General features: G+C 35.8%; 3 protein-coding genes across 6 annotated transcripts; all 3 read left to right on the forward strand.

Annotated features, from left to right (window-relative positions):
* The first annotated feature begins 16,428 nt into the window (after positions 1-16,428).
* LOC108993581 (hepatocyte growth factor-regulated tyrosine kinase substrate) lies at positions 16,429-39,513 on the forward strand. 4 transcript variants are annotated; one of them, XM_018968561.2, is made up of 13 exons: positions 16,430-16,638; positions 17,841-17,897; positions 17,987-18,054; positions 23,001-23,211; positions 23,290-23,390; positions 23,987-24,062; positions 24,154-24,213; positions 24,278-24,328; positions 24,509-24,587; positions 26,143-26,208; positions 28,769-28,832; positions 30,002-30,082; positions 39,379-39,513. In XM_018968561.2, exons 1-13 carry the CDS (start codon positions 16,558-16,560, stop codon positions 39,401-39,403), a joined length of 1,020 nt encoding a protein of 339 aa, XP_018824106.2. In that variant the 5' UTR covers positions 16,430-16,557; the 3' UTR covers positions 39,404-39,513. The 4 variants fall into 4 exon arrangements, with proteins under 4 accessions (XP_018824109.2, XP_018824110.2, XP_018824106.2 ...); XM_018968562.2 differs by having other exon boundaries at positions 28,769-28,824; positions 30,000-30,082; positions 39,379-39,474; XM_018968564.2 differs by lacking the exons at positions 24,509-24,587; positions 39,379-39,513 and having other exon boundaries at positions 16,429-16,638; positions 30,002-30,072.
* On the forward strand, positions 27,287-28,300 carry LOC108993583 (E3 ubiquitin-protein ligase ATL4-like). The gene has a single exon (XM_018968566.2). It carries the CDS (start codon positions 27,456-27,458, stop codon positions 28,008-28,010), a length of 555 nt encoding a protein of 184 aa, XP_018824111.1. The 5' UTR covers positions 27,287-27,455; the 3' UTR covers positions 28,011-28,300.
* Positions 39,514-61,361: 21,848 nt separating the features above from the next.
* Positions 61,362-63,973, forward strand: LOC108993562 (glucan endo-1,3-beta-glucosidase 5-like). Its single transcript, XM_018968529.2, has 2 exons — positions 61,362-61,821; positions 62,734-63,973. Exons 1-2 carry the CDS (start codon positions 61,466-61,468, stop codon positions 63,860-63,862), a joined length of 1,485 nt encoding a protein of 494 aa, XP_018824074.1. The 5' UTR covers positions 61,362-61,465; the 3' UTR covers positions 63,863-63,973.
* Positions 63,974-72,089: the final 8,116 nt, after the last annotated feature.

Consider the following 72,089-nt stretch of genomic DNA (forward strand, 5'->3'; position numbering starts at 1 on the left):
ATAATTTCACCAATTACTCTTGCTTGGACCCGTGACTCAAATTTCTCATAACCACATAGTGTTCATTACAACTAACCATGAGTTTTGAGGTGCCTAGCATTTTATGCTTGACTTAAACTAATACACAAAATATCAAACCCCGTAGCAGGTTAATCTGTCAACACCAACTTTCTAGCCAGAGTTGCACTAATCATAAGACATGAACACCCACACACATTCATACACCTTCATCTGAAACTTGCTTGCACTAATTATGGACATGACCATATGTTGCTGCTGAACCACCTAAAACACACAGACGATAAGAAACAACCCCAATATAATGCCTATACACACATATGGTTTCACTTGTTGCACTTTTAACTCACATACATGAACACCCAACCTACCACCTTCCAAGCCTAGGTCAATTTTTCTACTTTCCCTCTTACTTCCAACTCTCTAATCAAGAGCCTTAGGGTCTATTCATCTCTATGGGCTTGTGATACAAGAGGAACAAAAGTTACACCAAGATGGATATAATGTAGTCGTTCACAAATGTGAATATATAGCACTTTCGCTATGGTGTTGCCATTCCTGGTGGAATACATGGGAACTATGGATGCACAATATGGCATATGTGGTAGCCACACAAGTGAGGCTAACGCCATGAGGAGGTGTAGTCATGGAGTTATACAGTTGTGATTAGAAGATAGAGCAACAAAGGCTTACCTTGTGTTCGTACGTGACCATTGTGCTGATAAAAATGGGTGGCTGGATTCGACAACAAAGAAGTACAACCTTGTCTGGATGTGGAGGAGGAGTGGCTCAGCCATGTGTGGCAGGAAGGAGAACACACCAAGAAGGAGGTTGGCTCACGGAAAATTTTCCTAAATTTAGACCTGCACACATATCCTAGTGGCACAACAGGCCTTAAGTGGATGGCTTCCTCCCTTAAGCTGACTAGGTGGTTGTTGGCCCAAGGTGGTGCTGTGGAAGAGGAGGATGGTGTGTGATGTTTTGTGATTGTGGTGAACGAAAATAAATGTGCAACTAGGGTTGGTATTTTGCTTATATGTGTACGGGAGGATGGAGTAAATGACTTACCTATTCGATGGCTACACAGGGATGAGCAAGGTGGCTGGGTGGCTTAGTCTGGGAATAGGTCACTTGTAACAACCATATTTAATATTATTAAGGATGGACCATTTTGGAATGCCCATGAGCTATCAAATTACTAAGCTTGGTTAGGGATTTTAATTAACCTCATAGGCTCAAATGTTTACTTTAAGACCTGTTAAGGTTTGGTGGTGTTAATAGGCTAATAATTTTGGGATTCCTAATTGAGATTTATTGGATAATTTTGAATAGGTCATAAGCCTAGAAGTTAATTAAATGGATTATGAAATTTTTATTGGGATCAATAATTAAATGAAAAGATAGTTTAATATTAATGGACCAAGTGGGCCCTATTTAATTAGTATTAAGTCCAAGATATTATTTAAATAATCTAAATGGCCCAACTCATTTGTTGAGCCCATACCATGCCCAAGAAAAACCTAGAACCCATAGATATTATTCAACCCGTGTGTGTGTGTGTGTATAAATATATATATATAGACGCAGGTGTTATGCATTCATCCCCTTCATCACAAAAATTAGGGTTGCCACACCATAGCATCAACCCATGACCCAAGCTTCTCTAAGTACAATAGACCCTTAGCCTCCGTTATACACTTCCCCATGCAAGCTGATGTCCAAACCAATGATGGAGGCCAACCCAAACCACCGCAAACAATAGGAAACGAGTGCAACAACCCATGTAAATGGCACCTCCCATAGCCCCAGACAAGAGTCACAACCATGGGAAAGCAGCTACTGCACATCCCTCCACGTCTAGCAATGTGAGCTCTTCAGGGTTTTTCTTTGCACCCCCCCTACGTACGTTTCCACCCAACATTGCCTTGCACCAACCACCGTTGAATCGAATCGAGAAGAAGAGCCCCAACCCTTCCCAACACACAGATTGTGTGCACTCAAGCCAAGAGCCAATACGTTGGTACTGCACCATCACAAACCATTGTAGTGCAACGCCCTGCTCAAGCTTTGGACACTACCACACCCTTAGCCAGATCGACTTCGTCGTGATGCCCCACATCCAACAAAGAAACCTATCATGCCAAGAACCACTGAAAGAGAGACCATATGTGTGAACTTGAGGTAGCCACCCCCATCTTGCATGAAACCACCCAAACAGCCACAGAAACTGCCGCTGAGCGCCTGTTGTCACCTCGCACGGCTTCGGTAAGCCAAATCTATCCATGTCTTTCTCTTTTACGTCACTTTCTTGATCTAAATGCACCAAATATTTTCTGTCTCAAAGCTCATTCGTAGTGCCACAGGAGAAGCTGATTAGCCGCCCAACCGTAAGTGTGGTGCCTCGTCCCTCGGTTAAAAACATGGTGAGAATCCTTGGTGCCAAGGGTGCCAACCAATTGATAAAATCCAAGATTCGAATCGGGTTAGGCGTGCATTATTCATTAGGAAATACACATGTAAGAAAGTAGATATTTGACTTGCAAAGAAATAGTAAAGGTTTAGTCGGAAGACTAAAAATGATAAGTACATTTTCACAATTTTCACAAGTCACTTCATTCCTTAGCTAATTGTGCACACGTCCAGCTAATTGATTCGTATTCCCAAAATGAGACCAACTTAACACATATAGTCGTCTTCCTAATAATTACAAGTACAACTCTATAAAATGGACAAGTTCTACAATAGGAAATAGGCCTACGCACCTATTGCCTGGGGTGGATTGGCTCTTCCTCCTCAAATATCACTCCTGGTTCTATTTTTACATCAAAATCTATGGTATCGAAACTATAGACAGGTTTCGAAGTTATGACAAAATTGCTAATGAGAAATAATGCTCGTTATAATGCAACGAACATTTTCATGTATAAAAATGAGAGAATGCATGTATTAGTGCATGACGAGGAATCACTCTCTCAAGCAAAAACACATGTATTTCTAAGACAAATGATCAAATGTTCAAGTTTAAGATTAACATTTTTAATGATAATGTTATATTAATTTTATATTATTAGATTATTATTATACGTGATTAATAGGATTTTAAAATTTAATTTTATATTAATTAGCAATTTAAGCACATAATATAAAAAATCATATAAACAATATTTTATATTTTCTTTAACATAAAAAATAATATATATATATATATATATGAACCGGTCTGGTGCTGGAAAAAAGAAAATTTGAACTAGACCGGTTTCGACTGGTTTTGAGAAAAATAGAATCAGTACCGAATCGAACCCACTGGTTCGGTACAGTTCATTGATTCACCAATTTTGTTTTTCACCCCTAATTGTGAACAATATGGGATGTGTGTGGAATGGGTTTAGGTAAAACAATTTAGGTGATATGAACAAATCCTTTTATCTTGACTTAAGTGGGAACAATAGTGCTACAGACAGACACAAATCTATGCCTCCCCGCGAACCCCAAAATGCCACGTAAGCAATTATATTAAAAAGAAAAAAGAAGAAAATGAAGAAAAGATATGAAAAAGCGGGAGAAGAAGCTTTTTCATTCAAGTGGAATAAGCTTTTTCATCAAAGCGGAAGAAATAAATAAGCTTTTGAGCCAGAAAACGAAATGCAATGCAAATTCCTACAAATTTCGTTCTCTCCCTCAACGTCAGATCTCTCACCATTTCGTTCTCTTCCTTGGCTTCAGATCTCTTCCTCTCTCTCAGATCTCAGTTATCAGTTCTCTTCCTCGGCATCGTAGTTGCAGCAACCCACCTACCTACATTTCAGCATCGAACCTGGTAAGATTCTTAGAAGTTTTTTCTTCTATTTATCCTTTCTATGACTTTGAGACTGGTAAGGCTTAGAGGCTTAGAATCTAGGATGTGCTCTCATGATGTTTGTGAAATTTCGTGGAAGTCAAAACGAAATCTTGGTTCCATTTGTTCTTGGCATTTGTATGGTTATATATGCGTAATTTGTCAATTTTTGTGAAATGAAAGGAGAATATAGCTTTTCAAGTATCTTGTTTTGGTTGTAAATCTTAAGCTAAGCCAAATATCTGTTAATAGACTAATTAAAGGATCACTTGTCCCTTCGGTAGTGTGCATATTGACTTCTGGTATAGAATAAATTTTTAATTTCAAAAGAATAAATTATGTTGCTAAGTCTTAAAGGGATATATTGACTTCTGGTTGCCATATATTTGCTATAGAAAAAAAATATTAATTGCAACATTAATTACATTAAACACATGAAAAATAACATATATATATATATATCAATGCTGGATGACCTATCTCATGCAAATAGATAACGAAAATCTATTTATATTTTGATGACAACTTGTAATAACATCTCTAGTAATATATACCAATACCTGAATCTCTTGTAAGAAATTAACTATCTACAAAATAATGTAATTTTCCTCAAAGAAATCTACACCTCTTACAATATTCAAACCTCAATTTACTGCAAGCATGAGAACTATTAAAAATCATTTTAATATAATATTGTAGATGCGTGCATCTTGTTTTCATTCTTGACAACCACCCACTTGATTTCATTGTTGAGGTAGATGAAGAAAGAGAAAGAAGACGCATCTCGCATAACAGCTCTTAACACCAATCCATCAATCCAGGTATTGTACACGTCTTTCAACAGTTGTTTATTTTATGTGTAATCATTGCCCACTTGGATTGATTAATATTATGTTGTTATAAGTTAGGACATATCAATACTACTTTATCCAAAGTTTTCAAACTACATGCCAAGTTAATACGGTCTAATGCCTCATGCATGGTTACCACCTTTTGTGCCTCCTCCAAGTGCCAACTCATATCCTTAGAGCGATCAGGTGATCGTTGGATGGTAAAATATTTCATGTGTTTTATTTTATGAATTTGAATATTTGGTCTAATTATTTATTTTTAATTTTTTTTTTGAAAAATTGGAAACTGTAGCAACACCCATGGAGCTCTACTTCCGCTGCCACGTCAAGTATCTGAGTAGTTCCACTACCTTGTGTAGTTCTGCCATACCAATGATGGGATCTCCTCTAACTACCTACTTATATCCATGGAGCAACTAAGTGATGATTTATTGGAGTATTTATTGTAGTTAGTGTGCTTTAATTTTCTGAACTTAGATTTTTGGTCTAATTAGTTATGTTTAAATATTTTATGGAAAACTGAAACAACACCTATAAAACTCTACTTTCACTGCCGCGTCAAGTACTGCTGCCTTGAGTAGTTCCGCTGCTTTGTATAGTTCCATCATACCAATGATGGGACCTCCTCCAACTGCCTACACATCATATCCATGGAGCAATTAGGAGATGATTTCTTGGAGTATTTATTGTAGTTGATGTCGAATTTCAATATTTGATCCAATTATTTATGTTTACATTTTTTTCTTTTTGGAAAACTACAGCAAGACCCATGAAACTCTATTTTTGCTGCAATGGATACTTCCTCTACCATGTCTAGTTCCGCAACCAATGTCAGCTCTAGTGTAGCTGACAGTTCTAGTGTACAAATCAGCGCTAGTGTCGCTACTAGCTCTTGCTTGGCTTTACCAGCATTTTTTTCTCCCACTTCTGCCAATCCATGTCCATTTGGCAGCGAGGTGATGTGCTTAATTTTTCACATGCTGTGTATTTTACATTATCCAGAACATATATTGTCATATAATAATTTTTTTCTCCTAATTTGCAGGAAAATAAAGTGCAGCAAATTAAGTAACTCTATTGAAGAAATTAGTGAGGCCACTTTAGACTCAATAGAAGTTGAAGCGAAGTCTACTGCCTCTTTGGGTAATACGGTTGATACCAAAGAGGCTGGCAGTTCCAAGTCACTTCATATGGAGCCTACTAATGGAGTGATATTACTGAGGAGCCAAAGTTAGGGATGCGCTTTGAGACAAAGAATGAGTTGATGACTTACTAAATCAATGTCAAGTCTTGACATATATGATTGCAAAGCTGCAAAATGCCTCTTAAAATACTATTCCTCTATGTGACTTAGCCTCTCTTGAATTTCTTGATGAAGCATAGGACCTACCTTCCATATCAAACTTATTATAATTTCTGCTTTGTTGTACTTGCATGGTTATAAAACCATAACTTTGACAACTAGTGAAGATATAAACCTTTAAAAAATCATGTAGCTGCTGGTAATATACTCAACAAACATGGCAAGCAAGAAATATTACACATATGCCACTAAACCTATTCGAACTAAAGAAAGGTGGTGGATGAGTGCTCCATAATGTTCTGAATTTCTAGTTGTTTGGACTTCCAGTCCTTATGAGCCATGTGAGTCATCCAAAACCAAATTGATGCTATTTACCATTACATATGAAAATAGATAATAGATGTAAATAGTCAGTTGATGAAAGAGATTCCCAAAAATAAATTCGAACTTAATCAATAACCAGAATTTCAAAATACCAATTTTTTTAATATAAAAAAACTATAATTGTTAATTTCTGTTAACTTGATAAAAAACATTTTTTAGGATATAACACAATTAAGAAAAGGCCAGAGACAATGTATTGAAGATTCAAAAATAGTCACCCCTACCTCAAGGAAAAAAGGCACAACAATTCAAAATTATCTCTTGGTTATAACTAGCGTTTCTAGAAAAGTGATAGTATCAACCACATGATGTTTTGTTACATGTCATTATGAGAAATACATCATTGAAATGGAAAAAGAATGCCAATAATGGATAGAAAGTCCCTTTAAATGGAGCCCCAACAAGTTCTTGTCATGTTAAAGACCATATAAAATCAACAACTCTAGTAAGAGTGTACAGAACAATGACTAGAACCGAAAAGAGAGTCCTTTTATCATCCAAGTTTTCGGACTAGTCTTGGTGTAATGGACATATCATACAAGTACCAAAGTCTACTTATATATAAAAAAAAAAAAGTACCAAAGTCGAAAATTGGTGAAATTATCCTTGAAAACTGAAAAGTTGTTTAAAGTTGGTCGAGTTCTGATTTGAACACAAGCCAACAATATTCAACAAAATTTCTAATGGAAGCTTTGTGGCCCTCTCCTCACGTAAAATGTAGTCGGAAAAGGAAAAAAAAAAACTCTAACACTTTGCATACTTTTGATGTTTCTAGACAAATCTTTCTAAGTTTTTGGTAAACATATTTACCAACAAACTACAATGTAAAGCTACAGCACTGTGTGAACTAGGCTAGCAACATTATCACCCCGATTTTTCACCTTTCCTTTCAAATTATACTTTTTTTGCACAGTTGTCCACCAGAAAAAAGGTAGAGAATGAGTTATGACCCTGATTACGAATCAACACCTAGGATGGTACTACACAGCTCTGTCACGTTAGGGTTAGGGTTGGGAACCAATGATGGAGTCGCACAGAGAGAGTGCCTTGGAGGAGAGAAACCAAACAGCTCTGTTGTCGCGTTAGGGTTAGGGTTGGGATGTAAGAGCTTAGAAGTCGCAGTTAGCGTTGGGATGTTATGGATGAAGTCAAGCTTAGAGAGTGCTTGGGAGAGACGTCGAGCAAGGGGAGAGAAACGTTAGGGTTGGGATGCGATGGATGAAGTCGCATAGAGGAGAGTGCCTGGGAGAGACGTCGAGTAGTGGGAGAGAAACAAAATCATAATCTGTAAAACACACCATTTGAAGAAGTCGAACACCACATTTCACAAGTTTCTAAACACACCATTTTATTTACTTCAAAAATGTGTGTTTCTCTCCACGTCGGATATCGTCTGTGGACAAGTCCAAGTTTGTGCTTGGGTTTAGACTTTTTCAAGTGGGAATATGTTTTCATGAAATAACACATCTTTGGATATAATAAAGAAGGCATGAGACTCAAGATAAAACAATTTATTTCCTTTTGTGCCAAAAGGATAACCAACAAATATGCATTTTCTGGCATGAGAAAATAATTTTGATTGAGAGTTGAAGTATAACATAGATAACCAAACACCTTTAACTGGTTATAAGATGAAGTAGTTCCATAAAGTAATTCACGAGGAGATTATTTTGGAGGATATGAGAAGGAATATGGCTGATAATATATGTAGCAGTAAGTATACTCACCCTAAAAATTTATAGGAATAATGGACTGAAACTTCAAGGCTCCAACCACATTAGAAGGTGTTTGTGTTTACACTCCACTACTGAATTCTGTTGAGGTCTTTCAACACAGGAAGTTTGATGAATAATCCCTTTGGATAAGAAAAAACTTATCATTTTGAACTTAATACCATTATCAATACTTACATATTGTACTTTTGAATGAAATTGTGTATGAACCAAATTATAGAATGAGATGAAGATAGACCTTACATCAGATTTGGATTTCATCAAATATACCCAAGTTGATCAGGAATGATCATCAACTATTGTTATAAAAAATATCTAAAATCATCATGAGTAGGAACTGAAAGGGGCCCTATAGATCACAATGAACCAAATGAAATGGAAAAGTAGCATTATAGGAGATGACAACCGTTTTTGCTTTGCCAATGGGCATATAGTGCAATATCCATATATACATGTTTATTAGGAAAAAATAATGTCTAAAGCTGATTGAGAAAGAACAAGTAATATGGACAAAGAATGATGACCTAAACGTCTATGCCAAATATTAAGTTTGAGATCTGATACATAATTGATGTTAGAAAAATCAAGAACCTTCTCAATAGCACTAATTGATGGCTATTGTAGAATATATAATTCAACAAGTCTTCTACCCCTCCCAATCATCCTCCATGGGGGTAAAGTCCTAGATATAACAGTCGTCAGGCATAAAAATGAAACATGATTTTTTACAAGAGGTTAATTTGCTAAATTGAAGAAGATTATATGAAAATGATAGCACACATAAGATATCCTATAAGTCAAATGGTCAGATATTTGCACAGTTCAAATATATGTGACTGAAACATTGTCACCATTTGGGAGTTTAACTGATGTATGAATTGCTCGTGTAACAGTAGTGAAAAATTTTATATAATGAATAATATTGTTTGTAGTACGTGTATCAATGATCTAGGTGTTATGGGAGGAATTAGGTATTGCAATATGGAAAGAAGAATCGCAGTGACACCCAATGGAGACATTAGGACGATTACATGAGGAAGAAGATAAATAATTCAAGGTGGAGGAAACATTTGTTGCTTGATGAGTACTGCCATTTATATTGGATGGTTGTGTGTGGATTAAAGCTAGTAATTTATAACAGTTGTATTGAGAGAAAGGCAAATAATTATATGATTCAAAAGGATTGCTTTCAGGTCAAGCCATGACTTGATTGGCCAAAGCAAACTTTCCCTTTTGCCTAAAACTCAAGGGATATCCATGAATCTTATAGCACTTATCCACTTTATGATTAGTCATGCCACAATATGCATGAGAACTTATCCCTTCTACCTTGTTGTCTGCTAGGATTTGATCTTGAAGGTTCCACTTTTTTGCTCATAAAAGTTGTAGTGTTAGTATTAGGAACACTTGCAAACTTCTCTTTATTTCTTCTTGAATCACTGAAGAATACACCTTAGTGACAAGTGGCAGAGGATCCACCAAGTAAATTTGTCCTCTAATGTGAGAAAAAATTTCATTCAAATCCATGAGAAACTATATAATATGTAATAAGCCAACTTGTAAAATAAATACTTTTGAGCTTTTAAATAAACTCCTAGGTCTATTATCCAATAAATTTGGGCACACTTGCTCCATAATATTAAATGAGTTTTAACTAACTTATTGGGCCCAATAAAATCCCTAATCATCATGAATAATATATGTGCGGTAACTTATTCAATAGTGTCCAATGACCCCATTTGGGCTTCAAATATAATTTATGAGCCCTAGCCCAATTCTTGCCTAAAATGTAAATCTCAAATAATAGGTTTGGATTAAAAGTCTAATAATAATATCACCCAAAGTATTACATTGAAACGCAATATAAAATGATAGAAATAAATAAAACTTCTCACATAAATAATAATCTTAAATAAATAATAAAATAGAACTTTTCAAAGTTAAGGATGTTACTAGTTACAACAAGCTACTCTGAAACTAAACATAGATGAGGCTATATTCAATGATCTACACAAGGCAGCAATAGAGGTTATAATCAAAGTTTTGAATTCTATTTCGGTGATCATTCCGATCTAGGTACTGAAATGAAATATTTTGGTATCAGTGTGTTTCGGTGTGTTTTGGTGTACTGTTTTGAAATATATATATTTCATCATTTATAAAATATATTTTTATATATGTAATTCATACTTAATATGATAAAATCAATAATTAATCATCTTTCAACGAATCATCAAATAAATATCAATATAAATCCTTTCTTTTTGCTGCCTTTAATTTCAATGCTTGCCCACAATGTATTACACCATAGTGTTTTCAATTAAAGCCACACAAAGATATTAAAGGCAGCATATAAAAGCAATAGGAAAATGATATAAGAACAATTATACTACAATTTATTTACAACTAAATATAAAAAAATTATTATTTTATCTACTTTGAACTGTTGCAAGTACAGAATTTTAAATTAAAGTAGAAAATATTAATATTTTACTATATAATAATAGTTAAATTATAATATAATTAGTGGTGTATCATTATCCAAAATAATATAAATTAAAAGGGCAACTATGAGAAAATAAAGTAAATATAATATAAAGATCAAAATGCCTAGAGAATGAAATGAGAGAGAGAGAGATGGGGAATCTGGGTGATTAGATGGGTGAGTTGACAAATAGAAGCGAAAAAAAAAAAAAAAAAACAACTCTTTCCCTCAATTATTTTTTACTACTTCATATTTTATAGAAAATACTCTACATTTTATGGCAAAAATATTATTAATTGTGAAGTATGAAGATGAATAATAGTTTATGTATAGTAAAATCTTAAAAAGAAACAAAATGTCTCAAGATTAGAAAAAATAAGTGGCAAAATGACCAAATTGTCTAAATTAATGAGATAAAATTCAAAACTACCGTTCTGCTGAATTTCAGACTGAAATTTTGAAATCCATTCGAAATAATCTAAAACATTTTGAAATAGTCAGAATTTTAGCCGAAACTAGGGTTGTAATTGAGCCGAGTCGAGCCGATTTTTGAATTGTCCAACTCGACTCGACTAAAAAAACTCGAGCTCGAGACTTTTACTTTTTTCCTACTCAAGCTTGGCTCGATAAGTCAAGATTTCAGATCGAGTAGCTCGAGCTCAATCTTCAACATAAAAACGAGCTCAAACCGAGTCGGCTTGACTCGAATTGTGCTTTTTTTTAAATTTATATAAATTAATAAAATAAAATATTAGAGAAATAAAAATGCATGTAAGATAACTTAATGAATCAATGAATCAATTGTATCCATTTATAATTTAAAGAATCAATGAATTAGCTAATACTAGTAATTTAGAAATATACACAAGGGTCTTCAAATAAAACCACAAAAGAAAAACAGTTATTTACATTTAGAAAAATGAAAAAAGAAGAGAAAATATTGACATATAAAATCCAATTAAGATAAGAGTGCACGTGGAGTATAATATTTGGAATTATTGTTCTATAGTATCTCTATCAGCATCAATGGTTAAAAAAATTATTTCAAATAAACAAAATACATGTAAAGAGACTTCAAAGTCTAAACTACATCAAACTTTGAAATCTCACAGAATTCTAAATATATAAACTAATAGAACTTGCCATATATTTCTACTTTCTTGCATTTTTTTTATCAAAATTATTTAACCATAGCAAATATGTCTAATGAGATTTGACAAATAACACATTTTAATAGAAATCAATTTTGATAAACTCTAGTCCATACTATCATTTTTCAATCATGTTCATAACTTTGATAAAAGTCAGTTCTTAATATCATGTTTCAAAATATTAACTATAATATGAAAGGACCCTGCATATATGCTCAAAAAATATTTATAAAGTATTTTTACTCCCCTACATACACAAGCTTAAATTATGCATAATTCTATAAAAGTATTGCATTGCATAACATCCATCCATAAGCTTCAATTATGGCAATACAATTTTTGCCAATTCCAACTCCTCCTACAAAATAAAAAATAAAAATAATCACATACCATTCTATTTTAGAAAATAATTAAAGTGTTCATGAAAGTGATAGTTTTTTTTTTAATGAAAGTGATACTTACTTTTAGTTCTTTCTTAACTCCATGGCGTGCTCTAACCCAATATGTTCTACATAGCAGTATTTGAACCGTTTCAGTTGATAAAGATGCTCTATATGGATCGATAACTCTACCACCAGTACTAAATGTGGACTCTGAAGCAACTGTACTTATAGGAATTGTAGAACTAATTATATACGTGTGTCATGAATTATATTAGCATTGCAAAAGGGCCAAAGGCAAACAAATCATCAAACCAACTCCTCAACAAATATATGTATTAAAGTTGCTTTGAAAATTCATAAAATTATAAACAATAACACAAATTCATAAAATATATAAATACGTATCTATGGTGGTGAGATAAAAGGGAGTCTTTGTCTTGTGGTCCAAACTCTCTGGAGCCAAGAGAATGAGACTCAAAAGCTGAAATGGCACCTAAGAAGTAAATTAAAAATTGAAAAAATTATTATTATTTTTATATGTAGAATAAGGAAAAAGATTACTTTTACCGAAAGCAAGAAGATCTGAGTCTTTGCACTCCAAAATGGAAAACTTGCATTGAAACCCTTGTTAGTGACTATCAGTGGTGCGCAAAGGAAAGATGGGAAAGAGATAACTTTACCAATTACTATCGTTTGAAGGGTCTCTAATTTGTTAAAGTAAATTCAATAAAAAAAAAAAGGATTAAAAGAGAGTTGAGAAGTTTAAAAGATAATTTAAAAGTTATACTCGATTCTCGTAAAAGCAATCAGTATACATAATCTTAACATAAAAAAATAAAAATAAAAATTGAATTTAACTCTTTATCAGCGCGACTTGAAAACTGCATATACCAAAAAGCACTACAAAAAAAAAAAATTAGATTTATAAAAGACAAAATATTATACAATGTCAGAATGACACAACTTCTAAGGCAACATTTCAATTGCCTTTTATAACAATTAAGCATAAAGAAAAGTATATATAATAAATAATATAATTTTTAAATATATTATGTGTTAATAATTTAAGAAAAATACTATATTAACTAAACTTATTAAATATATCCTGGATAGAATTAATAATATTTAACTATAAGCTATAGACTATGTCATAAACATTTTATACAAGATACAATTATAACATATAACTAATTTTAAATTTATATAAACATATAATTTATAGTTATTATAAATAAATGTTAAGTAGTTACATATATATATATATATATATATATGTATATGTTAGCATCATGGTATGTGTCTCATATTACATAATAATATATAGTAACATATCCTATATGAAATTATTAAGTCATACCAATTAACTATTGTACAAATTATAATTTAATGACCTAAGAAGTCTGAAGTGCTAAACTAAATAATATATATATATAGTATATTCAATATATATGCATAGGTGAATAGGTATAAGTAATTATGTTACATATTATATATTTAAGAATAAAAGTTGATATATATATATATATATATATACACACACATAAATATATGTATGAACGAGCTTTAATCGAGTCAGGCATAAACGAGCAAGCCTTAACGAGCTTTAGTCGAGTCAAGTCAAGTTTTGTCAGGTATGTGTCACTTACTAATCGAGCGGGTGTCTACTTTCATGAGCGAGCTTTTTTTTTTACAAGTGGAGTGGAGTTTGATTCGAGTTTAATCGAGCGAGTACCAAGCAGGCTATCGAACATATTGGTTCATTTACAGCCCTAGCCGAAACGAAACACGCCATACTTATATACCAGTTTTGACTAATTCAACTGGAATGTAATGAAATCAAAAACATTGATTATGGTAAGGAATGAGAAAGACAAAGTTATTATGGCAGGGTTAATTACACTTTATTTCTTTCACTCAATTCATAATGTGCTTTCGAAACTAGCAATTACATCAAAGTAGACTCTCGAACTTTCAAAACTTCTTAATCCCTCATTCCGTCTACCAGCAGCATCAAATCTAACAGAAATTTATTGCAAAGATTTAATTTTCATTTAATTTATTATCATTGACCATATAAAATAGAAAATAATATTTGCTATCAATTAATAATAAATCATTAATCATTAATTATATATAAAATTATTTTATATCTAAGTTGCAAGCAAGTATGAATAATTTATGTATACAATGAAATTATTTGATATTCATTAACTATATATAAATCAACAAAATAATAATTTAATAATTTATTATTAATTGATAGCATATATTATTTCATTGTATACATAAATTATTCATATTTACTTGCAACTTAGATATAAAATAATTTTATATATGGTTAATGATTAATGATTTATTATTAATTGATAGTAAATATTATTTTATATTTTATATAGTCAACGATAATAAATTATATAGAAATTATATCTTTACAGTGAATGTTATGTACATAAGCAGCACGTGAAATAAATTTCCATTAGAATTGACGCTGCTGGTAGACGGAATGGGAGGATTGAAAAATTTTAAAAGTTCAAAGATCCACTTTAATGTAATTATTAGTTTCGAATATATATTATGAATTGAGTGAAAATTCGAAAGGATAAAATATAATTAACCTTTAAGGCAGCATGCAAGAAAAAGTTAATATGCCACGTGGGCATAACAAATATAGTCCAGGAAAGTGGAAGGCGATGCATTGATGCATTAACTATGATTATGAAGATACACCCGAACCTTCTCCCCCATTAGTAACATGGTGATGGGTGCTACTTGTAAGTCAATACTCAAGAGATTCAGTGCTTACATGGTAACACATAAGGGCAGACTTTGGAAATGAAATAGCACACAAGTTTGCTTAGACATGTTTGGAATTTTTTTTAAGAGAATTTGTTGATGATATTGCCTTGTTTGTTTTTACAGATGAGATGAGATGAGATGAGATTAAAGTTAAAAGTTAAATAAAATATTATTAAAATATATTTGTTTAATATTATTTTTATTTTAAAATTTGAAAGGATTGAATTATTTATTTTATTTTGTGTGAAACTTTGAGAAATGTATAATGATTAGATAAGATAAAATAAGATAAGTTGAAATGAATTATACAAAAATAAACTACAAATTGATGTGGATTGATATGATACGCCATATTGTAAAATTATTTTTATTGTAAAATAGATTAAACGAATTTCATAAAATCATATCAGTTTGTAGGTTTATTTTGTATAATTTCTTTATGTCTATAACAATTCTTATTGTAAAAATAAACGAGGCTACATTTGGTGGGATTCCTTCTCAGATTTCATCGCTTACAATATTGGGATTTTTTTTTTTTTTTGAATGGAGCATACTCATCTCATTAAGAAATCGAAGTTACAAATGTGACTTATCGATACAAGAAATTCCAATACACAGAAAATCCAGTAATAAGCCAACTAACTCAACAGATCTGTAGCTTCCCCACACAAAAATACATTTGCGGTAGACTTTGTCTTAACTTCTAATCAAACTTTCTCGAACCCGAGAAAGCACTATGTAAAAACAGAACTTAACGGTCCTCTCTATCCTCCCAGGGAAGAAGAGTACGAGACACTGCTATGGACATCAAATCCAAAGCCTATTCCAATTTTATTATAACTAAAACTAACAAACTACTATAAAGAACTACAATAACAACTACAAGACCACAAGCTCTGATGAGATCTCAGACGACACGCCCACCGCAAGCATCGTCATTTCGAGCTCTGGTGGAGCGAGCACCCAGCGTACATACAGACCACAACAGCCCGGCCATATAACCATCGGCCGTAGCATCGCCCAACACTCTCGAAAGCCTTGCCCCGGATTACGTCCGATCTAAAGGTCCAAACCTCACTCGGGTCAACAAAAGCAACACCAACATAAGAAAACAAGACAAGCTACAAAAAATTAAAACGGACAACAACATAGAAACGAAACAAAAGACAGTACAAAAAAACAAAACGGATGAACAGTACACATTTGGTCGGCAATATTTCGTGCAGGATTGTTCACGCTGGGAGGAAAGTCGACGGTCAGACTTAGAAGACCTGGAGCCAGCGGTTCCAGCAACCGAGCGTGGTGTCGGTAGAGGGTTCCACAGCAACGGAGGAAAGCTTACAATATTGGGATTGTTTCGCGATTGTAACTAGGTTTATGGGTTATAAATAAAATATCTTTATATATATCTTTATTTTATTACATAGTTGCATACATGGAGCGGTTCGCCCCGAAAGCGGCGGGTATGACTTTGGGATATATTCTTTTGTCGGGTTTTTATTGTCAAGCAGGATATGAGTTCAGATCAAGAGATTAACGAGGACATCCAAATGGAGGGAGGATCGAAAACTCGAAAATAATAAAGATCAGGTTGGAGAGTTTGGAAGAGTCAGAGATTATGTCATCGGAGCCTCCCCCTTTCCAGGAAGCAGCGCGCTGTGACGTCTGCAAATGTAGCTTCAATACCTTCAGGCGACGGGTAGCCCCTTCGTTCCTTTATATATGGATGGATAGATGTATGTTTGTGTATATATGCATGCTATATATATATATATATATATATATATATTTGCGTGTGTGTGTGGTGTGCGTGTATCTGTAAGAAGATGTATACAAATGGTAATAACAAACTGTATCTATGATCTGAGTTTTAAGCGACCAGGCATGTAATTCCGGAATCCCTTTTTAATTTTAATTCACTTAACGTATGACGATCGTTAGGTGAAGTGCGATTATTCTTTGCAAGTTTATTCTTTGTGGGCTTTTGATGTCCACTATGTAATTCTGTATGATACTTGGTGAATTTTGTTTTCTAAAGCTTGTAAATCTTACGATATTTTTTCATTTTTCTTTATTACCATTCAAGATTCAGAGAATAGTTTCTAATTGGAATAAGCTAGTTTCAAATTGTGTTGTTAAAATTCCCATAAAAGCTTGTCAAATTGTTTGTAGAAAATGTCTGTTACGAGTGGTACCGAAGTCACAAGCAGAAAAATCCAAGTCCAAACGGCAACAACACATTATAATGAATACGAGTATAGTACATGTACTGGCATGCGAGATGCAGACGTTTACCCCATCATTTCTATTGGTTTGTTCTAGCTTTGATCACGTAGAAGTCTAGCTAGGAGTTTTGATCAAGTAGTCTTAAATTTGGAGTCATTAATTGGCATCTTTCAGTGAGTCTTTGTGTTCATATTAAATTAATTTTTATTTGACGGCAGCTTGTTTCCTATTAGGATGGTTTGTAATTTTAAATTTGCTTTGGAGTCATGCTTCTATTTGGATAGATTGTTTTGTCTATTAAAGTGACCTTTGGGCATTAATAAAATTGATGAGAAGAAATATTTTTGAAACTATTGTTTGAAGGAGTTTCTAGGTTTCTCTAATAACCTAGTTTATCATTAAATCCCCATTACAAGATCCGTTATCCGGGCTCATAATATTTTCAAATTGTGTTCTATTCACATGTTTGTAATTATACTTTAAAGTTCATAGAATACATCCAAGTGACGATAAATGCACCTCATCTCATGCTGATTTTTGTTTAACCATGATTTTTTTTTTGGTAAATGTAACATGTTGATATTGTTGGTTCTTTTTCAATCAAAAAAGATATTGTTGGTTCTGTTGATTTTAGAATTTGGCCTAACTTCATCTCTTTTCTCTCTCGTGTGGCAGCATCACTGCCGAAGTTGTGGGAGGACTTTGTGCAGTGAACATTCATCAAATCAAATGGTAGGATTTTTCCCCTTTGTCCTGGCTAGTTTTATTGTTTTACATCGAAATTTACCAATAGCTGATGACCTCTCTCTGCACAAATTCAGGCCTTACCACAATTTGGCATTCACTCATTTGTTAGAGTTTGCGCCGACTGCTTTAACCATTCCTCTAGGTAAATCACGCTACTGAATATAAAGTGGGTTTTTTGTTTGTTATTAATGGAAGTAATTGGAAACTGAATACCATCAGCAAGATGAAAACTTATGTACAAGTACATTGTGATATCTTAGTAGATTCATTGCAATGTGACTCCTTCAAGTTTTTGTTCCATTCTTTATTTCTTTGCTGTAGGTGCTTTCTAGTAATTGTACTTATTTGGGTTAGGAAATAGCTTAGGAATGCATAATGAAGAATGTTGAGATTTCTAGAATTCTAATATGAATGAGCTTGTACTTAAGGTTGACTCCAATCAAGAATATCTATGATACTTAAGGTTGACTTCAAGAATATTTATGGATTTGTTAATGAGAATTTTCTTGTTTTGATAAATAAGGTAGATTATATTAATACTCAAAAAGGGAGCTACCCACATATACGTGTATACAAGAGATACAACTAACCATAAAAAGTAGAGATCAAGAAGATCCTGGAAGCTAGAACTTGAAGAAAAAAATTATGAGCAATCATCCAATGGTAAAAGGTTTTAGAAGGGCCTTGAGATTTGCCATCATCTTCTCATAGTCTTCACAACTCCGATCATTTTCCATAAAGCTTCACTTTGATGACAACCAAACTATCCTTTCCAACACAAATAGATTCACTCCTTGTCAAGGCATGGCCCAATGTAGCCCAAAAAAGATCAAAAAGAAAGTTCCATAAGGCATGCTACCTCGCAATGAAGCGAAACATGATGGATTGTTTCCCCACTCCTCTGACACATGCAATACCAATCAATCACTATAACATGCTACTTTCAACCCCAAGGGATTGGCCCAAGTGGTGAAGGCCTTGGTCTTGGGATATCACTCCCTTCAAGGTCCAAGGTTCAACACCTCATGGGTGCAAACAATCATTTAGGGCCACACCTCCTGGTGAAAAGCCAGCGGTTTAACCAGTTCCGTGTAGGGAAATTTCCGAGGGTGCAGTGCATGGGACCGGAGTTTATTCTACAGGGGTGGGTCTGAAGGGCCCTGCCTTGGAGAGGTTTCCCGCATTTAAAAAAAAAAAAATGCTACTTTCTTAAATTATTCAAGGTGAGGATCTTCCTTAAAGCTTTTGTCGAAACAAGAAAAGCCACTCTTATGGGAGCCTTGTTCTCCCATATATTGCTCATAAAAAAGTAATACTATTGTTGGGAGATAAAGCTTGTCTTCACCATCTTCTATCAATTGAATGAAATACAACTGATCAAAAAAATTATTACAAAGATCCACTTCCCAACCATATGGCAGTTTCGTAAAATCAACATTCCATGGATGAGAGTTATTAGAGAATTGTAAATGGTCCGCCACGGATGCATCCTAAAAATAAGCAATATCGAACCATCTCCCACCATGAATTGCCCTAAATGTTTGATCTCTCCGCCACACATGATAAAACCTTATTTTTGAACCATCTCCCACCTCATATCTTGTATATTGGGGAAAGCTCCCCGGCCCCACTGAAATATGGGTGCATGAAATATGGGCTACCATAGAATAAGCCATACATCATATAGTCATAGATCAAAATATGTACATATCATATAGCTTAGAAAAAGATGATCACTTTGTTCTAAAAGAGTGTGATCATAATAAAAAGGATGTAATCATGATTTCTTACATAAAATAGTTCAAAGGGTGGGGTCATGGTTACTTACCTCTTAGCTTATGCAATAATCGAGTGCGTCAAAATCACCTATTCAAACACACAATCAACATCTTGTCAACTTCTAAGAAATCACATGCTTGTATGGTGTTTCGTGGATGAGAACATGTTGCTTTCAGAATCATAACAGTGGCTGTTTGACATGTTTTAGGGCTTCAAAAGAGTAATTTCGACCCTTTGGTCAGTTTTGGGGTTGCTGTCCACTCTATGGCAGCACGCTAGCTGTGTAAAAGTCTGGGTTTTAATCATGAATTTTGTCATGAAGCTCTCTCACTAGTGCTTAGTGGTAATTAGGCATATTTGATGTATACTCCTTGTGTACTTGGGCTATGCCTTTTCCTATCAATAAAATTTTACTTATCAAAAAAGAATTTTGTCATGAAGCTATACTACATGAAGCTATACTTTTTTTTTGATCCTGTATGTATGCATGTCCTTGCATCTTGGCATTTCTAGTGCAAGAAATCCAACTTTGGTGGCTGTTTGGGGCATTTTGGAGTTGTTACAGCAACCCCTTTCAAAATTTGATGAGATTTAACAAAAATTTAAAGAGTCACGCAACTCATGGTTCTCAGTATGCAGTTTGCTAGCAAAAACGAGTCTTTTTTCTGGTTTTCTTTGTGCTGTAAACATGGACAACATCATGGTTTAGGGTGTTAATGTTCTACTCTATATTTAATGGCTAAAGGTATGCAAAGTTAGAGGGATAATCATACCTAGGTTGTCGGCACAGTAGAAGAATCTAGTGGCAGCAGTTGGACTTCTTCTTTAACCTTGGATGGCAACAGCTTCTCCTAGGGGTTCAGTGGAAAGATTGGCAAGAGATCTTAAAGAAAGAGGTGACGTAGCAGGCGTCATAAAGCAGAGGGTGTGAGGGTGTTTTCTAGCTGGTTTTTGATTGTGAGAATCAATGAAAAAGGCAGGGTACAGGGTAGCATGGCAGGGTTTTGATGATTTTAATGCCTATGAGGTTGAGTTGAAAGAGAATAAGTGTTGCAGGGTTTCTCTTGTATTGGAGGCTTGCGGCAGAAGGCAGGTCCTTAGGGCTGATGTTGAAAATTTCTTAGAGTTTGATGAGGAGAGAGGCGTGGCAGTCTATGTTTTCATGGAGTATGGGACTTGGTTATTGACAAGGTTTAAGAATCTTAGGCCAATGAGGACTTGCTGCAGCTGCTAGGTTTTATCCTCAGTTGTCCTAATTTTATTGTACTCTTGGCAGATCTGGTGGCAGCTGGAGTAGAAATCCAAGGCTGCCGCCCCTCAAACTTCAAGAACATATCAAAAAAAGTTCTTGAAGTTTGCGGGGTGGCAGCCTTGGAGTTCTAGGGCTTTAGGGGCCGTTTCTTGATTTCCTAGTTGGAGTTGTATTCCTATAGTTGTTAGGAGATTCTGGTGGCTGCCACAGTAGGGTCTCTTAGGGTTTTCTTGATTTCCTGCCAGCTGTTCCAGCTTTTTCTTGTCTTTAACAAATTTGTCTTGGCAGTTTCCTATCATGCCTTGGTTTCTGTCAAGATTAGGACTCCTAATAATCCTCCAAGTCAGCAGCAGCAAGTTCTAGAAATTTCTCAGAATTTTGATTTTGTGAAGTTGTGACCACTCTAAATCAGATTTGTAATCATGATAGGACCACCCTAAGTGTTGGTAGAGTTAACATCTAGGTTTCTTGGTTGCTTCCTATTGTGACTAGGTTTCCTAGCAAGGTTAGGATTCCTAGTATCAGTAGGCTTTCTTGGCAAGTCAAGAAATTCAACTCTTTTAGGGTCTTCTGAAAGTGTTGGATGCGGCAGCCTCCTATCAAGTGAGAATTTTCCCTGTGGTGATTCTAGGGCTTGGGTGTTACAAATTGCTAGACTAGTTTATTTTATAGGGGCATGCTTTTTCATTCAGCATGATCTGTTCTATAGGCTCATGCCTCTGTCGTGTGTATATGGTTTCTTTTGATTTGGGCATGCCAAACAATTGATCCTGGCTTTCTGTTGGGGTCGAGGTTCATTATATAGTTCTTACTGCCGACTGATTTGTTGGTCTTTATTGGTGGAGAATGTAATGTCAACCTAAGAAGAAGAAATGTGTCCCACCTTTATTGATGGAATTTATGTCTCATTCGAGATTAAGACTCATTTGGGAACAGTTTTATAGGCATCTTTATGGATTATATTATATGCTTCCATCATTTGATGCCTTTTCACATATTTTAGTGATCTATAAAGGTACCCATTCTCTATGCATTTCCACTCATGCTTGTTGACAAGGCCACTTTGAATCTCGCATCCTAGAATTGAAATTGGATGCTGTTTTGTGGCAGCATGGTTCCCTCCAAATCTATCCTTGAAAAGCAATACAACATTCCCACCTGCTACTGGTTTAAAGTTTCCAAATTCTTTTCATGATAGTCAACAGAGTAGATATATGCTCTCTTTGCTTCATTAAGGTAACCTAGTGTGCGGTTGTGGTTTTCAACAAATACAATAGCATAGACTATTCACATGGTAGTGCATATTATCTCTTATGTATACATTTATTTGTTTTGCTTAGCTTTGGACGTTAAGAAGCTTAATTAAACTTTGGCGTGGTTGGATATTTGCTAGACTTTGGATCTTAAGAAGTGTACCATAATTCAGGTGCATGGATAATAATGTACTGAGAGAGGTAGTTACTGGAGGACTTCCTCTGCTCGAAAACAATAGCCCAGGTTACTGATTGACATTATATCTTTCATGTCTGCGGTGGCACTGCCAGACAAGTATAAAATTTGTTACTGGTTAATGGAAGCCATCTGAGGATAATAGCATACATTCGAAGTGGGAAAACTTCTCAGGTTTCCGGCGCCTTTCTTGGTCCTGTCTGATTATTATTGCAGTCTGGCTGATCAAAAACAATTATTGCAGTCGGGCCCTGCAACTTAATTCAGAAGAATTTTAATAAAGTTTTCATGTTGAACTTTGATTATCCCATCCATGATTGACCCAATTAATTAGATTTTTTGGAACTCATCTACGCCCACAAATGCTCTTTGATTATTAAATTTCCATCTCATCACAAACTCTAAGTTTTGACCCTGGTAGTTTGAATTCTTAGCTTTGTAAAGTTTTTGGGCTAGTTTATTAATATATTTTATTCTGTCAAATCTTTGAAAGTTAAAGCATGCTTTTGGGCTTTAATACTCTGAAAATGTCTGAGCATTAAAGAAGCTTCTATGTTTCTTTACAGATTCAGTGTATGTCCTTAATTTTGGAATTTTTTTTAGCACAGATCTGGAAACGATAATCCACAAGCTTCTTTAGATGGAGTTGATCGTGTAACAGATACAGTTTCTAAATTAGACATAAGTGCTGATGTAGATTCTAAAGCTCGACCAACTGACGAGCATCGATCTGTGTCAGTCATTTCAGAATGTAAGTGTGGAATGCCTTTATGCATTTGTGAAGCTCCAGGCCCCCCGGCTGATGCACTCCCTCTGCAGGTATGATTACCTTTGATCTTTAGATGAATCTCATATGTTGTCCATGCACCTAACAGATTTGATTCTCTTTTGTGGCAGAGGAAAATTGCGTCAAACATTACTCCTCAAACTAATCCAAAACCAAAGAAGGTGGACACCATTCCAAGGAATAGAGGTGCCACTTCTAGCAACAAGTTGAGGTATGCTGCCTTCAGGGTTTAAATATAAAATCTCTTTTCTTCCCAATCCACTACACTTTTAAATCTTGGTTTTGTGCATGAATCTCTGTTAGTTGTGTGAAATATATAGTGTCAGTTTTTTCTCTGTAATCTAGGGGACTTGAAACCATTCTAGCTGCTATTATTTTATTCTGTCTGACCTGATTAAAACCTAATTTCAATTCAGAAAAATTTGGATTTATCATCGGACAATGAAGATCAATCTGATGTTAATTGTTCTCTCAGCTGGATGGTGCTTCATGTACTCAGGATATTTTTGTTTCTGATTTCTGAAAGATTCAATTTTTCCTGTTACATTTCTGTTCAGCATGGGTGGAAGTCTGTTATATTCAATTCAATTTTTTGTACATGTAAAGATCATAATATAGCTTATGCCTTTCAAGTTCCATCAAGCATTTATTCTATGCTCTTATTTACGAAGTATATAACTCCATATGCTGTAAGTTTGACAATGCAATTATGTATTTGATCATGCTGGATAGTAATTATTGACTTTCAAAACTGTCATTTTGCTCTCTTGAACTGTACATCTTTATTAATTGATAGTTCTTTTGCAGTTCTGTTTTCAATCTGGGTCAAGTGACCAATGGTACTCTGAATGAACCTCAGATGGATTATGAACCCAATGGGGAGGTATTTATTCTGGATTATCTATTAACCCAAATGTGGAGAAGCATTTTAGTTGCTGTGGATTATTTACTTATTAGCACAATGTTATTCTTAGGGTTTAAGAGAAGCTATAAAGAATGGTGACACTGCTGCAGTTAAGAAACTTCTGAGCGAGGTATTCCACATCTTAATGCAACAGTAAACTTTGAAAATCGGTTTATGCTTTGCCACATTTGCAGGGTGTGGATGCAAATTACCGCGACAAGCAAGGATTGTCTTTGCTACATTTGGTACTCATCTCTCTCTCTCACCCACACCCACACCCACACCCACTCACAGGGATATGTAATTTTTTTTTGTCACAGGGATTTGTAATCAATTGTGAGTGAATAATAGTTGATGCCTTTTTTTTTTTTTTATGTGCTCCCTTGCTCAAAATGTTTGATACTGATATCAGTAATTGGGTGTAGGCGGCACTCTTTAATCAAACCGACATAGTTTTCATCCTAATGGAGTGTGGAGCAAGCATGGATTACAAGAATGCACAGGGTAATTAATCCTTGGTCCACTTAGAATGGAACTTTGATTGACTTGTTAGAGCATTGGCAATGGTCTAGCCAAAGCCAAAGCCAAAATTTGCCCAAACTCACATGATTTTCCTTTTGCCTTTTTCATTCAAGATATAACTCCACATTGGATTATTCATCTATTAGTCAAAATAATAAAAAAATATTATTTTTTAATAATAATATTTTCAAATTTTGTAATTATACTAACCACATGTTAATTAATAATTAAATTATTGTTTGACAACTATTTTTTTTTCCAACCTAATTATCCAACAAACACATTTTGCCAAATGATAAAATTGAATATTAATTTAATCGATTTTGTGGTCAAATTAAAAAATATATATGTATATATCAAATAACAAACATAGGAAAACTTAAAATCTGACCTCAAGTAATCAAAAAGTAAAAAGTTGCTTACAGATTAAATGTAAAACAATGGAGAATATCAAACTCCTGGGTTTGCATTGAAAATTGGACCACTTTCCTAGATTATTTTTCAATAGAATATGCTTTTGGTTGGTGAACAGTGACTAACCAAATATGACTTTTGCAATAGATTTATCATTTATTGTAGCTCATAGTCTTACTCGAAACATTTGGCTAGTCCAATGCAGCTGATTTAATAAAAAACGAGCCATATTTTTTGCTTCATTGGCATTTGGCTAGTCTAATGCGAGTACTCTTAGCTAGTAGAGTAGGATATGCTTGGTTACCAAAAATGTTTTTAAATATTTGAGAATTTTGGGAATTTGTTTGAGATTAGTTTTTGAAAAGGAGAGGGAAAATTTGGAAAAAAAAATCTTTTTTAAAATAAGTATTGTATTGGAATTTGTGAAAGTGGATAGATAAAGTTGAAAAGTTGTTTAAATATAATTTTTTAAGATTACTTTTTGTTTTGGAGTTTGTAAAAGTTGTATTGATTTTTGTATTTGAGTAATGATTAGGTAATGATTAGATAAAAAGTTGAAAATTAAAGTATAAAGGTTTTTGTGTTTGAGTAATGTTTGAGAATGAAGTTATGAGAAATGTTGAGAATTTTTGAAAATACTTGGTTGCCATACAAGGCTGAATGAATATCACAGGCTTGACCGGGATGTTCAGGTGAAACAATTTCTGCCCATCCCAGATTTTGCAATAAAGCATTGAAGAATTAGGCTGTCTAGTCAAAACAATCTGAGAAGGAAGTGGTATTTAATTTGTTTGATATGTCTTGAGAAAGTCTCCCAATATTTACAAAATATGAAAGAAGAGAGGCGGAAAAAAAGGTGGGGGCCTCGTCCCAATTTGCAAATGGTGTTGCTCCCTTGGGCACCACACCCCCATATGAGAAGGTTGTGCCTATCTGGTGGGCGTATGAAAAACAACAATGCTTTTCTCCTTTGCTTATTCATTGTTCTTTTAATTCATGTGTATGAAGGTGGCTACAATTATTATTACTATATTCAGCCATTATTACTATTATTATGTAGCCAAGAATACTTGTAGTTGCCAACCGATCTAATGGACAGTTCTACTACTGCTTGCTTCTTCAGGAGAAACACCATTGGATTGTGCTCCTGCCACTTTGCAATACAAGATGCGAAAGAAGATGGAAGAAGGTGAGGCTCCGCATAAGCATATTTGAGAGTTTTATTCAGCTTTTCTTTTGAGGTATCTGTTTCAAATTCAAGAAAATATTAGATGAACTACTAAATAGTTCTTGTATTAAATATTTACACTATTGTTTGCATGGCGGTAAACAAGGCTCTAATATGGAGTGTGTATCTGTACTGAAAGGTTTTCCTCTCAAACTATAAATTCGTCTTCTGTTTCCGAAGTCCCTTTTTGTATTGCACGGAATAAGGTTCAACGCCGGTATAGTTGCCAATTTATGCGATTATGCATTGCTCTCTCTTTCCAAGTCTCGCTTTGCGGTTCTCATTTCTCTATCTTAAGGAAAAAAAAATGAATTGGACGTTCGGAAACGAGGAATATTATGCATCAGTCATTATAATTATTTTTTTTATAGGGTGTGAGAGTGTTTTTCATAGGGTGTGAGATAGTGAATAGTATCTGATGAGAATAATTTTTCTTTAGAAATATCTAAAAGATGCTTTAATCCAATTTTGGGGATGGAAGATCGAAGTTACAACGTTTTTGACACTGTTTTGTTTGTGGTTTGCTAAACATGTCTTGTAAATTCTTTCAAATTTTTATCCTTACTTCTTTTTTAAAGAAAATATCTTTTGATTGAAAATAATTGATTCTTTTCATAATGGGAATTGTAGTGCATTAGTGGGATCTGACTAAGAGGGTAGGAATGAGAACACATGGAAATGGACCAATGATGATGTATCATGAAAAGTATTGACTAATCCGAGGGATTGCAGGTGGGATGACTGCTTTTCCGTTCCACCTAACAATCCTGCTTTGCTTTGCTTTGCTTTGCAATGTAAAAGAGGTGGTGACTAATGATATATAAGCACATTTCCAAGCAAAAGCCTGCTTTAGCTGTAACTTATCTGAATGTTTACAATTTTATCTTAAAAGAGTGCAAGAAAGCAGCAATCACAGACCTACGTATGTGATTTACACGTATGCACACACGCGGAACTGACCCAATGACTAGTCGGTGATGCTTTATTCCTACGTACAGGTAATAATAATAATAATTAAAAAACAAAAACAAACCAGATAAAGAAAGAAAAAGGCAAATGACGATACCAAGTAATTTGCCTTTATAAAGAAGCTCAAGGACTCCTTTGAACTTCCCCCTCTCTTTTCTCTCTTCTTCCCCTTCCTTCCCTTTGAATCTCCTGGTTTCTTGCTCCTTCGGCTTCTTCTATCTCTTTGCATTTTTCTTCAAATGGGTTCCTTTGTGGAGGAGTCCTCGGGTCTGATTGTTACGCATCTGCTATACAAGGTAGCTCTTATAATTGCAGTGGCGAGATGGGTGTTGTGTTGGGCTCTCAGACTCAGAGACTGGTGGAGTCTCTCCTCTTCAGCCCCAGATCATGACACAGAGTTTCCTCTTCCTCCTACTTCTACTTCTACTTCTACAAGCACAGCAGTGGCTTCTTCCCAGATGATAAGAGACAACCTCGTACTTACAACGTTGCGAGATCTCACAGAAAGACTGCCGGAGAATGGGAATTGGGACACGTGTGCTGTATGCTTGAATGGGTTAAGCAAGGAGGATGAGATTAGGGAGCTCAGGAACTGTTGTCATGTATTCCATAGGGAATGCATTGACAGATGGGTGGATGGTGCTCATGACGATAATCACACCACCTGCCCTCTCTGTAGGGCTCCTTTATTGACTTCTTCCCAGTTCCATAGCTTGAGCTTCGTGTCCAGGGCTCAGCCCAGCTGGGCCGTCGAGAGACTTCTCTACCTTTTTGGGGATGATCTGTTATTTTGATTTGAGAAATGTAATATCGACTAGAGAGCCTCATATCGATGATAAAATCATTGATTATTTCCTAAGGGGTTTGATGTATCATTGTATATAGGAAGAAAGGAAGGAAGGTGTCGTTGGCATGTAGTTGTGAGGGTGAGTGGATTCTTTTGTCATTTGAGAGGACAAGAAAGGAAAAACAAGATAGGAAACGAAAAATAATGAAAAGCAAAAGTGGGAAAATGCATGATGCTACTGTAGTCCCAATTTGCTAGTGCTTGGGGATTTGTATATACATGTTTTTTTGCAGTCTATACCCATTTTCATTTTTTTATTTTTCTCTCTCACATTCACATTGATGTTTGATCTGAACGTAATGGAAGTGGTTTTTAATTTTTATTATTTGAAAATTAAATAGTCTATATTCAATATAAATAAAGGTATGTTCTTGGATTTGGATAGTTTCAAAATGAGAGCATATTTGGATTTTGCGTGTGTTTAGATGTTGAGATGAGCTAAGATAAGTTGAGTTCTTTATGAATAGTAGTGAGTTGAAATGGTGGAGTGAGTTTTGTGAATTCCACATAAGATGGGTTTAGATGTATTTAGATGTTAATATAAGTTTAGATATATTTATGAGAAATTAAAAAAGATATAGGTCCTATCAATGATTGGAAAGTTATTGTAGTGATTGAATAATTAATTTATTTAAATCTTTTATAAATAAATAACATAAATCAAACATAAATCCCCTTGTGTTTGTTGCTTTTGGCCTATCGCAGGAAACTTTGGGGAAGAAGACGAGGTTTTTGACGAGAGAGAGAGAGAGAGAGAGAGAGAGAGAAGGTAATGCAGAACTACCATCCATTTTATCAACTTTTGTCAGTTGTGGGTCCCTCGTGCAACAGTGGTAAGACTAAGCTGAGTTATGTTCAATGGTTGAAAGTTGTGTGCCCAATTAGGTTAAACTTAAGAGTAGTGATACACCTACAACACATTTTACAACACATTGTACAACAATGTGTTAAATGAGGGGCATTATTGTAAAATCATCTTATAAAATAAGATGATTTTACAATAATGCCCCTCATTTAACACATTGTTGTACAATGTGTTGTAAAATGTGTTGTAGATAAATCATTTTCCTAAACTTAAATTCAAACGCAACTGAGATGAGCCAAGTGTCTTCCAGATTCGAAACATAGCTTAAAGTCCCGTTTGGATTCCAAGATGATCTCATCTTACCTCATCCTATTTGATCTCAACATCCAAATACCACAAATAAAAACATTTTTTAATTTCAAATTTTCAACATTTTCATCTAATTATTATTTAATCATTACAACTTTTTTTCCAAACTTACAAGCAAAATATAAAAACAATTCAATCTTTTCAAATCTCAAAATAAAAATAATGCTAAAAAAATATATTCTAATAATATTTTTACTTTATAATATTTTTATTCAAATTTTTTTCTCTCATTTTTCACAACTCCATAAAATATTTTAACTCCAATCATTTTATCACTATTCACAAACTAATTCACTATTATTTATAAATTTTTCATCTCATCTCATCTCAACATTCCAATGAAGTCTAAGTCTGGAGGTGTCGGTTGCTTCTCAAAAAACAAAAGATGCACGGGATTAGTAATCCCATATTTAAAAGAATCAAGAACATAATACCACGTCATTCTTAATAAAATGGTTTATGAAGTTGTAGTCGCCATATTCATTCTGCCACGCATATAAATCCACTCTGGACTTATGACATGAGCTGTGTGATAGTTGAAGCACGACGACCTATCCAATTTCTTATAATATATTTTGAGCTTGCTGAAAATCTTCCAGTTCATTCTTTTCTTCAATAATTACTAATTTCGGACTCTCAAACTTCTTTTCAAAAATGAATTTATTCCTTCTATTCCATATTCTTCATGTAACTTTAAAAACTGTTCATCAGATCCTCCCAAATTCTGAAAAAATCATCCTCTTTGTTGTGCCATTTCTTAACAGGACTTTGAGCTTCTGCCCAAACATCAGTAGAGGCAACAAGTCCACAAAGCATGGCAATTGGCTTCCTCCACTTGCTCACAGGTAGCATTATCAATTATCTCTCTCATAAACAGCTTCTTTTCAGTAGGAAGAGCATCACTGACTGTCGTTCAAATAAAAACTTTAACTCCATTTGGCACATTTATATTCCAGATTTTCTTCCATCTAATAGAATTCTCTTTTCTACATGATGCTTTTCTCCTTTCTCTCTTCTTCTTTTGTTAGCTTCTAAGTGATATGCACTCTTGACTGAAAAAAGATCATTCTTAGTAGGACCCCATATCAGTTTATCTTCCAATCCCAATCTACTAAAATGCATGCTACAGATAACACCTATCTATTTTTCATCAAATATTTAACTAATTAGAGCCTTTTTCCAACAACCTTTTCACTGTCTATGAGCTCCTTAACTTTAGCTTCCTTGTTAAGAATTTTCACTGGAGACTGTACGCTAAATGTACTTAGTATTGACAACCACTTATGTCCATAATAAATATTACTACCATTTCCTAGCCTCCATCTTAGTCCTTCTCTGAGTAGATTTCTGGAATCCATATACTCCTCCAAATTTGTGATGGACATGTGCCTAGCTTTGCCTCCATGATGATTCATCTTTTGTAATATTTTTCCTTCATAATTCTAGTTGCCAGCATTGCTTAACCAACATAGCTTGGTTAAAGTAATCAATATCCTTGAAACCAAATCTTCCTTTAGCTTTAGATATACCCATTTGATCCCACTTTTTCCATTGAATCTTTCTATCCTTTTTCATATAGCCCCACCATAATCTAGCCATAATGTCAAGTATTTCCTCTACACAACTGCTTTAGGAATTTAAACACACTCATAGCATCGGTAGAGGCTGCTTGTATCATAGCTTTGATGAGGATCTCATTGCCTGCTTGAAAAGTTATTCTTCCAATTATGAACTTTATTCAATACTCTCTCTTTAATCCCTTTGAAGGTTTTATATTTTGACTTTCCAATCATTGAGCGCAACCCTAGATATTTCTCAGAATCTCCACTCAGCCTTGCTCCTGATTCTCTCTCTGTTTGTGCCTTAATATTCATACTGGTATTTTACTGAAGAAGATGTTGGTCTTCAGCATGCTTAGACATTGGCTTGAAGCTTGTTTATATATTGTTCCAGCAGTTGTGCTACATTCCTCCATTCTCTTAGATTGGCTCTACAAAATAGTATACAGTCATTTGCAAAAAAAAAAAGATGATTGATCCTTGTTCCTCCTTTTGTCATTGATATGCCTTGGGTATCACCTATGTTTTATGAGAAAATAATTAATGAACTAAGCCCTTCTATGCATAAGAGAAAAAGGTGAGGAGATAATGAATCTCCTTGCCTTAATCCCCCCTTGTAGGAACTATTCTTTCACCTGGTAGTCCATTCACTAACACTGAGTAATTTACTATAGTTACACACTGCATAACTAACTCCACCCACTTCTGACCAAATCCTATTTTCTTAATAATTCCCTCCAAATACACCCATTCTACCCTACCATAAGCTTTATAGATGTCTAGTTTAAGATCCATACTTCCTTTTTAACTTTTTGCTGGATTTCATTGAGTGTAAAGCTTCATATGCCACAATGATATTATCAATAATAAGCCTTCCAGGAGTGAAGGCACTTTGATTTGAGGAAATAACTATTGGCAACACCTTTTTCAGTCCATTTGCAATAGTTTTAGCAACTATTTTATACAATACATTGCATAGACTTATAGGATGAAACTCAATAGCAGACTCAAGTTTCTGCACCTTAGGTATAAAGAAATAAAAGTAGAATTTATAGCAAGGACCATTTAAGGATTTACGGATAGTTTTGCTAACCTCATCCCCTACTAAAGCCCAGTAGATTTGATAGAAAAAGGCCCCAATAGGACCTAGGGATTTTAAAGTGGTCATTTGATTAAGTGCTTCTTCAACTTCCAATCTGGTGAATTCTTTTTGTAACTTTATATTCATCTTTGCTGTCACTCTTACTTCCACATGTTGCAGCAGTTCTCAATAGCAGCTGCTGTGGGATTCATTGTTTGATAGACTTCTGTGTAATGATTCTGAAAAGCCTATTGAATCCCTACTTGATCTATTCTATGAACTGAATCGGAGTCAATGATCTGTGAAATATGGTTCTTCTTCCTCTTTTGAGTGGCACATGCATGGAAATACTTAGTATTTCTATCTCCAAATTGGTACCAATTCCTCTTAGCCCTTTGCTTCCATTTTATATCCTCGTGCTCTAGCATACCACCTACTTCACTCTCCAGATTTTGACCCTGACAGAAATTGTATCCCCCCCCCCCACCCCAAACCTCATAAACTCTATTGGCTCTTTAAATTATTCTTTGTCAAGCTGATAATTCAACTTGGCACTCATGAGAAGTGGAACCTTGAAGCTCGACGACATATTGGTTTTGCCTTTATTGACATGATTGTGGCGCCCTAGTTCCTCGTTAAAGAGTTCTGTGAGGATCCGCAGTGCCAGGGGTGCTTCAACACCCCAGATCTTACCCAGGACTAAGAGCATTCTAGAGTCGAAAACACATAAGGTAAACAGTATTAATGGAACAGAATAACTAAAGGGACTAGTCGAAGACTAATACTATTTGTACAAGAGATTTGTACTTGTAAGAAAATTTAACGTTCATTAATAATATCCACAAGTCATTATTGTTTCTTCCCCCAAAATATTATACACTATCACCACTTCCTCATTTATATCAAAATACAACGAACTGTGCATGATTCATCACCTAACTAAAATAAACATCTTAACAAATAAAAATATCCATTAGTTGAAGACAGGCCTTCATGTCTACACCTCGGACGGGGCTGGTCCTTCTTCCTCGGGAAACTCTTACCGGGCTAAATTTGCGCAAAGATCTACGGCTCCAGTGAACAAAGCCGCAGGTGGGACCACCACTTGAGACTTCTAAGAATCCAGTAGGTTAATTTAAAACCCTACTCTCTCAAGGTTAAGAACGATGCCACTTTTACGACATCAAAGGAACTGGAGTGCTACTACCGGCCTGGAGTTTAAAATTCTCGTTTTCTTTTATTCTAAAGCAAGCTAGGTACAAAGATTCTCTATAATAATTAAAGTTATTTTGTATTAAGATATTGAAATCATAAAAGAGACTATACGGAAACACTATTTAAAATTTCTTGAACTTTGTTATATAAAAATAATTTAAAAGCTATGTGCATGATCTAGGCCTCTGCCTCGCCTCCTTGGGCCAAGTCCCGTTCTGCAACCCCATCCTTAAGATGCTTGCCTAGGGTGGTTAAAAACATAAAATAAAACTAAAATGAGTCAAAAACTCAATAAGAAACTTATCATAACATAAATATACTAAACGTAAGGTTTTTCATAAAATATTTTAAGCTGAGAATTTAAAATTATGATTATTCATGCATATGATTATGACATGCATAACTTGTGACCAACCACTCATTTCCTCTCGATTGGTCATGAGTCTTGCCTATACATTTTAAATCTCAAATCTTTATTTTAAAATCTAGCAGATGCTTTTAAATTCAGCCAAGTGTTTTAAAATCTTCCAATATTTTTATGAGTCCAAAATTATTTTAATGGAGTATTTTTAATGTTATTGGACCCAGCCAAATTTTAAAGTAAGCCTCTTTAAATTTTGGAATCCAAAGATAATATAGTTTTAAAAAATCATTTTATTTAAATGATTTTATTTCTCTAAGAATATTATTTAATATTCATCATTTTATTTTATGTTAAAAACTCTATTTATTTAGATGGATTTATTTCTCTTAGAAATATTTACTAAAAGCTTACATTTTACTTTATGATAACAAATATTATTTTTGGATCAATAAAACAAAGTTGGATTTTAGATTTAGTCCCATTCAATTTCTATTTCACTTTCCTATTTGTTTAGTTTAGTTTATTTCTCCATGTTTTATTTCATCCATTAGATTAAACCTAGCTCAATGTATGTGATGCCCAGCCTGCAACAAAGCCCAACGCCTTAAAAGAATAACACAACCCATCCAAAGGGAAGGACTCAAAACTATGTCGTTTTGGAACAAACCCTAAATTTCCCTCCCCTTTTCCCTCCCTTTGAAATAGAATCTAAACCCGTTGCTTCATGCGTTCTATAGCACGAAGGGTTAGGCCTAGAATATCATAATAAGATCAAGTCTCCTGTTGACGTTTGATTCCTCTTCAATCCTCTTGATCCATTGGTCCATTGGGTCCGTATGCATCTACAACTTATATAATTTTAAATGAAATGATAGTGGGTTTACAAGGGGTGAGATTTACTTGAAATTTTAGTAGTTGAACAACCAACTTACACAAAGATAGACTATACATGAAGAATGATAAACTTGAAAAGCATGCAAATGCAGAAAATTTGTATGTCTCCCATTAAGATTTTTCAAGAAAATAGATTTTTGATGTACATTTTCTTACATAGAACATAACTACATTTTCGTCATAAAAACTTAGTCTTTCATCATAAAAATCACTTGAATCATGCATTATACATGACGTATGGTAACTACACAGTTCCCCATGTGCACTATGAGTACCTGCCAGTGACCGTAGTATAACTCATGTTGAAACTATATTGTTCACAAACTCATTCTCAATTCATTGGTAACATAACATATATCATAACGTGTGTAACCACCAACATTAGGTACCATAAACATATGACTTCGCTTCGGCGTTCATTAAAAAGAACCCATTCGAAATTTGTTAACTGTTTTTCATCAACCCAAGGGTTACCACTCCATATTTAATCACTCTATTGTGGATAAAGGAGTTCTACTAGGATACTTCCCCATCCTAGCCTTTGGGGTCGTGATAAAATAATTTTCATGCAAAGGCATTTGAAAAGAATGATTTTCATGAAATGCATATGAGTGGCACAAAAATGACATTTGGATGCAAAAATGATACGGGAGTTCATGCAAAAAATGACAGTTATAAAAATGACATTTATCAATAATTTATAAATAATCGATCAAGGTGTATGTTAGAGGCCAACTTACAGGCTACTGGAGTTGTAAGCGAAGTATTGGCTATGAAATAAATTATGCTAAGTTAGAATCTAACTATCTTAAGGAAACTAAACTGTGACATGAAAAGGGAAATTATGAAAATGCCCTTAAATGTCTAAATGATGCATGCTATCTATACCTCTGAAACTTGATAACTAGTCTCATGAAATGCGTGGCATGCACTCTAGTCGATGCCTAAATAAACTCACTAATGATCCTTATGAATGCATGCGAAGCAAAAATCTTCAAAGGAACATGCTCACTAAAATCCTCAATGACATGCTTAAAAAACTAACTTTGAGCCCAACTTAGTCATGTCTAAATGAAATCCTCAAATGCTAGCTAAACCTCAATGATGCATGATGTGATCCTATCTCCAATGACATGCTAAATCATGCATTCCTCTTATCCCAATCAGAAGGCTTTTCTAAAAGCTCATATTTCAAGCCTAAGTAAAATAAGCTAATTTCCTTAAATGAAGCTTGATAAAAGTTGAACCATTCATACTTTGATGATCAAAACAAGATAGAACTTAAAACTAGTCATGGCATGTTTTTCATCTTAATCTAAACCTCCATAAACAAACCTATGATCAAACTATACCATAATTAACCATGCCATAGCTAATTTCCTAAAAAATGCATGTGACTCAACCCTATCCTTAATATGCAACTTGTCTACTAAAGACTCTCATGCTAAAAAAATAACTACTAACACCTTAGACATAAAAATTATAAGGAAATTAAGATCAAAGATGGAATACTCACAAAGATTGGAGCCCTTGACGCTCTCCCACTCAAACTCTAAGAACTCTCAAGAACACTTAAGAACTCAAGAACACTTAAGAGACCAGAGAGGAAATGGGGTGAAGTGAGGAAGAAGTGAGGTGAAGAGGGATTTATATAGCCCAATAAGTGAAGGTGGCATTGGGCATGGGTGCTTCCTCATTGGGCGGTTTGGGTGGTGGCTCATGATGCCTCTCATGGTGTCTAGGTTGTAAGAGAATCAACCAAAGGGGAAGAGAGACAGAGAGAGTTTCCGTGTAGGGTGATGAGAGAGAAAAAGTGGTGTAATTACTAGGGTTTAAACCCTTAATGACTGGCGGTTAGGGTTAGGGCAAGGGTTAGCAAATTTTGTCTTATTCTCTTGTCTCTTTCTCTTGGTTTCTAGTGGCTAGGCAAAATGTAATCAAGTGCCATCTATGGTGGCTCAAATGGTGGTGATTGGGTGGTTAAGAGGTGGCCTAAAATAGAAGAAAAGGAAATAAAATAAATAAGGGTTGGCCGAAATTCCTAAGGGTAAAATTGGCATTTTGAAAATATTTAGGGTTTTGGCTAGGGTTTTGTAAGGATTTTTCAAAGAAAATTCATGGAACTAAAGACAAAATTATCCCTGAGAAATAAATCTAGGTTAAGGGTATTTTGGTCTATTGTATACAAAGTACACATGGTTGCCAAATAAGGTTTTAGGGTTTGACATATCATCATACAAAATGACATGTACTAAGGCTCAATAAAAATGCAAGTATGACTAATGAATACTAGAAATGAATGATCAAAGAAGGAAAATTTGAATCAAAGCTCGAAAAAAGAAATCGAGCTAAGTTTGCCTAATGAAAGTCAGCATTCTTTTAAGTAAGAGAGCTATCCTTCTAAAATCTAGGGTTAACCTAATAGGGTAAGGAAGTGGGGTGTTACATAGCCTTCACCCTCTCCATCCTAATCTTAGCCACAACCAACCATTGAAATCGAGATCCACCAATGTAACCCAACACCTCCTCATGGCTAGTCCCACTGAACCCTAACTCAACCACCAATGGAAGCAAGCCCAGCGACCCACACCCGAGCTCCATTTTCCTCAGCCACCAGCATAGCAGTCCATGGCAGCACACGCACACACACACTCTCTCTATCCCCACTGTGCACGGCCAGATATCCCCCACTTCAGACCACATATTTTGCTATACCCATCAGACACCCATGCCCAAGCTCCACCTCCCTCAGTCCCACGCTAGCCACTGCCTCTCCTCCTTACACCACTGTGAGCCATTAACAGAAGGTCCACCGTGAGGAACCACCAGAAACAATAACAAGCCTTTGTGGTTGTATAGTCATGAGCCACCCATCAACATCACCTGTCAATTTAACGGTATAACTCTCTAGTTTAGGTTATTAGTGGCTTATGGGCTATGCCATATTTATTATCAACATACATATGATTTTGGTTAAGAAGTAAATATGTGGTGTTTATATGCATGTGATTGTGTTTGAAAAGGAATGTTGTGAAATGTGCGTTATGTTGTGAACTGTGAATAGTGTAGTTTGTGATGTGGCTGTGTGTAGTATAAAGTGATGGGATTAAATAAGGAATTTGTGTTGTGGTTGTAAGTTGTATGAAGTGATGAGATTAAATGTGGATTATTGTGTAGTTGTGATGTGGTTATATGTTGTGTGAAGTGTTGGGATTAAATGGAGAAGTTGTATTTATTCATGAAGATGGCGTGAGATGTCATGGGCTGGATTTTTTTATGAAATATGACTGAAGTTGAGTATATCAAGATTGGTGAACTATATATTAATTTTAGGTATAAAAAGGGTAGGGTACATGTGCAATTTGATTGATTACACATATTGGACAACTTTGTGTATTTTGAATGTCTTGTGTATATATGGAACTGGGGAAGCCATGTCTATGAGTATTTTGGTTGGATGTACATGTATGTATACTTAGATGGGATTGTGTTGGTTTGAGATTAGTGAAGCATGGTGGTTGTGTTGGACAGATTTACTATATAGTGTATAATATGTTTTATGCATGAATACACAATGTTTAAGCATCAAAGTTGGCTTCAAATTGCATATTATACTTGTCTTTTGTTATTTGGTGAAAATGGTTGAAGTTTTAGATTGTGCCATATTGAAGTATTGGATTATATGACACTTGAATGGAGGAAGGGATGTATGTATTGGTTAAGAATGAGTTATATAACTTTGTTAAAGTTATAAAATGGAAATGAAGGTAAAGAGAAAATGATGAAGATGATAGTGTATCTTAACCTTTAAAGTGAATCATGGAGGTTCACTTTAAAGGATAAGAACTTGAAGTTCAATGATATGTGTTAGAAATGTGACCTCAAGAGAGTCAAAAGCTATGGCCAAAAAGTGCAGAAAGGGTAGTAAGGAATGTATGAAGGAATGATTTGGATAATAGAGCATGTTTAAGTGAAAGAAGTCTAAGTCAAGAGTAGTTTTTATGCATGTTCTAAGTTTTAAGTTGCTTGAGTAAAGAAATGACATTAAGTTATGAATGAATATAGGTTTCCATATGACACGCACATGAATGGACAATATGAAATGAAAATAGTATGGAGTCCAGATAAGTATTATATTTATACAATTCTAGAGTTCTCTAAATAATATGAAAATAAAAATAAAAAGCTTTTATGAAAAATGTTCTTTAATGCAATGAAGGAAAATGAAATCATGGTTTATGAAAGTATGCTAAAGTATTGATTTTGTAAGATATACGTATAGAATGGCCTTCTTTGGCAGTCCCTTTTTATGTACCTCAAGAATAGTTGTATCATGTATGCATGTAAAATGGATGTTGTATGTAGTACTATTGTCTTTATGTTCCATGAAATAAAATGATAATGTTTATGATCGAGGTTATGAAATGATGTTTAAATAAGGTTATGAATGAAAGAAATGATGCTATGAAATGATATTTATTGATGATGTTTATGAAATGAAATGGACAGATAAATAAAAAAAACAAAATGAAAGGATTGAAATATATGAAGTTACGTAACGGCCATAATTGAATGAATGATGGTACCAATAGACTGGGCAGATTGTAATGTCGGGTAAGTAGTTCTGGTAGTGCACCCAGTATTGCCTCCTGATTGAAAGGTATTCCCAACTTGTAGCCACAGGCTGAATCCATGTCTAAAAGACCACTAACCCCAACACACGGGGCGTAACAGTGTATACCAACCAATGGAAAGTAATAACAGTTAAATTGAAGGTTGTGAAATCGTTTTGCTTTTTATGAAGGAATATACAAGGTGTGAGAAATGTTTTTATGAGAAATACAAGTTTTTTTAAAGAAAAACCCTACCTTGTAATGTTTTCAAAGGGAATAAATGTTTTATGTAAAGTATGTAAAGAAATGATAAATGGACGAATGAAAACCTATGTTAGTATATTTGTATAGCATGAAGTAAACTTACTGTGTATTTGACTCATTTTATTTTTATGTATGTTCTTCCCCATCCCAGGAACAAAATGAGGACGAAGCGTTAGGACAGACATGGCCCAAGAAAGAGTTGACATAAGCCTAAGCACATTTTATGTAATGTTTGAATTTAGATTTTTGTAAAAGAACTTTGTAATTTAATTTAATGATTTCTGCTGTAAACTCTTTTTAATTTGCAAAGCAGGTTTTGATTTTAACTATAGAGTCTTTTATATCCTAGGGAGGAAAGAAGAAAGAAGAAAGAAAAAACTTAAAAACTTAAAAATTTTCAATAATTTCCGTCTTAGTTTCTAAAACTATTATTAAAGTCCCACCACAAGGACGAGCATTACATAACATGTCTTGAATTATCTAATTTATCTGATTGATCTAAATTATCTGACTTATCTGAATATCTGACTGGCCAATGCACTTAACCCTGTGTGCAAGGTTGTGCACCAATCCCACATCCTATGGTCAAAAGGGGAACCACTTATCTGATCTAATATTCATATATTGTGGTGGACCATGCTTCAGTCCATGGCTTGCACATCTACCTTAACTGCATGAGTACCATTCATATCATATGAATAGCCATGTGATTATTCTTAGTCTGTCTTATATTTGTCTTGTGAACGCTTATGTGTCTTATGCAACGTGAGAGGCATGACATACATAATACGTATACAGCTATAAAATACAGAATTAAACATGATCATAAATTATGTTGAATGATGTGCTTGCAGATATCATGACGTACATAGTACATAAACATTGACTTCTAAAGAACTACTTTTAATAATAATATATCTAACTAGTTAATGTGTGCTAATTCTAATTTTAATGATCAAGATATTTACCTCATAGAGTTAGTCCAATATTTATGGAGCAAAACTAAATACCTATAAAATAGACAAGTAATTTGCGTTAATTTTTTATTAAACATATACTTTTTAATTAAAACTTGAAATACTAAAATAACTTATATTTTCCTAAAACCTAAAATCTTCGTAACCCTAAAAATATCTCTTCATCCAACCATATATTTTCTCTCAATTTTGTAATATAATAAATAAACCCTGTTGTGAATACTGGATAGGGTTATTTTTGTAATTTGACTTAAAAGCCTCAAGCATTGCACGTCCATGTCTCAAGCTTCGTGGCTATGAATTTGCAACTGGTTTTATAAGCAGTTGAAGAATAGAAGCAAGATGACTTACACCGAGAGATCGAAGAGAGAGAGTGAGAGAGAGAGAGAGCATGATACGAGGGAGAAACCGATAGATATATAGATAAGAGAGCTTGGCGTCAAGAAAGAGAGAAACTAACGTGAGGGAGAGAGAAACTTTCATAGTGAGAGAGACTTACGTTGCGTGACGTTAGTGGTGTAAAGTTTGAACCCTAGAGGAAAAGAGAAGAAACCCTAGTAAAGGAAGGGTTTGGAAGATTGGAGAAAAATAAACCTCAATTTATTAAAATTGAAGTCTCGTAAGTGAGTTACAAAAATAAAATAAAAAACTAGTATTTATTGTGTGTACAAAATAATCAAATAGAGACACGTGTATTTAAAAAAATTCATGATACCCCTTTTAAGATGGAGAGTAGATGGAATGGACTCCCATCTTGGTTATTAAGTGATGAAACTATTGATGACCAAGAGGTTTAGTCAACACATCAGTAAGTTGACCATGTGAAGCCATGTGAAGCCAGCCTGAATCTTGTCCCAAATGAAGTGGCAATCCAATTCAATGTACTTTGTTCTTTCATGAAAAACTGGGTTGTCAGCAATTTGCAGTGCAGCTTGACTATCACAAAAAAGTTGAGCACTATTAGAATGTAAAATACCAAAATCAGACAAAAGAGTGAGGAACCAGATAACTTCACAAGTAGTAGAAGCCATGGATCGATATTCAAGTTCTGCTAAGGAGCGAGAAACAATTGATTTTTTTTTTGTCTTCCAGGAAACCAAAAAATTTCCAAGAAAAATACAATAACCACTGGTAGATCGACAATTGTGAGGGCAAGAAGCCCAATCTGAATCTGCAAAGGCCTTAAGGGATAGAGAATTGGTAGCTAGAAAAAAAATGCCAAGACCAGGAGTACACTTTATGTATTACAAAATTATGTAGCCTGCTTGTAAATGGGGTTGTTTTTGCTGAGCCATATATTGACTTAATCTATGCACAGAGTAAGAAAAATCTGGCCGTGTCAATGTGAGGTAAAGAAGTCTACCAACAAGTCTACGATAGACAGTAGGTTTAGGCAATAAATCTCTTGCTTCTTTACTTAACTTGACATTTTGCTCCATAGGAAAAGAAACATGTTTAGATGCAAGAAAACTAGCATCTTGAAGAATCTCTAAAGAGTATTTTCTTTGACATAGAAAAATACCAGCAGGAGACCGAGCCACGGGCCCATGTTATTATTTCAATTTTCGTTTTTACTCTTTTTTCTCTCTTCGGGTGAATAGGGTTTCTGCACTACTCCATTTGACTTTGGCCTCCTCTTGAGGCTGCATGGCAGCCGCTGATGGTGGTGGCACAAGTCGGGCTTCTTTTGCCGACCTGGTTGCTGCTGTTCTGCAGCCCATCCCTGAGATGGTGTTGCCGCCCCGTGCCCTTAAGATGGTAGATGGTGAGATATATTTCCAGTTTTCCAAAGAGGAAATAGAACGATATGTTGAACCGTTTATATACTCTGCGGTCCTCAAGTTTTTGAAACAACGACCTTCTCTGGACGCTGTCCGTGCATTCATTCATAGCCGTTGGGGACTTTCGGATTTACCAGTGGTTTCCTCTATGCGATGTACTCAGAACGTTTTTGTGCGCATGGTTAACGAAGTAGATTTTTCTAAAGCTCTATCCAGGGATGTTTGTGAGATTAACGACAGTTTCTATCATGTCTTTCGCTGGTCTCTAGAGTTTAATGGAGATGCAGAATCGTCTAGGGTGCCGGTGTGGCTTTCTCTACCTGGTCTCCCTCCTAACTATTACCGTGAAGCCTTTTTGAAAATCCTTATGGCACCTATCGAGACCTTCATACGTCGGGATAATCCGACTCGATGCGCTACAAGAACTGATGGAGTACGATTGTGTGTGGAAGTGGATGCAGCGAAAGTACCGTTGAATCACTTCTGGATAGGGGGCCAGGTTTACCTACTAGTCGTAAAGAAGAAGTTGTTTACGAGACTCTTCCTGCATATTGCGCTATGTGTAAAATGCAGGGACATAACACACGGACATGCAGAGTTGGAAAACCTGAGAAGACTGGGCAGGTTCGGCGTGGGAAGAAAGAAAATCTAGAGGCAGTTAAGGCTATTCCAGAATCTGGGGAAGAACCAGTGCAATAGGTTTCTATTCTTCCGAAAAATTCTGATCCTGTAGTAGAAGAAATATTGGTGCCTGGTTTGGAAATAGAGAGTCTCGTGGTTGCAGAGGTTCTGAATTCATCTACTGCGGTTACTCTGTTTGACCCAATGGGTGATGCAATAGTTCTCTCTGACAGAGATTTTAACGTGGTTGTGTTGTTACTGCAAGGTAACTCTGCACCATTGGATGAAAATGCAATCCAAGATGATAACATGGTTTCTGCAAAAACATAAGGTGGCTTGATAAATGCATCAGAAATTCCTATTCCGGTTTTTGATGAGAATGCTACGGGTGCTACAGTGGGGGAAACTGCTATGATGTTGCCCAGTGAGGGGCTGGAGCCGTTTGTGGTGCGGGAAAGGATCGTTGTGCAGAATGAATTATCTGGGGAAGAGGAGCCTGTGGACGTTCATGTAGAGAAAAGGATTGAGATGGAGAATGCTTCTGAACCTGAACCAGACATTCAAGCAGAGGTTTTCCCATAGGACAAAGAGTACCTTACTGAGTCTGAGGCCAATGAAGGTAAGAGGAAATATAAGAAAAAGATGTTTATAAAAATGCGCGGCTCATCTCAGGTTCATGCCCGACATTCAAACCTTGTCTAATGATTGATTCCATTTTTGTATGGAATATTAGAGGGTTTGGGACCTCCAGGAGTAGAGTTAAGAAATTGATTGGTAAGTTGAAGCTGAAAGTTGTTGCGCTCTTAGAACCTTTTCATAATTTAGAGGAAGCTCGTAAATTGACGCGCTGTTTGAATTCTGATAGAGTCATTTCTAATGAGGATGATAGGGGTAAAATCTGGATTTTCTGGAATAGTACTTATGTGGTGCAGGTGGTTCGAATGGGATTGCAATTTATTTCCATGCTAGTAGGTGAAGGAGCTAAGATGTTTTTGTTCACTGTAGTTTATGCTAAATGTACTATGGTGGAGAGGCGACAACTTTGGGATGATCTCAATTTTCAAAATTTGGGATCATATCCTTGTGTGTTTGCTGGTGATTTTAATATTATCCGTAATGATTCTGAAAGGAGGCGTGGTAGGCCTCAACCTAGTATGGCTATGGAGGATTTTAATAATTGGATTAATCAAGGAGGTTTGATGGAAATAGCTACGAAAGGAAGTATGTTTACATGGTGTAATGGGCAATCGGGGCTTGCCCGCTCCTGGGCACGTCTTGATCGAGCTCTCATGGATAGATCCTTCCTTGCTTTGTTTCCTAATGCTAATTGCTCTTATTTGTCTCGTTCTACTTTAGATCATGCTCCTATGTTTATTGAGCTTAAAAAGGATCCGTTCTTCTATGGCCCGACCCCATTCCACTTTCAACAAATGTGGGTGGATCACCATAGTTTTCTGGATTGTGTTCGAACTAGTTGGGCATCTCGGGTGGAGGGTTTGGCCTTTCAGATTCTGACTAGAAAATTAAAGCATACTAAGGTGGTGTTAAGGGAGTGGAATAAGCGGGTCTTTGGTCATACTATTGATTTTCTGGAAAAACAGGTTGAGGAGATTGAGCAACAGCTTCAAGTAAATTGGAAGGAAAATTTGGAGAAGGAGTTACATATGGCAGTCTCGGATTTGGCAAGCTGGCCCCGGCGGGAAGAAATCCGTTTGGCACAAATGGCAAAATTAAAATGGAAGGTGGATGGGGATTGTAATTCCAAGTTTTTTCATGCTTGCCTTGTTAATAAGAGGAGAAAAAGAGTGCTTGAAATGAGTTCAAATGGGGTTGTGGATGAGATGCCGGAAAGCATCCATCAAGGGGTAGTGGAATATTTTTCTTCTTTCCTTCAAGGGGATCAAATGGTTGAGCCTCCTAGGCTAGAACAACTAATTGATTCAGTCATCTCAGAGGAGGAAAATGTCTCCCTTCTACATGCTCATTCTATAGAGGAAGTTTATGAGTCCTTGTCTTCCATCCCGTCTCAAAGTACTCCGGGTCCTGATGGTTTTTGGTCAGGTTTCTATAAAAGTTGCTGGGAGGTGATTAAAGTTGATGTGTGGAATGCAGTTTTGGAATTTTTTATGTCCAAACAACTTCCCAGATTCTTCACGACCTCATATTTGGTTTTAATACCAAAGGTAGATTCGCCTATAGGTTTTGACAAATTTCGTCCTATTAGTCTTTACTCTTTTTTTTATAAAATTTGCTCCAAGATTATTGTGAATAGATTAACAGGTCTCCTGCCTCAACTGATATCTTTGGAGCAAGGAGCTTTTATTTCGGGAAGGAGTATTTTCGAAAATATTAGCCTTACCCAAGAAATGGTTCACTCTATGAACAAACGTACTCATGGGGGTAATATTATGCTGCAAGTGGATATGGCGAAAGCTTATGATCGTGTGGACTGGGCTTTTTTTTATTGCAGTTTTGCACAAGTTTGGCTTCTCTTTTGAATTTTGTGAATTGGTGCATTCTTGCATTTCTAGTCCGTGGTACTCAGTTATGATGAATGGTACGGTCAATGGTTTCTTTCCGAGAGGACGTGGTCTCCGTCAAGGGGATCCTTTATCTCCTTTTTGTTTATTATTTAGCAAGAGGTACTTTCCAAGATGGTTCATGCCAGTGTGAGAGATAATAATTTTGGCCAGTTTTATCAAGCCCGAGGTACGCCAGTTGTGTCTCATTTAATGTATTCTGATGTCATTATGATTTTTTCTAATGGAAACCAGAGATCGGTCCAAGCTATTCAGAACAACCTGATGCAATATGAGAGATGGTCGGGTCAGGCTATCAATGTTCAGAAATCTGCGTTGTATTGTTCGAAGCATATTTCTCCCATGCGCAAGCATTGGCTTTTACATCATACTGGGTTCATGGAGGGGACCTTCCCTTTCAGATACTAGGTGTGTCGATTATTGTGGGGTGCCTTAAGTAGTGTCATCTAGAAGGCAAGGTGAATAAAGTTAGACAAAAAATCAGTGGGTGGAAGATGAGGCTACTTTCTACGGGTGGCAAACTTGTTCTACTAAGACATGTTATTTCTAGTATGGCGATTCACCTCTTTGCTGTTTTACAGGTCCCTCAAGCTACTATTAACAAGATTCATAGATTGATAAGCTCTTTCTTTTGGGGGGGGGGGGGAATCTGGAGGGCAGGAGAAAAGGAAATGGGTGGCTTGGAGACATATATGCAATCCTATGGAAGAAGGTGGTCTTGGGTTACGGCATCTTCATGACATGCAAAATTTTTTACACATGCGTTTTGCTTGGAATCTACTACAAGGTAATTCTTTATGGGCCAATTTTTTCAAAACTAAATATGTGGGTTCGAAGCCTTGGGCATTAGTAGAAGACACGAAAGGTACAAGATTCTGGAGAATGGTTGCTAATTGTATTCCGTGTTTGCTGAATAAATCAAAATGGAAGAGTAGCGAGGGAGAGATTTTTTTCTGGTATGATAAATGGAGGGGTAATGGTCCTCTCATTAATGAGATGCCGCTTGTGGGTTCACCTTTGCTAAAAATTAAAGAGTGTAGATCGTTGGATACTTGGGATGTGGATTTTCTGGAGAGTTTAGTTGGGCAAGAGAAGGTGGATGAGATTTTAGTCTCTTTAGCAGGGCCTAAGCCCGGAAAAGATGTTCTTGTTTAGACTCTGACGAAGACAGGTATGGTCTCTACAAAGTCTGCTTGGCATTGTATTCGCATTAGAGGTTCTCCCCTTGATTGGCATGATTGGATTTGGCATAAATGTCTTCCCTTAAAAATGTCTATTCATTTTTGGAGGGCTTGGCATATGGCTTTGAGTGTGGATGAACGCTTGTACCGTATTGGTATTCCCCTTGTTTCTAAATGTGATTGTTGTAATGTTGGCCATATTGAAAATATTAATCATGTTCTTTTTTAGGGTGAATTTCCGCACAAAGTTTGGTCTTTCTTTGGCACTCTGTTTGGTATTCCTCTAGGTAGATCTTGGATGCAAAACTCTGGGACTTGGTTTAGGCATGCTAGCTCTTCTTCTCAGGTGGGTTTTGTTGTTGGCATCATTCCTATCATTGTTACTTGGAGACTATGGAGGCGAAGATGTCTGGCGAGAATGGAAGGTATTCGAGAAACTTATGAAGCTATTGTTCATTCTATTTGTGTTTGCCTTGGTTCCCTTTGTCTTGGGGCAAAAAATCCTTTGTGTTTGTCTAACTGGGATGAGAAGATCTTGGAGGCCTTGCAGATCAAACCGACCGTGCCAAAAGCTCCTTTTTGCAAATTGGTTAAGTGGATTAAGCCGCCATCGGGTTGGTATAAATTGAACACGGATGGTAGTAGCCTTGGAAATCTGGGACCTTGTGATATTGGTGGGGTTATTCGGACTGAGTCACGATGTTTTGTCAAGGCTTATGCCTCTCCTATTGGTTATGGTTCAAATAACAAAGCGGAACTTCTTGCGCTTCTCCTTCTAGGTTTGAGAATTTGCATTTCTTTAAATATTTCTAATGTGATTATAGAAATGGATTCCATGGTGATTATTTCTTGGTGGATGCGAGGGCGTTGTGGTGTGTGGTACCTTGAGGATTTCTGGGAAGCAATTATTGGGTTGACTCGTACTCTTCATTGCCAGTTTCTACATGTGTTTCGTGAAGGTAATATGGTGGTGGATTGGTTAGCCAAGGAAGGGGCTTTAGGTGCAAATTTGGTCTATTCTAATAATTGTGCTCTTCCGTGGATTCTTCATGGTTTGCTCCGGTTGGACTTCTTAGGTCTCCTAGCTCTAAGAGTTTATGTTTTTTTTCTTTGGTTTTGGTGGTTTTTTCTATTTTCCTTTGTTTTTGTCATAAGATTGTCATAGATTGTTTTCCTTGGCTGCGGTCCTGTTGGTTTTCCTACAGTCTTTTTCTTGTTATCACGGTATTCTTCGGCCATAAGAGAGGGAATTATTAATAAAATTGGGAGGAAGTCACTATTGGACATGTGACTTTCCTGCTTTTTTTTTTAAAAAAAAAAGGGAGACCGAGCCACTTCTAAACCAAGAAAATATTTGAGCTGGCCAAGATCCTTAAGCTTGAACTTTTCATCAAGTAAGGACTTCAAATCCTCCACAGATTTCAAATCATTACTAACTATGAGAATCAACATAAACGATAGTGCAATGAAAGAAGAACCCTTGGACTTGGTAAAGAGTGAATAATCAGCTTTGAATTGTTTAAATGTCAGATTTATAACAGAAGCTGAAAACTTTGAAAACCATTGTCGTGAGGCATATTTCAAAAAATAAAGTGGTTTGTTCAACTTGCAAACCTTGGACCCCCCCTTTCATATGAAATCTAGGAGGTAATGCCATGTACACTTCTTCAGATAAATCTCCATGTAAAAAAGAATTATTGACATCAAGTTGTGTAAGATGCCGACCTTTCACAGCAGAATAGATAATAGGGTTCGAACAGTAGCCATTTTAGAAACTGGAGAAAAAGTCTCAGAATAATCCAAGCCTTCCTTTTGGGAATAACCCTTGGCAACCAATCTTGCCTTGTAACGCTCTATGGAGCCATCAGCACGATACTTAATTTTATAGACCCATTTGCAGCCTATGGGTTTCTTGTCAGGAGGTAAGGAAGTAACAGTGCATGTGTTATTGTATTCTAAGGTTGCAATCTCAGCTAACATGACATCTCTCCAATGAGAGTGCTTGACAGCTTGATGATAGAACTCAGGTTCAATATCAGCAGTGATGGACATGCCAAAGGATTTATGTGTAGGAGAAAGATGAGCATAAGAAAGGAAATTGAAAATATCAAATTTAGGATGTGATTAAAGAAATGATGAAGAACCTGATGAAAAAGAACTTGTTGAAGGATCTAATGTGGAGTGTGCAGAAGAAGAAGAATTGCAGTGAAAATTCTGCAAGTAACCAGGAACTCTTCTGATTCTGGTGGATCTTCTAGGAATTTTAGAAGTGATTGGTGAGATAGCAGGTTGAGTGGCAGGAGAATGTGTTTGAATAGGAGAAGGAGAAGATGGAGAATCAGTAGGTGAATCATTTGAAGAGGACATTGTTGAAGGCACAGGAAGTAGATCTAAAGTTGAAGATTCACAAGGAAAAACAATAGAAGGAAGAGACAAAAAATGAGAAGAAGTTTTAGATGAAAATGGAAAAATGTGCTCATGAAAAACAACATGTATTGACATAAAACATTGATTCGTTTTAATATAAAGAAGTTTGTATCCTTTGATCCCAAAAGGATATCCAAGAAAAATACAAGTACGAGCTTTAGGATCAAATTTGTTGCGAGATCTTTGCAAAGTGAAGGCAAAGCATAGGCAACCAAAAGTCCTTAAATGATCATATGAGGGAGGAGTTTGAAACAAAAGTTCAAAAGGAGATGTGTGATTTAGAAGAGGAGTAAGTAACTTATTAATAATGTAGGTGGCTGTTAAAACAGCATCACCCAAAAAATAATAGGTAAATGAGATTGAACCATCATTGTGCTAGCTACATTAAGTATGTGCTGATGTTTTCTCTCCACAACAGAATTCTGCTATGAAGTTTCAATGCAATTGTGTTGATGTATAATACCTTTGGAATGAAGAAATTGAGAAAAAGAAAATTTTGCACCATGATCAGTACGATTTTGTTTTTTTGAGATGAAATTGTGTTTTAATCAACTTAAAAAAAAAAAAACTTTAAAAACATGTGAAACCTTATATTTATGCTTAAGAAGGTAAAGCCATGTGGCACGAGTTGAATCATCAATAATAGTAAAAAATATATATATAGCCTTCAACAGTAGGAACAAAATATGGTCCTCAAACATCACAATGCACAAGATCAAAAGAGGCAGCATATAGATGAACATTATTAGGAAAAGATAATTTTATTTGTTTAGCTAATGGACAAACCATACTAGGATTGCATGGAACAGTCAAATGTGGAACAAATTTATTCACAAACATCATCCTAGAATTAGAAGGATGACAAAGTCTATTATGCCAAAGCTCATACTTAGAGCTTTTGGATGACACAGAACAAGCATGTAAAGGCATGTTATCAAGTAAGAAGGCAGTATATGAAGCAGGTTTAGAAAAAGAAAAGCCTGATTGCTACAGTATATAAAGTCCTCCTTGTTGTCTACCCACTTCAATCAACCTCCAACAAGTCAGGTCCTGAATGAAGCATAGGTCAAATGAAAATAAGAAATAAAAAGTTAGTGACTAAGTTAATTTGCTGATAGAAATTAATTTGAATTTGAAAGAAGGGACACATAGAACACCATGTAAACAAAGGTGTTTAGAAACATGAACAGAGCCAATATGTGTAACAGACACAAATTGACCATTAGGAAGCTTAACAGAGGCATTAATAGATTTGGTAATAGAAGAAAAATAATCAATAGAAGGAACCATATGCTCTGTGGCTCTTGTATCAAGAATCCAAACATTTGAGTCAAATGTAACAAATTGAATGGAAGAGAAAACAGAGTATTGATTATCATTAAGAGGAAAAGTTCTACCAGGAAAAAGGAGAAGTCATAGTGACTGCATTTACAGCAGGAGAAACCTCATCAGTATCGTTTGGAGAGTCTCCTAGAAAATTCTACACTTTAAGATCAAAAGATCTAGATGATTTCTCTAGAAAATTGTAGAGAGAGAGGAGAGTTTTTCTCTTTTTTACATAGACTTTTTTCACACTCTATTTAATGTACGTAAACTCTTACTTAAAGAGTTTTCACATGGAAAGTTAATTAACTTCCCTGAAGTTGTGATAGTGGTGGGGAGTTAATTAATAACCCCCCGACCCATGTGGACACATCATGGGTCATGGGGTACCCACTACCAATATCTCCCACTTGTCCATAATGGGTGATATACCCATTAACAATGTCCTCCTCATCTCTCAATCAATTATCCCCCATACAAAAAATGAAACGTGCGACCTGATGAAAAAGTAAAGGGTAGGAGTACTATATTAAATCACCATCATACTATGATAGTACATCACTCATAATATCTCGTATATGCCCCAGACTATTTGATCTCACTAGGTCAAGGGTCCTTAATCCCTCATGAGTTTATAACTCAAAGTAATTTTTGACCTCACATTATATAATATGGTCATGATTATATCAAGTCAAAATGACATAATCGCCTGGATTATGAGACATATAATAACAAGAATCCAAACAATCTTCCCTAGACACTCATGTCATTTCAATTAGACTTGACTACTTTCTTAGGCATGCTCCGAGAGACTGTATCATTTGTGGCCCTAAGAAAACATGCTAAAGTAGCAACATTAAGTTTTCATCTTATGACATAGTTTCAGGTTCAAGGACATAGGAATAGATCATTTATTGATCCATTAGGGCTCACATAGTGATGGAGCAGGGACCCATGCAATCACTCCCTCATATGGTAGTCTATAGCACATACAGTATGAAATGTATGTTACAACGGAACTCCACTTAATTGGGCTTGTCACATTCAAACACAGTAGGAGCCTTAGTCTAGTCGCCACAAAGGAGCTCTAACTTGAGTTTCTCAGCACAATTACTCATCTAGCGATTGCCTAAGATCTCACATTCCGCTTTAATCAAGCTTCATGTAGTTGTGCAAATATTTCATATACAACTCTTAAAAGTCTCAACTTAGCCAAGGTAAGGTGACATTCTTTAAATCTATCTTGAATGCTCCAAAAGTATTAAGATGTTTACATGCTCACTTTCCAAGCGCCTAAGTAATCAATTTGTCTCATCTTGCTCACTATTCAAGCGCCAAGGTGATCATCCATGTGAGTGGATTGATCTTTGCTTAGTAACATCTTTATAATGTGTGCATTTCACTTAGTATCAATTAATTAATAATATGAGATAAATACAATAATCTCACTGCAATAGATACTAACAATAAAGTCTAAGTTATCCTCAATACAACATATATCAAATCCAATGAAATCTCAAACTTCTAACATGAGTTTCGAAAATATTTCTACTAGTAGCCTTAGTAAGAGGATCATCTACCATCTTACTAATAGATATATGTTGTAGGATCACCTCACCTCACGCAACAACATCTCGCATGTAGTGAAAATGATTATCTATGTGTTTGGTTCTTCCATGGCATTTGGGATCGTTAGCATATGCCAAAGCTGCCATACTATCACCGTATATCGTATCGGCTTCATCTGCAAGAGCCATAATCTCTAGGCCTTGAAAAAATCTCTTCAACCAATTAATCTCTTGTATAGCTATTGAAAAAGCAACGTACTCCATCGTGGATAAAGCAATGCATGATTATTTCTTGTTACACCAGGAAATATCTCCCCCACTAAGCATAAATGAGTAACTCATCGTGGATTTTCACTCATCTTTGTCACTAGCCCAATCAGGATCGCTATAACCTTTCAATCTCATGTCTCCACCTGAGTAGCAAATAACAAGGTCTGCTGTCCCACGAAGGTATCGAAAAAACCTCTTAACTACTTACCAATGAACAAGTTCTGGGTCACTCTGATAACGACTAACCAATCCAACTGCAAAGCAAATGTCAGGTCGTGTACACAATATAGCATGCATCAGGCTTCCAATTGCACTTGCATAAGGAACTCTGGTCATTTCTTTATTTTCCTCATCATTCTTAGGGCAATGTTCTAGACTCAATGTGTAACCCTTCTCGATTGGAGTGTCTATGAGTTTGGAGTTGTGCATACGAAATCGTTCTAGAATTTTCTTAATATAAGTCACTAGAGAAACCAAGAAGCATCCTGGATTAATCTCTTGAAATTTTAACTCCCAGCATATAATTTGTTTCACCCATGTCCTTCATCTCAAAAGTAGAGGACAACCACTCTTTTGTGGCGACAATTATCTCTATATGATTTTTAGTTAATAAGATGTCATCCACGTACAAAGAAAAAATTACAAAACTTTTTCCAGTACGTTTGACACGCACACAATAGTCTTCTTTTAGCATCTCAAAGCAAATTGAAGTATCATTATCTAGATGATTGTTTAAGGCCATAAATGGAATGTTTCAGCTGACATACTTTGTGCTTTTGTGCCTCAACCTCAAAACCAACAGGTTAATCCATATAGATCTCCTCGTCTAGTTCTCCATTGAGAAATATAGTTTTCAAATCCATTTGGAAAAGTTCCAAATCTAGATGTAAAACTATAGCAATAATGAAGTGAATGGAAGCAAATCTCTCCACAAGGGAGAATGTTTCTTCATAATCTATACCCTCTCTTTGGGTAAAGCCCTTCGCCACGAGTCGGGCCTTATACTTGTTAATTGATCCATCTGTCCGGCGCTTAATTTTTAAAACCCATTTTTTTCTAATAGATTTAGGCCTAGGTGGAAGATCAACTAACTCCCAAACTTGGTTATTTGCCATAAAACTCATATCATCTCTCGAAGCAGCCAACCATTTATTTGAAACAAGTGAACTTAATTCTTCCTCAAAAGAAGAAGGTTCTTCAAAGTTACACAAAGTACACATGAAAGATTCACTTTCAACCTCACAACGATGACAAGGAATTGTTCCATGATCGCTTCTACGTAACTGGGACCCCTGTGAGTCACTTTCTACTGGTACACTCCCACCATCTTTTGTGATTCTAGGATGTGATAATTCTCCACCCTTGCCAAAAGATGGTGTAAGTCCCTCAAGTTCTTGCAACTCAAAAAGTTCAAGATCATTCTTTGCTTCACCAATATTGAGAAAATCATTCTTGATAAATGTGACATCATGCGACTCATTTTCTATCATCCCTCTGTTAGAATGTTCACCAAACATTATGTAGCCCTTTGAGTTTTCTGAATATCTTATGAGTATATGCTTATTTGCTCTAGGGCCAAGTTTTTCACATTTATGGGAAGTGGTGTGAATATAACCTACAGAATCCCAAGGTCGCAAATGTTAGGAACCAATTTCTACGCGCACTTCAACAGTTGGCAAAAAGCTACAAATTTGCACCGCTACCCTTCACGTCCAGGAAGCAATAGACAAGCCACCTCAACGTGCATTCAAGCCTTCCTCAGCCTTTCCTGCTCCTCAACCTTGCATTGAGAACCCCATGGCAACAAAGCTCTGTCGCGCCCAACCAACCAACACCAACCTTCGTGGGAAGCAGAAACCGAAACTGCTCTATTTTAATCCCATAGAACAGAGCAACACCACCCCAAGCATGCTGCACATCTCCTCATGTAACACCATGCCTCATTGAGCAACACCACCGTGACACGCACCTTGCACCACCCCGAACCACCATACCCAACCTAGAGTCATCGTGAGCCACCATCACAGCACCTTCACCCCTCTCGACTACTCCCTATCGGCATGGTCTTCATGCTCTCTCTCTCTTTATGAACTCCACCGCCTACCACGGAGGAGACTACTGTGATTGTATCTCGCCAGCCCAGCCCCCTGCACCTTCACGTGTTCCCTACTCTCCCTAGGTGAGTATTCTTTTCCTGTTATGTCGTGATCTCTCTCTTTCTTTCTCTGTGTTCTCTCTCTCTCTCTCTCTCACTTCTTTCTCTCACACTCTCCCTCTCTTTGTGCCCCACTGCCACACCCAGTTGCGCCACTATCGACATACACCTAGTGCCGCTCCATTCCGTTGTCGTGAGTTTCCCTCACGGTGGGTTTGGTTCCATCGCACGGTAGCATTATGTTTTATTCCCAGAAATCTACCCATGCATTTTGTGATGTTTCCTAAAATATCCTTGTTATTAGGAGGGTTCTATTTTGGGTCATTGTCTATATATTATACTTATTTTGTGAAGGTTGTGTTTTAGTATAAGATCGTATAAAGAAAATAAATGAGTATTTAAATTATATTATGTTAATTTTAATCTCTTGTCGTATAGCATTTGGAAAGCATGTTGAAGAAATTGTTTTAAGTATAATTATATTACTTTCAATAGTAAATAAAAAGATTTTTAATTTTATTAAATGAGTTTTTCACTTGTTACATTGTTTGAATTTGATATAAGTATATTATTAAGTTGTAAATTAGAAGTATTTAATTTGTTTTTAAATACTAAGCCGATTATATGATACAAGTCCTTGATGGTTTTTAAACTAGATATGATTCAGAATATTTTATGAATTACTATTGCTTAAGAAATTTATGAATTTCCTACTACATTATATGTTGGCAGTATTAAATTATCGTTTTAATAATAGTTTATAGAGATATGAGTTTTAAATATGATATGAGTTTTAAATATGAGTTTCCTTTGCTAGATTTGCATAAAAAGAAATGAACTGAAGTTGGTTTGTAAAAATGTGCATGTTGCTTTAAAAATAAAAGGTGAAAAACAACCTCAATATATATTTTGCATTCACTCATGAGATATGTATGAAAAAGAAAAGAAATGTTTTGACATGAATAGTGTAGACATGAGCAATATTTGACATGTTTTTGAAATGTGCAAAATAACGAATATGATGTCTCTGAATTTTTGTATATGTGATATGAAAATTATTTGGATCTGTTTTTTTATCAAATGGAAATGATATAAATATGTTCAGCCCGTTGTTTGATATGATATGGATATGAAAAACCTTTGGCATACTTATCTATTTTTATTCTAATTCTAAATATGGTTCTGATATGATGATATTGGTTCACGTGATATTATTGGTACCAACATGATATGATATGATATGATATGAGGGCACCCACTTTGTAAATAAAGTGGTCTTTTATGTGTTCCTTCATGTGTGCACACTCGGGGCTCCGAAATTTTAAAAAGTAAAAGTTTCAAAATATGATACTGTCTGGTTTGGCCACCGCGGATAGCACAACCTTACCACGAGGGTTAAACATGGTATATGATATGATACGATACGATATGATAAAATGAAGATGTTCAGTTATGTTATGCCAAAGTGTTTTTAAATATGAAAAGGGTCTTGAAATATGAAAATGATATTTGAATTTAAACAGTCTATTTTTTTTTTTAAATATGAAAATAGTCTTTGAATATGAAAATGATCTTTGAATATGAATAGTTAGCTTTTGAGTATGAAAAGTCGCTCTGATTTTCTGATAACACGTTTATGAGATCTGCATATGGAAATAAAAAGTGTTTTGTTCTCATTCCGAACTTTGTAAAGGCTCATGTTTATATACTAGTATATGTTCTCTGCTTACTGAGTTGTTGATAACTCACCCCTTATGTCCATAATATTTTTCAAATAATTTTGATGGTATAGCTAGCGATCAAGATTAGAAATCATGTATAAGACTATGTGAGAATAGTAGATTAAGTAGAAAGATGATATTTTGGTTATTAGTGATTTTATTCAATAGTTTTGTTTTGCTTAGTCAGCATGATATTCTAGAAGGTTGTTGTTTAATTTTAGATTTTTGTGGTTTTTAGATTTATCATATTAAAGTAGTTGATTAGAAACAGTGGGTTTTTATATGTCATTGAGAACTTTGGAGTCTATGACTATATAGTTGAGACCAATGTTTTTAATTTCTTATCGTATCGACCGGTACGACCGAAATTTTCCGTACCGGCCCAGTGGTCGGTACAGGTATCATATGTATTTCGTACCGGGCCAAATACCGGCCGGTATCGGCCTATATTTTGGCCTTTAATTTTTTTTATTTTTTTTTATTTTTTCAAACTACAAGCTTATTTTTTGACCTCAAATTCAGATTAGGTTATTTATAATTTATATATGTATTTATATATAATTTAGTCATATATAGAATATCATTTTAGAATATAATTTATATATATTTATATATATAATTTATTCATATATCAACTATCCCGAAACGATACAGATACCGAAATATTTCGTTCCAGTGCCTTGACCGGTACGGCATCCAGTACGGTATTCAAAACATTGGTTGAAACATGTTTTTAAGCGACGAGGAGTAACTCTTCGACCCCTTCGGGATCGGGGCATTACATATACCATCAAAATTATCTAAAAAATATTATGGAGATAAGGGGTGAGTTATCAACAACTCAGTAAACAGTGAACATATACTAGTATGTAAACGTAAGCATTTTTTGAAAGTTTGATGTGCAGAAATAAAACATTTCATTTTCATATGCAATGACTTTTCAATCTTTTGATACTAAAAAAATCAATTGTTCATATTTAAAGATCATTTTCATATTAAGAAAGGTTTTGGCATAACATAATTGAACATCTTCATCTTATCGTATCGTATCATATCGTATACTATGTTTAACCTCATTGGTAGATTTGTGCTATTCCCGGAGACCAAACTAGACAGTATCATATTGTGAAACTTCATATTTTTCAATCTCGGAGGTCCAAGTGTGCACACAGGAAAGAACACATAAAAGACCACTTTATTTCCAAAGTGAGTGCACTCATATCATATTATGTTGGTACCAACCATATCATGTGAACCAGTATCATCATATCAGAACCATATTCAGAATTAAAATAAAAACATATAAGTATGCTAAAAGTTTTTTATATCCATATCATATCAAACCGCATGCTAAATATATTTATATCATTTCCATTTGATCAAAAATAGATCCAAGTCATTTTCATATCATATGTACAAAAATTCATAGATATCATATTCACTTTTTTGCACATTTCAGAAACATGTCAAATATTGTTCATGTCAAAAACATTTCTTTCTCTTTCATACTTATTTCATGAGTGAATGTAAAATATATACTGAGGCTTTTTTCACATTTTCTTTTTAAAACAACGTACACATTTTTATAAAACAATCTCAGATCATTTCTTTTTGTACAAATCTAGCATAAGAACCCTGCTTACCTAGACTTTTTAATTTTTCTGAATCATTCCCATAATCGTGCCAAATGAATTACAATCATCACCTATACAGAATACTAAATGTTACTAAATTTCTAAAGTGACTGCTAAAAACTCTTCATCTATTTAAATCCATACCACATAAAGAGCTTTGATAACTATCTAGTTATCAGAAATCTAATAAATATATTATCAATAAAAATAATCTTAACTTATTATAAAATAATTTTATCAAATATGGCAAAACAACTTAAATTCATTTCAAAAATTAACTTAATCATATTTAAAACTCATATCTCTATAAACTATTATTAAAATGATATTTTAATACTTCAATCATATAATCTAGTAGAAAATCATAAATTTCTTATGCAATAGTAATTCATAAAATATTCTTAATAATACTTATACTAAAAAAAATCATTGTAGATTACTAATCATTTCTAATTTAAAACTATCCAAGATTTATTTCATATAATAGGCTTAACATACAATTTACTACCAAAATCAAATTATAAAATTAATACCAGATAGTATAGTTAAAGTCTTCAAATATTTTCTATGAAATCAAGATTATGAACTAATATCTTTATTCAAGTAAAATTATGCCTAATTTAAAAATACTAAACATAATCAAATTTAAAATAATACATTGGTTTCTTAATACAATAAAATAAAGTCCATTAAAAATTATTAGCATAATTTTTTGTAAAATACATCAACTCCAATTTAAACATCCAGCACATATGAAGTCGCCCATTTAAAAATGTTCCAACAGTTTTTAAATTACAAAAGCCGATCTACACATACAAATTACAACTTAATAAAATAATAATATCAAATTCAAATAATATAAACAATGAAAAACTCATTTAGTAAAATATACATAAATTGATTTTAAAGCATTTAGAACAAAATAAAATCTTATTATTTACTACTGAAATTAATTGTAAAATATATAGTAATTTAATTTGAAAGCATAAATATTTTCTATATAGTTTAATATACTTCAAACAGAGTCATGCAAAGCAAGTTTAATATAAAAATCATGCCACATGGAACCATCTACAAGGGTGTTTACGAAAATAACAATATATACCTGGGCTCTTTGGGTAAAGCTGCATGCATGGTCACAAAAAAAAGCACTTTGAGATTAACTTCCAGATTAAAAACCGTGCGTAAGGATCAGTCCATACTCACCGAGAGGTAGGGGGAGAGGCACCACGGGCATGAGCTGGGAAGACGTAGACGGTGGTGAGCGCTGCGGCTGGGCACTGGGAGAGAGAGAGAGTGAGTGATGAGAGATAGAAAGAGCAACCGTGAGGGAAGTTTCGGCGCCGCTTACGAAGAGGGAAGGAGGCGTGCAAGGGGCACTCGGGCGGAGATGGGAGGCTGAGATGAAAAAGCCGGTGAGCTAGAGTTCCCCGTGCCGTGGCTGGCGGCACCTAACGGAAACGAGAGCCAGGAGAGTGGGCAGCTCTCAAAAACAGGGGTCTTCCGCGAGTTAAGTGTGGTGGTTTCCAACGTGTAGGGTGCTGTGAAGGAGTAAGAGCGGTGGTGGTGGTTTGTTAGGCGGTTTTTACGGTAGCATGGCGTTCTTCGCGTTGCACTGCAGTGTAGTGGGTGATCTGGTGCGGCAAAGCCACGGAGCGCGACACTGGGTTGTGTCTCGGGCTGGGCTCGTTCGTGGCAGTGGCTGGGGTGCTGCGCGGCTGTTCCACTGTGGTCCCGTGGTTGATGCTAGGAGGTGTAGCTGCTGGGCTTCAGGCGGTGGTGGGGACATGCACTGAAGTTGGACGGTGGGAGGGGCATGCAACGCTGCTCAGAATCAAGGTTAGACGACAGTGGTGGGAGCAACGCAGTGTCGCACGGCTGGGCTTTGGGCTCACGGTTTGGCTGTTCCCACAAGGGTGGTGCTTCCGTGTCAAGCCTCTCGTGGCTGCAGACGCTGATTCACTGTGTTCTGTGTGGGCGTGGCAGTGGTTTTTTTTTTGAAGGATGCAGGTGGCCTTGCTGTGGCTGACGGAGAGAACGCTCGCTGGAGAGAAACCTAGGAACTGCTATTTTTCCGTGGGCTGTGGGAAGAAATTGAGCAACTGAGTTGGTTTTTCTACAGGTCACAGCGGTTGTGGCGTGTTGCCGTGTCCGTTGAGTGCTTGCTGGACGTGGAGACGTGGGGGACAAGGAACGGGGACGAGAAACCGTCGGCGGGTGTGGGGTGATGGGGCTATGTGATGGTGCTTTAGAGCGGTTCCATTGTATTGCGATTAGGAGAGATCTGCCGTGATAGCTAACAACCTTGTTAACGGCTTAAAGAGGGAGAGAGTGTGAGATTCTATTTTCATATGTGCAGCCCTAGTTTTTGCAAGTACGTGTGTGTATATATATATATATATATATATATATATATATATATATATATATATATATATAGGCTAGGCCCTGCTGGACCCGGGTGTTACAGTCATTATTAATATAGTTAATTTCTGAAATTTTGTAACTTGACTTCATTTTTAATTTTATTTATTTTTCTATATTTTAATATTAATTATGCTGATGTGGCTTTCTGCCCATGGGTTCTTAATATATTAAAAGCTGACTATATAGAAATTATATGAAGCACTTCCTCTACTGATTGCTTATGACGCTATACTAGTACTTATAATTTTCAGTCATTAAATATGATCACCCGAATCTTAAAGACTGATTCAAAACCATTTAAATTACAGGCATCAAACTGTAAAAAATTTGAATTATTCACAAATTATCATTTATATTTTATAGATTCAATCGTACGTTTCTTCTTGAATCCGCGAGGATGCACTTTAAGCGGCTCAACAGTACGAGCCCAACTCTGGCCTGGCTGCTCATGGAATGATCGAAATGTCTCAGCTGCAATAAGATTTCTCCACATGGGTACGTGTTGGGAATGATATTGAGATCCCTATAAGCGAACCCTGTTGTATCCATATCCAGGCCTATCTAGCCCAATCCGTCAACCGAACCATGAAGAGTCAAGAATGTAGCAAGTAGAATCTTCAATGATATATAGTACAAGACCGGTACTACAATCCGATCGAGAATATCTTGGACTTTTTTCTCCGCATTCTTTTGTGGCTTAAGATTTATGCCTTATTTCTAAGCTAAAGTTGACTCGGGTTTGTGTCAAATATATTGGAAAGTTATGCAATGGACTTCCATGCAATTCCAGAGCCCAGGAATTAGAAAATGACATGAATTAAGAAGGTTAGTTGTTGAGGAATAATTTTATATTAATATCTGTAGATAAGGTTTTAGATATATAAAAAATAAGTAATTTTCTCTTATAAAACTGGTTTTATGAGATAAATTAAATTCGTAAATTTCTTCATAGTATTAAAACTTGTCACAAGACGAATGAGAGCGACACTACATATCACGTGATAAAGATCAGAAAAAAAAATATTGACCAACAAGGAATGAAGGGTGTTGAAAAATAATCTTATATTAATTGTGAATAAGGTATTGGATATATTTAAAAAGAATGAGTAAGAATCTCTTATAAAACTGATTTTACGAGAGAGATAGGCGGATAAATTTCTTGATTGGTAACAAAAAAAAAAAAAAAAAGAGGTTGCTTTTCATGCAACTTTACTGAGTGGAGAAAGATCCGACCTGCGAAAGGTGCGTTCCGTTATGAATGGGTTTTTGGGTCCAAGGAATGGCATCACGTACGGAAAGATCAAGAAGTTAACTCCATTCCTTGCTTAATGTGTAGAATATTGTACTTCTCTCTCTCTCTCTCTCTCTGGTTGAGTCCAATATCGGAAACAAGGCACGTAGTTCGCAATACAAATGGGTTTCCTTTGGAATCCGGTTCCTTAAAGAATCTTTATGTAATCCCTTACCTTTCTTTTCATAAAAGGAAATTTATGCACTTGCGTACCTTGTGGTATGATCCATTCGAAATATCACTTCATATACACTTGAGTTTGGGACAGGGAACTCCAAAAAAATTGAGCGATTCAGGCTGTACGTACAGGTACTATCAGAACATGAACATGGGTTTCCGCTACTTCGTATGGTTTTTGTTGCTCTGCATCATCGTTAATGACGGAAGTTTAGCGATTAAGGGAGTCCTAGGCCTGGCTTGCAACTGGGGAACACGTTCAACACATCCTCTCTCACCTAACATAGTGGTCAAGCTCTTGAAAGACAACGGATTCAATAAAGTGAAGCTCTTTGAAGCAGATCCTGGGGCTCTTAAAGCTCTTGGGAAATCAGGTATCCAGGTTATGCTTGGGATACCCAATGAGTTCTTGGCACCACTTGCAAGTAGCGTTCGAGTTGCCGAGGAATGGGTTGCCCGTAACGTCTCGTCCTTCGTTTCCAGTTTTGGGGTCGATATAAGGTAAATATTCGATTTCTTGCATTTTAACAAGCTTTTCGGTATCATCGGAATTAATTTATGTTTTCATTCCCAAGCCAAGCAGGAATATTATTCTTTTCTAGATAACCATGATTAATACCTATATATTTCAAGGAATTAGATGAGTTTGCATGCACAAAATAGTGAATGAAAATTTTTTCTAATCATCAATCACTATTCACCATCTCACGTTTCATATTCTATAAAAAAATTATAAATATACAATATAAAAATAAATAATAACTAATACATAACATTCCTCGTACTAAATTTTCCAGAATCCTGATCAATATTTGAGTTCATGTAGTACTATGTAGACCATATGTAGGCCCAGGAAGATGTTCTTTGCATGTGTAGTTTCGTATACCGCTTTGCATTTGGTTCATATCTTTTCGCTTGATAGACTTTATTTTTTGACCAACAGATCTAACACTTTTGCTGCTTTATAAATCATTTTGAAGATCACATGCATGCAAAAACTTCAAATTCCCATTCATATGAAGTTGATGTCCAAGTTTATCAGGATATCTCTAATTTCTTAGAATTGACCTTTGCAAAGATGGTCTCCTAGTACTTCCTTGTTATGACATATACTTTTGTATTAACACAACTTGTTTTGCATGCATAGCATTCCTTGTTAAGAGCGGTGAGTAGCACCGTTTCAAGTGACCACTAGGTTAAATTAGTTTATTTATTTATTTTTATTTTTTTATTCATATTTTTTATTATTTTAAAACAATATTTTTAAAAATTAAAAAATAAAATAAAATATATGAAGTGTCAAAATAAGAGACAAATTAAGTGGACAAAATAATATTTTTTTTAAATTTAATAATTGCATTGAAGTACGGTGCTTAACATCATATCTTTTATGTTTTCTAATGGAAAGCACAGATATGTAGCAGTGGGTAATGAACCTTTCCTCAAGACATACAAAGACAAGTTTGTAAACAGCACATTTCCGGCCATCCAAAATATTCAAGCTGCCCTGATAAAAGCTGGCTTAGGTCGACAAGTGAAGTTGACAGTCCCACTAAACGCAGATGTCTACGAGACCGACACTGATGTTCCCTCCGGCGGAAACTTCCGACCCGAAATCCAAGATCTCATGGTCTCCATCATCAAGTTCCTCAGCGATAATGGCGGAATCCTTACCATCAACATCTATCCATTTCTCAGCCTCTATGCCGACCCTCATTTCCCCCTAGACTATGCTTTCTTCAATGGCAGTGCCGCCCCAGTTGTGGATGGCTCCATCTCGTACACCAATGTCTTGGACGCCAACTTCGATACCCTTATTTCGGCTCTTGAAAAGAACGGTTTCTCCTCCATGCCCGTCGTCGTCGGGGAGGTTGGATGGCCGACGGATGGCGACACGCATGCCAACGTAGAGCTTGCCCAACGATTCAACCAAGGCCTGTTTGATCGCGTAAGAGCAGGACAAGGCACCCCGAAGCGCCCTACTCCAACCGACATTTACGTTTTTGCCCTCATAGATGAGGACGCCAAGAGCATCGATCCTGGGAATTTCGAACGGCACTGGGGTGTCTTCAATTATGATGGAACCATCAAATACCCGTTGGATATGGGTAAAGGTCGGAATCTTGTGGCGGCAAAGGGAGTCAAATATCTGGCGAGGGAATGGTGTGTGATGGCGCCAGAGGCAAGTCTTACCGACCCCAATCTACCGCAGAGCATAAGCTACGCGTGTAGTTACGCGGATTGCACCAGTCTGGGATATGGATCGAGTTGCGGAATGTTGGACGCGAGGAGCAATGTTTCTTATGCTTTTAATGCATATTACCAGACCATGGATCAGAGGAAAGGTGCATGCCAGTTTAATAATTTGTCAGTAGTGACGACTAAAGATCCATCTCAGGATACATGTCGATTTCAGATCATGATGGACCTTGGGAAGCACGAGAAGCCACGGTCTTCCAACGGCCAGCTCAGTCGAAGCCAGATGAACTCACTCTTATTCGTGACTGTGCTTCTTGTCCTGATTACTTCAATCATTTGTTGATTTCAGCAGTTAGTATTCTTGATGTCTATGTATATGAACTTGAAACTACTCAATTTTATTTCTTAAAGCGCAATTCTTTTGAATGAATATAATCATAATTCTTCGGATTAATTTCGGATCATTTCCATGCACATGTTACATGTTAATGGGGTGTAAAGGCGAAACTACTTGGATGTATTGCACACCCAACTATAGTGCAGCGTGCATGGTCTATTTATAGATATCAATTACAGATCAGTTTGACTAGGAACCGACAAACAGAAGTGGACTAGTAAAGACTGCATGCATGGACAGTTTGAGAACTACTCTATGACTAAGATCAGTGAAGACTTTGTTTTATCTTGATCATCTTGCAAGAAGCACTTCTGTGTTTGACAACGGCTTGAGCATTATCCTTGATATGCCCCCGCAAGCCCAATGATGGTGGGACAACATTGAGCTTGATTCTGATTGAAGCAACTCGGCTGAGGACAACGGCTTTGTAAAAAGGAAAAAACTACTTTGCCTTCCAAGTTGTACCACTCTACTTGACCGCTACGTAATTTTTTTCTTTTTTTTTACTTCATGATTAAGGAATTGATTTTAAGTGTATTGATATATTTTCTTTTATTTTTTTAAAATATTTAAATATATTAAAAAAATATAAATAGAAAAATGAAAAAAAAAGGAAGGTGGAAACCAACTAGCGGTCAAGTAGAGTGGGCTACTCTAGAGTAGCCCGACTCTTGTAAAAATGTCTACAACTTTGGTGGATAGGAACTGGTTGGTCAGGTCAGCATATCATGAAAAAAATGAAAATCAATCTCAACATGCGCGCTTGATATGAGTATGGAACACTGGATTTATAGAAAGACAAGTATCACGCCACAAAATTGGAGGCTTTGAAACTGAGATGCCAAGTTCCTTGAGCAATAAGAATAATGAGTGTATTTCAACAGTTGTACTGGCTAAGGTCTTGTATTTAGCCTCTGTGCCTGACACTGCAATAGGGCTAGCTTTTATAGCTCCAATAAATAAGATTTTGTCCCAAGAAAATTTAAAAACCGCTAGTTGAATGACGATCATCCTAGAAGCCAGCCTAGTTTTGCGCCAGAGAAAGCTTGCAATTGAGTAGGTTCTAATTTTTGTAAAATTAGGCCAAGGTCGATTATCGATTGTTTGAAATAGCACGAGAGGCATTTCACAGACTGCAAATGAGAGTTTGGGGCCGTGCATAAACTAGGAAAGTTTGTTGATAGTGAATGCAATGTCTAGTCTAGTGAAATAGAGATATTGTATGTGTAATACCCGAGTCCAACACCAAACCGTTCTAAAAACAATTTTCGTATTTATATGAATGAAGAGCCCAGTTAACTCTCGAGTATTTTATATATATATATATTAATTGCGGATCCAAATTGTATTTTGACAGATATCGAATATTTTTTTTAATGGGCTTACTATGTTAGTAATTTACTTAAATATTTTTGGGTCGGATGAAAAATCTTTTTATGAACCGAGAAAATTTATGGAACAAGTATATTTTTTTTAAGGAAAAGTCTAGGCCCAAAACTCAGGGAATAACCTATTTTTTATTTTTTATTTTTTGTTCACTACGAAGCATGGGCCAAAAGCCCAAACCCATGAGATCTGGTATTGCCCCCACAGCATCCATGTCGTCTTTCTTCTGCATGCAAGTTTGTTTTCGGGTAAACGACAACACTTTATATTTACATGTTACATTCACGCACACTCCCCCGCAAGCTCCTTTTCATATACGGTGTCATCACATCTGTTTTCCATGTTCACCACACATGCACATTCCTTTCTCCACTACATACACGTGCACCACCATAGAAACAACAACCACAACATTGCATGCCTCCCATGTCCAACATAACTACAATTGCACCACAGCCCCTAGATGATCTCCACCAAAACAGCAAGTCGCAACTCACCCAACTGCCGTGAAATCGCCCTACACCACTGTAGCCCTCCTCTTCACCATCAAAATAACCCTAAACGAAAACCACCCAGCCTCCATCTCCCTCGCAGGACAGAAACCACCAGACCCACATTGTGAGGACCCCAGCCAGCAACCAGGAACCACCCAAGTGCTGCCCTAGCACTGCCCAAAACCAACACGCAAACCTCCTTGCACCACCACCGAAAGCCCCTATTTTTGGAGCCCAAAACATAGCAATAAAACCACTTTTCCCCGTCTTAGTTATGCACAGTTGTGACACGTCGGTGAAGCTTAGCGACCCTGTCGGGCCCTCCAAGTTGCCACCGCACTTCACTGCACTGCCGCCGCCTCAAGCCACCGCCCTCTCTCTCGGTAACATCTCTATCACTCATGGCAGTTTCGCTCTCCCTCCGTCTCCGTGCTCTCTCTCTCTCTCTCTCTATCAGTGTGCCACTGTCGAGTCAACCACCTTCCACTCACCCAACTCCGTCGCGACTGCTTCGCTCGGTGAGTCCTCTGTTGCCCTCTACCCACAACGAAGCAGGGGTGTGTTCTGGAAGTGTTGTTTTACGTAAAGCATGGTAACTGTTTGAGATTAATCTATAGTCATGTCCTGCTAAGACAAATGTGCTTGGAACGGGTGGTTTTGGGTGCGACATGATTTTATGATGGGTTTCAATGTGATTACAGAAGATTTTTATGTTATTTTATGTGAGTTAGTCTACTTTATATTAGTCCAAAAAGTTTGTTTAACAGAGATAGTTAAGAAGTTAAATTATATTATCTAGTTTTAATTTTTTTTATAGTTAGATTTCATAAGTAAATAATTTAAAGTTCATTGCCTTAGTCTGACGGATTAAGTGAATATCGATGAATTTGAGAAGTAATGATATTTTAGGATTATGAGAATTTTAGGTATTGAAGTAGGTTAATTTTTAGCATTTTAGGTTTAAATATCGAGATACATGTTTGATTGGAAATTTATGAAAATTACATTATTGTTTTATAGGTGACGATTTATAGTTATTCGGCATTGTTGATGAAAATTTCTGAAAAACTATTAAGTCCAAGTAAGCGGGATTCTTATGCTAGACTTTGCATCAAAGAAATGAACTGATGTCAATTTTGAAAAATATGTATATTTTGTTACACAAAGAAATTTGAAACAATTTCAGTTATTTGTTCGGCATTACTCATGAAATTCTAAATAAGAATAAAGTATTTTCTAGCATGACTGGTATATTCATGAGCTATTTTGTCATTTTGTTTCTGAACTATGCAAAAGAGAGCGAATATGAAAATTTGTACATGCATAAATTATATTGTTGTGATTTAATTCTGTTTTGTTTTGAAAATTTTTTGTACTCTGATATGATATGATGTGATTTCTGAAACCCCTGGCATGACATTCGGTTTCTGTTCCATTCTGACCGTACCACAGGTGTAAAACTGTGGCTTCTGTTCGGGTTAGTACCAACTTTTCTATTTCTGGTGCACCTACTTTGGAAGTAAAGTGATTTTATGCGTGGTCTTTCTTATTTGCACACTCGGGACTCCAAGAATAATAATGAGAAGATTCACATTCTATTTATGATCTGTTGGCCGCCAGGGTTTGCACAACCCTACCACAGGGGCTAAACATGAAATCCTGTTCTAATATGATGTTTCAGTTATGTTGTACCAAAGGAATTTTGAATAAGAATATTTTTGGACTTTCACTCTGATAATTTTGATAACATGTTCTGATTCTGCATAATGAAAATAAAAATATTTTATTCTGCATTCTGAACTCTGTAAATGCTCATATTTACATATTAGTATATGTTATCTACTTACTAAGTTGTTGATAACTCACCTCTTATCCCCACGATATTTTCAGATGTTTGATTGTTTCAGTTGGGGATCAAGAATCGAAAGCATGTATAAAGCTACATGAGCATAGTGGATTAAGTACAGAGATGGTACTTTGGCTACTAGAGAATTTTATTCAATGGTTTTGTTTTGCTCTGTTGACTAGTATTTTGGAAGGTTGATATTTATTTTGAGATTTTGTGGTGTTTAGAATAATTATATTGGAGAGTTGATTTGGAACAGAGAGTACTAAGCGTCATTGAGATTCTGCAGACTATAATTTATGAAGTTTTGGATATATGTGGGTTTAGTAAGTAACTCTAGATTTAAGGTGTAGGAATTTGAGAACTAAGAGATGATGATGTGGATATTTGAGGTTTGAGGTTCTGTAAATTATAGTATATGAAGTTTTGGGTTACCGTCGGACTTTAGGAAATAGTTTTTTAGATTTGATGTCTAGAACTGTGCGGACTGCAAGGATTAATCTTGTTGGTATATAAGGTTTTATAATCTACAAACTTTAGGAAATATATCTTATGAGATTTGAGGTGTTAGATTTTGCAGATTTTATGAGATGATTTCATGACGATTGAGGTTTTAAATTCTGTGGGTTCATTCTGTAGACTTTACAAAATGATTTGATAAGATTGAAGGTTTAGATTTTAAGGAAGGTTAGATTCTAGAGGTACGTTGTTACTACGTTTGCGTGTACATTTTTTTAGGTACTTTTATAATTTCAAAGTACTATATATATATATATATATATATATTGTTTTATGATTACAACTAGTTGCATATGTTTATATGAACTTTATATTTTGAAACATTTATGATTACAACTGGGGCGAGAGATATTGGAAAGTTAGGATTTTGAGATATTAGGTTCGACATAATAATCGAGGTTTAAAATAGGCATGGAGTATGAGGGATAAGTATGTTAGGTTTTACTTTAGGTGGAACAAATTTCGAGGACAAAATTTTTTCAAGGAATGGAGGATCATGTAATACCCGGGTCTAGTACCAAGCCGTTCTAAAATTGTTTTTCAGATTTATACGAATGAAGAGCTCAGTTAACTCTCGAGTATTTTATATATATACATATATTAATTGTGGGTCCAAATTGTATTTAGTGAATATCGATTTTTTTTTTATTGGGCTTACAATGTTAGTAATTTCCTTAAATATTTTTGGGTCGGATGGAAAATATTTTTATGAGCTGAGAAAATTTATGGAACAAGTATATTTTTTTTTAAGGATGAGTCTAGGCCCAAAACTCAGGGAAGAGCTCATTTATTATTTTTTTTTGTTTTTCACTTCAAAGCATGGCCAAATATTTGAAATGCGCCAAAAGCCCAAACCCATGAGATCTGGTATCGCCCCCACGGTATGCACGTCTATTTTCTTCTGCATGCATGTTTGTTTCCTCTAGGGTAAATTGCAACACTTGATAATTACATATTACATTCACGCACAGCCACCACAGTCTCCTTTTCATATACGGTCTCATCATGTATGTTTTTCACGTTCACCACACATGCACGTTCCTTTCTCCACTACATACACGTGCACCACCATAGAAACAACAACCACAACGTTCCATGCCTCCCACGTCCAACACAACTGTAATTGCATCGCAGTCCCTGCACGATCTCCGCCACAACATCAAGTCACAATTCACCTAGTTGCCGTGAAATCACCCTGCACCATCATATCCCTCTTCTTGACCATCGAAACAACCCCGAACAAAAACCACCCAACCTTCATCTCCCTCGCAGGACAGAAACCACCAGACCCACAGAGTGAGGACCTCGTCCAACAACCAGGAACCACCCAAGTGCTGCCCTAGCACCACCCAAAATCAACACACAAACCTCCTTGCACCACCATCGAAAACCCCTATTCCAAGAACCCAAAACAAAGCAATAAAACCACTTTTTCCTCATCTCAGTTCTATAGCCGTGACACATCGGTGAAGCTTAGTGACCCTGCCAGCCCCTCCACATCGCCATCGTACTACACTGCCGCTGCCTCAAGCCACCACCCTCTCTCTTGATAGCATCTCAATTACTCACGACAGTTTTGCTCTCCCTCCATCTCCTAGCTCTCTCTCTCTCTCTCTTCCTCTCTCTCGGTGTGCCACCGTCGGGTTAGCTACCTTTTGCTCGCCCAACTTCATCCCGACAGCTTCCCTCAGCGACTCCTCAACTGCCCTCTACCCACAACAAAGCAGATGTGTTCAAATAAAAATGAAAGTGTTGTTTTACATAAAGCATAGTAATTGTTTGAGATTAAACTATAGCCATGTCCTCTTAGTCACAAGTTAAGACAAATGTGCTTGGAACGGGTGGTTTTGGGTGGGACATGATTTTACAATGGGTTTCAGTGTGATTAAAGGAGCTTTTTATGTTATTTTATGTGAGTTAGTCTCACTTTATATTAGTCCAAAAAGTTTGTTTAACAAGAGATAGTTAGAGAGTTAAATTATATTATCTAGTATTAGATTTTTTATACTTAGATTTCAAAAGTAAATAATTTAGAGTTCATTGCCTTAGTCGGAAGAATTAGGTGAATATCGATAAATTTGAGAAGTAATGATATTTTAGGGTTATGGGAATTTTAGGTATTGAGGAATTAAAATAGGTTAACTTTTAGCATTTCAGGTTTAAATATCGAGATACGTGTTTAATTGGAAATTTAAGAAAATTACGTAATTATTTTATAAGTGATGATTTATAGTTGTTCAACATTGTTGAGGAAAATTTCTGAAAAGCGAAGAAGTCCAGGTAAGCAGAATTTCTATGCTAGACTTTGCATCAAAGAAATGAAATGAGGACAATTTTGGAAAATATGCATATTTTGTTACGAAAATAAATTTGAAACAACTTCAGTTATTTGTTTGCATTACTCATGAAATTCTGAATAAGGATAAAGTATTTTCTAGCATGATTAGTGTAAACATGAGCTATTTTGGCATTTTGTTTATGAACTGTGCAAAAGAGAGCGAATATGAAAATTTGTGCATAAATTATATTTTTGTGATTTAATTCTATTCTGGTCTAAAAATGTTATGTACTATGATATGATATGATGTGATTTCTGAAACCTCTGGCATGACATTCTGTTTCTATTCCGTTCTGACCATATCACTGGTGTAAAACTGTGGCTTCTGTTCAAGTTGTAACAATTTTTCTGTTTCCGGTGCACCCATTTTGGAAGCAAAGTAATTTTATGCATGGTCTTTCCTGTATGCACACTCTAGGCTCCAATAATATAATAAGGGGAAGATTCACATTCTATTTCTGTTCGGTTGGCCGCCGGGATTTGCACAACCCTACCATGGGGTTTAAATATGGAATTCTATTCTGATGTGATGTTTCAGTTATGTTGTGCCAAATGAATTTTGAATAAGAATATTTTTGAACTTTCGCTCTGATATTTTTTATAACATGTTCAGATTCTGCATCTGAAAATAAAAATATTTTGTTCTGCATTCTGAACTCTGTAAATGCTCATGTTTACATACTAGTATATGTTCTCTGCTGACTGAGTTGTTGATAACTCACCTCTTATCTCCACAATATTTTTAGATGTTTGATTGTTTCAGCTGAGGATCAAGAATCGGAAGCATGTATAAGGCTACGTGAGCTTAGTGGATTAAGAACAAATAAGGTACTTTGGTTATTAGAGAATTTTATTCAATGTTTTTTTTTTTTTTGCTCTGTTGACTGGGTATTTTGGAAGGTTGATATTTATTTTGAGATTTTGTGATGTTTAGAATAATTATATTGGAACAATTGATTTGGAACAGAGAGTCCTATGCGTCAGTGAGAGCTTGAAGTCTATGACTGTATGGTTGAAATATGATTTTTAAGTGACAAGAAGTAATTCTCTGACCCACGCAAGACCGAGGCGTTACAGTATGGCACCTACAGTGCTCCTATATAAGCTAGCTAGATCCTTGAAATCTTCACCATCAAAGGTTCTCATCTGGTAGATGTGGCCATGGGAGTTCTGATAGGCTTGGCCCCAATCTTTTTGGTTCTATTTAGAATGTTTAGGATGTACCTCTGTTGGGATAGAAGAGGCTTCCACGACCTTGTATTAGGGCTGTACACCAATGGGTTCGGCATTGGTTTCAGCGCAAAACCGAGACACCACCGACGTCTGCCATTGGTCTATTGAACCGGCCAAAACCGTGGGTTTGGGGAGAGAAAACTGATCCTATCAGTCTCGACGTGCGTCGGCGCGATTTTTGGTCCACCGTCGGCATCTTCTATGAAGGAGGAGGAACTGAGGAAGAATGAAGAAGCGTCGCGCTGTTGCTGCCTTGGAAGAAGAAGAGAGTTGCAGAGACTAGAGAGGAAGAAGACGACGTGGGGAAGAAGAAGTGGGGTGTTGGGGGGGGGGGGGTTATTAAATTATTTTGAAACA

The sequence above is a fragment of the Juglans regia genome, chromosome 1, assembly GCF_001411555.2.
Source record: "Juglans regia cultivar Chandler chromosome 1, Walnut 2.0, whole genome shotgun sequence".
Taxonomy (NCBI): domain Eukaryota; kingdom Viridiplantae; phylum Streptophyta; class Magnoliopsida; order Fagales; family Juglandaceae; genus Juglans; species Juglans regia.

Bases quoted from the DNA above. Each gene is read 5' to 3' on its own strand.
- LOC108993583 (XM_018968566.2), top strand. From the start codon at position 27,456: ATGGGTTCCTTTGTGGAGGAGTCCTCGGGTCTGATTGTTACGCATCTG.
- LOC108993562 (XM_018968529.2), top strand. From the start codon at position 61,466: ATGAACATGGGTTTCCGCTACTTCGTATGGTTTTTGTTGCTCTGCATC. The intron at 61,822-62,733 runs GTAAATATTCGA...TGGAAAGCACAG, and splicing joins AGTTTTGGGGTCGATATAAG to ATATGTAGCAGTGGGTAATG.
- LOC108993581 (XM_018968561.2), top strand. From the start codon at position 16,558: ATGTCATCGGAGCCTCCCCCTTTCCAGGAAGCAGCGCGCTGTGACGTC. The intron at 23,391-23,986 runs GTATGCTGCCTT...GTTCTTTTGCAG, and splicing joins ACTTCTAGCAACAAGTTGAG to TTCTGTTTTCAATCTGGGTC. The intron at 26,209-28,768 runs GTGAGGCTCCGC...GGCCTATCGCAG, and splicing joins GCGAAAGAAGATGGAAGAAG to GAAACTTTGGGGAAGAAGAC.